Here is a 65563-nt window from a genome sequence, read left to right on the forward strand (position 1 = left end):
TGTTGGGGCTTTGTGAATGTGTAAGATTTAAAGAGAGGAAAGGAGAAGGTCTTTGAAACAGAGGAGAGAGGAGTGAGTGGAATGCCTGCAGACACCCATTGGGAAGCTGGCCTAAGAGGAGAGATGATATGGTGGGAAGCTGCCCTTCAACAAACACTGCTCAGGCTTCCCTGAGATGCTGGACTACCACAGTGAGCAATGACACCCAGGGTTGATGCCCAACATTGGCTGGCCTAACTGGGAACAAGAACGTGACCCTAAAACCAAGCCTACTTTAAGGCTTGTTGAGATTACGTCAGATGGTTTATGTGCAAAGGCCGTGTAGAATTTTGTCACTATTATTTGTAAAGAAAAATAATTTGAGAGATAATAATAGATATGCTTATTTTAAATTATACCTACAACTTATGAATCACAGCTCTTACTCATATGCAGTGTACAGAATGCATCTATAGCCTACAAGAGTTAAAGTACAATAATGGGAGCGCTTTATCAGTAAAACTTCAGAGAATTTAAAAAGCTCTGTGGTCTTACTCACCCTGCAGACATGCACGCACGTGTGCAGATACACCAAGCAAATGAGTTTGCCCTTTATCTTGTAGACAATTGTGAGAAGGTGCCTGGGAAGGGGTACAGCATAATGAAAGTGATGTTTCAGAGGATTCTCCTGGCTGCAGTGTGCATGATGGCTTAGAAGGTGGAGTGAGATGGGGAGATCAGCAAGGAGGCTATGGCAGTAAGTCAAGTTAACCAAATCCAGCGCCCATCTTTTTCTTATTTTCCCCGATGTTGATACAGTGCAGAATTCAGCAACGCCTAATACCACTGAATGTACATTTCAATCCTTCATGCTCTCCCTGTGCCTGCCGTGTGTGCTACCTAGATTCTCTTGGCCCTCCTTGCCAGCCCAGCCTGCCATTTGGAGGCCTACTTCTCTATCCCCCACCTTTAGGGTAGAGTCACATAGAAACCCTTCCGACCCTGATAAAAATCCTCACGTTTAAGAACTCCAGAAAAGAGCATATAGGGATGGCCGGGCGGGGGCATCTACGGAGGTATGCTCAACGAACACGACCACAACAGGAGTGCCCATCTCCTCAGGGCTTCCATGTGCCAAGCATGGTGATGAGAGCTTTATAGAAATCATCTCATTTAATCTCCACAACAAACCCAAGAAATGGGTATCATATCTCCCCTATTGCCTCTTATGGACAAGGCAATCTTAGTGAGGGGCTAAGCCACTCACTAAGGTCATGAAACTTAAAACTTAAAGCGAGGTTATGAAATTTCAAGTGAGCTGGAGGAGGGCTTTGAGCCTGCACTCCCACCACTGAGCTTCCTGCCTCCCTGGGTCTCATTGGAGTCCCTGCCTCACTCTGGACCGTTAGTTCAGAGGATTCTTGAACAAAGGTAAGGACACTGAAGATACCTCACCTGGCCTTTCTGAGTCTGAGATACCTTATTTATGAAATAAGGGGACATGGACTAGCTATTTTGGAGCAATTAATTGTATTTAGACAATGAATCAGATGAACTCCAACAAAGCAGATACAGTCAGCCTTCTTTACCCTCAGGTTCCAAATTTGCAGATTCAACCAACTGCAGGGCGAAAATATTTGGGGAAAAAAACTAAAAATAACACTCCAACAATAAAAAAAATACAAATTTTAAGAAATACAGTATATCCACTATTTACATAGCATTTACATTGTATTAGGTATTATAAGCAATCTAGAGATGATTTAAAGTGTATGAGAGGATATATGTAGGTTATATGCAAATACAATGCATTTCATAAAAGGGACCTGATCATCCCAGGGTTTTGGTATCTATGGTATCAATCCCTGGTGGATACAAAGGGATGACTGTAGAGGATTAGATGATCCCTGAATAATTTTCAGCTTGGACATTCTAGGAGCCTTTTCTTCAGCCTCTTGTTCCAATAATTCTCACTATCTTGCTGTGCCTTTGATCTAGTCTAAATCACCTTGCACACTAACTCACCTATTTTAATGTGCAAATTCATCTCTCAGCAGCAGCGAGATGAACTCCTTGTGTGTGTGGGGATGTGTATGTGTGTGCTTGTTGCCTGAGGAGAGTTGAGGGATCTAAATAAGCATCCAGAGCTACCGAAGATAAGAAGCCCAAATGTAAAGTTGGGGGCAGCTGTGATAATGGAGTGATGCTCAGGCTGAGCTGAATTGGTACATCTGGCAGGCAGCCACCCTCATTTAAAGCAGCTCCTTCCAACCCCCCTGGTGACAGGGGCCCTGCTCCAGAACTGGGGAGATCTGAGGCTGGGGTGGCTGGCAGAGGTGATTGGCAGCCCACTGTTCCCTGCTTTGCCAGCACCCTAAGGCTCCCTCCCACCTAAGCCAGGGCTGAGCCTCAGAGCAGCCAGGAAAGCCTGATCCAGCCCCTGGGCAAAATCAGACCACAGGGCAGAATATCTCCAGGGAGAACTCATTCATCATTTTGCCTTTTTGAAATTGAGATCAAATTAGAAGTCTTGTTAAAAGGAAAGAAGTCATCCAGCAGCTTCAGGTCACAGAAACCCAGTGCTTGGCTGGCATGCGGCCACCCACAGGGCCGGGAGCTGCTGGAGGAGGTGGTGGGCAACTGGATGTCCCGCTGGGCTAGCACTCCTCTTTCTAGGGCATCAGGGAGGGTAGGGGCATGCAGCTCTGGGGCTTTAGGAGAAAAGAGCTAATGACATCCTGATGAATATATGATTGGAGCTACAGTCGTTGCAATCAACAGGTTTTCCTGATTATAAACTGAGGACGAACTGCAAGTAACAGAGTAGTATCTGTTTGCGAAGAGGACTTCAGAGCATTGATCCTAGCACCTTCCACTTCACACTGGGTCCTGTTGATGCCCATGCACCCCTGGCCCCAGGCCCTGACAAGAAGCGCTGCTACCCTATCCCTGAGCCCTGAGTGTGCTCATAACCCCATCCCACCCAAGACCAGTGCTCTCAGGCCCTGCTGCCATGGGGTCATGTAAGAAGGCAGGCTGCTGGCTGGCAGCTGGCTCTTGGGGTAAACAGAGCCAGATACATGCTTGCCTTCAGTGAGACGGAGGACCAAGGAAGATGAACAGATCCATGAGGGTGGGAGGGGGCAGATAATGGGTTCATGGTCATTTCCAGTCTCAAAAAGAGTCACCATTAAGTAAACACTTTCTGTCAGTCACCTATGCTAAGTACTTCATGTATATTATATCCAAACCACAGAAGAGGTAGGTGTTGATGTTCCATTTTATAGAGAGGAAACTGAGGCTCAGAGAAATGTGGTGACTTTTCTGCAGGTCACACTTAGTACGGACAGGAATGTTTTACATGCAGGAAGAGTTAAGAACACAGCTTGGGGTCAAATTCTGACTCCCCTGCTTACTGGCTATGTGATCCTAGGTGGGAAAGCACTATTCTCTTTATATCTTAGTTTATTTACCTGTAGAGTGGAGATAATACCTGCCTCACAGTCGTTATGAGGCTTATGTTGGGGCAGGATCTTCAAGTTTTGACAGGGTGCCTAGTGCAGAGCAAAGGCACAATGCACAGGGGGGCTGGGCATGGTGGCTCACTCCTGTAAACCCAGCACTTTGGGAGGCTGAGGCAGGTGGATCGCTTGAGGTCAGGAGTTTGAGACCATCCTGGCCAACATGGTGAAACCCCCGTCTCTACTAAAAATATGAAAATTTGGGATACAGGCACATGCCTGTAATCCCAGTTACAGGAAGCTGAGACACAAGAATCGCTTGAACCTGGGAGGCAGAGGTTGCAGTCAGCCGAGATCGCACCACTGCACTCCAGCCTGGCCCACGGGGTGAGACTGTTACAAACAAACAAACAAACAAACAATGCACAGGCAGGATTTATTCTCTCTACGTGTCTGCAGGATGCCAGTCTGTGAGGACCAAAAGCTCATTCCATGGGAAAGGGAGTCAGTTCTAAATGGGTTTTCTTCACCTCTGATTATTCTCTCCTTTAACGGAACCCTTGGAGAGCCTCTATTTTCAAGTTATTTAGAAAATGAGACCTCTTACTTAAAAAAAAAGTCACGTGGGATTAAATGTCTTCTGTCCTCAGAATATTAGGTTAGTGCAAAAGAAATTGCGGTTTTTGTCATTGCTTTTAATGGCAAAAACTACAATTAGTTTTGCACCAACCTGATACTTCTCAGTTGTACTCTTTCCCTCAGTTCTCCAAGCCAAGAAACTCTTATTTGAACCAATCCTCAAGAAAGTGCTTACAATAGCAGCCCCTTCCTATTGTTTCCCCTCAACTCTGAACCTCAGTCCCACCTTGCGGTGCACTGGAACCGCCATCCTCATGTCATCTATGAAGACAGTGAGCAGCTCTGGACTGTTACTTGCCACCTCTGCTGTGGCTTCAGGATGGTGATGGAGTTCTATCCCAGCCACATCCTCCGTAGGATGGAAAATCCCAGCTCCTCTGCTTGTTGAACCAGAAGACTCTGATTATCCGGAACAGGCTGTGTCTCCAAGGGTGGTATCGGGGCTCCTGGCAAGTGGAGATGAGGCCTTGTTAAAGATGGCGTTGGTATTTTCCATGCTGCCTGGAAGGTTTGCATGGTAGCATGTGTTGGGGTAACAAGGCTGGGGCAGTGGCGGGGGTGGATCCACACTGGAGAGGGAGAACACTAGCATGTGAAACATCTCTTCCCACCTGTGAGGAGAGCCAGCTTCAGGTGCAGCAGACTCTCCTCCAAATTGGAGATGACTGCTCTTGGCAGGCACTCTGGAGCAATAATCATAATAACATAATTTGACATTCCCCACTCTTTGGGGAAGAGAATACACCTATAATAGCCATTTTCAAGAGCCAAGGAGTGCAGCCAGAGCAGGGGAAGGCGGGGCCTGAACTTCAAAGGAGACAGGCCTGTGGTTATGAACACAAACAGCCTTTCTGTTTTCAAAGCTCCACGGAATTCTCTGTGAAAACAGCAACTTCTGCACCCTCTAATTTTCTTCTTTGTGCTCTGATTAGCATCAAGCTGTTCTCCCCTTGCAATTCAGTAGCCTCTTGAAGGGTGTTTGCATGATAGGACTGATGGGCAGGTCCTGGCTTCTCTACAGTGGCCTGTCACTTGCTTGCCACCCAGGGCGCCACCACGCCCCAGTGAGCTCCCTCCAGCCATATGCAGTACATCAATCTGAGTGAGGGGCTTAGGCCATTGATTTTCTTCCACTGCCCGCCCCCGTGCCACCAAATGCCAATTATTTATATTGGTTTCAGAAACAGAGTTCTTAATTTAAGCCAACAGCTGCCTTACCTGTGAAGAACACTTTCTTTGGGTGTGTTGAATACAATCTCCCTGGAGGAGGATTTCCTTTCCTACATGCTTCAGAGAATGGCCAACTTTGATTCCTTAAAGGACATGAGCTTCTCCCTTTCCCAGACCCTTCAAACTTAACCCAACTGACGTCACAGTTGATACCCTCAATCTCAAGATAGAGTCTGGTAATCTCTTATATTTGGGTAGCACTTTATAATTCCCAAAGTGCCTTCACCTCCAAAACTTCATTTAACCTTTACAACAATGGAGGAGGTAGGTTGGGCAGGTATTAGTGTTTCCAGAAGCAGCAGCCACAGCTCAGAGAGGTTAAGCAACTTGCCCAAAGTCACACGGCTGGCAGGTAGCAGGGTAGGACCAAAAGTCTTTGGAACTTTGGTCTGGGACTCCTGACATTCACTGTACTATGACATTCACTGTACCTGCCTCCACATAAAATGATTATGTGATTGTAAGGAGGAGCCAGAGAGTAGTGCCACTTATTGGACTTCTCACTTAGGGACTTGCAGTCCACAGGTGACCCTGGTTTAGAGCGACCCTGGGGCAACTGGAAGGGAGCATTGCCTCTGGGGATAGGGTGAGAGTACAAGGTGGGTTAGGGAAATGAACACATTCGCATCAGTCAGGGTTCACTGCAGAAAGAGAAGCCTGTGCTTTGGCACCTTAAGCAGAGAACAATCTAACCCATGGAACAGGGTGCCTATAGCACTACCAGATGGGCTGGAGGAGGGTGCCAGGAGGGACCCCCAGGAATGATTCCCACAAGGATTCACGCAGAGCTTTCCTAACAGGGGAGACACCACCTACCACTCACCCCACTGAATTTAAGAGCACACGCAGTGGGTGCAGGCCAGGAGTCTGTTGCAGGCCACCAACGACGCCAATGCAACTCTCTCTCAGCATTCCATAGCTGGAAAATGGATGCTGAAATCCTGCTACCAACAAATCTGATGTTTCCAGCATATTGCCAGCAGAAAATAGCAAAAGGGGTAGGAAGCGGCATTAGATTGGCCACAAGTTCCCATGTAGAATTGTTGCTACACGGGGGTCTGGGCAATGTGGCTTTTTGTGAGGTGGTTTCTCTCTTCTACAGAACAGGAAGGAACATTCAAAGGAGGGTACAATGGAAGTTGAGTAAGCCAGTACACAGAGTCCACCACAGCAGCCAGCCTAATGCCCACTCTCTTGTTACCCATGAAAACCCGACATGCAAACACTCTGACAATGAATATTTGATTCTGAAGTGGATATATCAAAGGTCTTTATTAGCATAGGAACAACCCGTAGTGTGCATTTGTGTGTTCCCCAAATGCACACAGACACCGTATCTCTCAAGAGTCACTGATGTATTTCATTGTAGAGTTGAGAATTTCTAGGCCATGAAGCTTTCTCAGTTGAGCAGCAAACCTGTCACAATCAAAACAAACAACCCAGGACATAAGTGCCACGGTTCAGGCTTCTGGAGCCCAGAGCCAACACCCTCTCAGATGGAAGCTGGCTGAGAACGTCAGTCCTATCACTGGGTGGAACAGGAAGTGGCTGTGGCATTGGGGTACCCTAAAGATCACAGGGGTAAGAGAGACCCTCAGGGAGGCCCACAAAGCACTGAAAACACTTGCTGCAGGTGGCAGGTGTGTCAGGCTGATCAGACAGGACCTTGCTCTTGAGAACTCCCCCATAGGTTGCCACTTTGAAGTCATCCTAGCTAATGTGCTTGCTTTCTATAGAAGAAAGATTTTAACTATTCCTTCCATTTGAACAACCAGACAGAACTTGAAAGGACCTTAGATATTATCGAGGCCAACCCCCTCAATCTACAGAGGAGGAATTAAAGGCATGTAGATGTAAGGGAAGGAGCCTCTCTCACTCAGTTCCTGGGGTTACCCCTGCTCTATGCCAGGGCTCCTTCGCTCAGCCACAGGTGGACACCCCCCAGAAGCACGTGCAATGAGGTGCATCTGCACATCAGAACAGGAACAGAGCAGAGTGGAGGTCTGTGCTTAACAGAGAAGCCATGGGCACAGTTACAGCCCACATCTGTTGCCCTCGCTCACTGGGGGCCTCGACGTGCTGTTCTGTGTCTCTGCTTCTCCAGTTTCCTCCTGCATGGACATGTGACCCTCGCTGGCCATTCCTCCATTTGTTTAGGCTGAGGCAAAGAACATGAAGTGGGGGTCTGTTTCTGGAAGAGTGGAGAAGAGAGAAAAGAGGGAAGAGAAGGGGAGGTGGAGTGGGGTGGGGGAGAAGGAGGATAAAGAGACAGGGAGAGGGATGCAGAACAGCAGAAAATGGAATGGAGAGAAGGCAACGGCAGCAAGTGTGAGCAGCAAGTCCCCATCAGACAAGCTGATTCCCTCTCTGGTTGGAGCCCAAAAGCTCCCGTTTCCGCTAGAAAGGCTTTCTTCAGAGAAGCAGCTATTGGGCTTAACCTAGGTCTGCACAGAAAGCATGAGGGCTTCCCACAGCATCCTGTGTGGCATGCAGTCCCAGCCAAAGGTCAGCGCCTCAGCTCAGCTGCTTTCTGCAATGGGACCGACACTGGGTCAGCCTGGCTCCATGTCCACAGCATACCTGGGCTCAGCTGTGCACAGCTTCCCCAGAGCAATGCCTGCGTTCACCTGCACGGCCGTCTTCTGTGTGTCACTGCCTGCGAGCCTTAACAAGACCTGCAAGAGGTCTGTCTTTAGCAGGGAAGACGCAACGTTGGGCACCTCCATGCAGTTACCAAGGCAGAGGGCAGCGTTGCCCACTAGAACCTCATCTTCCGAGCTGAGCAGCTTCATCATAATGCTCAACTCTGCAGGGAAGGAAGAGAACAAGCAACAGCTCCTTTTAATCCCCAAATAGGAGGCTGGCAACAGGACATGAGGGGCGCAGGGAGGCGTCAGTGGACACCGAGCTTCCCCAATAACTCTGCAGCAGAACTTGTTCACTGACTCATCAGCAAACATTTACTGAATGCATATGAACCTCCTCAACTCCTTGCTGAATCTCTGAAGTATCTTGGCTTCCCAGAACAGTGTCCAGCACAACACAGTCGTTAGATGAATGAATGCCATGTGTCAAACAGGTCTGTCTTCTTGAAAGCCCCTGTTCTTAACCTCTCACTGCACCAGGGTGAGAGGTCCCATCGACAGCCCCCAGGTGGGAGGCAACGTGCTGGCAACCTATACCTGCAGGGTATGAAACAGGATCCAGGAGAAAGGCTCCAGCTTCCATGGTGGAGCCTCCTTTAGTTCACCTTCTGCGCATTCCAGGGAGTTGGTAAGAAGAACATTAGCAGGCTGCCTCTCCTGGGAAGCCTGCTGTGAATAACTACAGCTGGTTTAAGTTACTGGACTAAAGCTAGGCTCCGACTCTGATATTTCCCTTGTTCACTAAATGTTGAAGGTGTTTTCCCCCCTCCTTCTGTGAAGGCAGAGAACTGAACTTGGTGAGAGGAGGGAGTTTCCTAGCTTTGACCCTGTTATCTTTGAGCTGTCTGTCAGCTGGGTCTCCAGTCTGGGCATCCTACCTGTGTGCAACCAAAAGGCTAATTAAATGCTTTCAGATCTGACGTGAAACATCTTCCATAAACATTGCTGAAGTCTGGGAGAGGTTAACAGCATTGCTGCTAAGTTCCTCCTCGACCACAGTTCCCTTTGCAGCTTCAAGGGTGGATGAACCTCTGGGATGAGGGCTCCCTTAAGGAAATTATCACTTACTTTTATCCAGTCTTATTACTTCTTCCCGAGCTTCGTGATAACTATTCGTGCAGATAGCTAGTATCTTTATAGCATAACGTGATGCAGTCTCGCCTCCTGTCTAGATTTCAGAATGAAATCAGAAAAATAAAATCAGTGCTATGATTGCTCTTGACCACAAGCCACAGCGAGCAGTTATTATAGTGCTAGTGGCTTCCTAAACTCTGAAAAGAGAATTCTATGGAGAACGGCATATGCTTCCTGGTGAGCAGGCATGGTCCCTGCTGGCACAGTGTCACCCGCATCCTCTCTAACCCAGCCCACACCCCTGACAGGAACGTAGACCCGTCATGTACACCTGAGTAATTGCCTCCAGAAGGCTTTATGAGCAAGTGGCTGAGAAGAGAATGATGCTGATGAATGGGAGACCTACCAAAAAGGGAGGAAAAGTCCCTCCCATGTCATTTTCCCATTTGAGAATGAGGACTGACTTGCCAAGGCTGTTAGGCTGACAGTCCTGCATGAGGAACCTTAGGAACCTAGATCATTTTAAGAGGCGACAACTGTCAAACACCGCCCTTGCAATCTCCCATGTGGGGTCTTTAAAAGGCATGTGTGCATGTATGCATGCATGATGCACAGGTATGCATGCCATCAGGAGCTTTTGGTGGGTTTGCAAAAGTCATAATGAATGACAGTCATTGTTCAAGTGGCAGCCTAAACTTAAGACCCCCTGTGCTGCCCCCTCGGTGTTACCCCTGCCCCAGCAGTAGCCCACAGAGCATGCTTCCCTGCCCCACTCAGCCTGAGGCATTATGAATAAAAGCCATGGGTCACCACACTAACATGGGTGTGTGGACCTCATGGGCACACACATCATAGGTGGGATTCTGAGATGGCAACCTAATATAATAATCTCCTTCACCCTTGCAGATGAATCCAGATAGCTGCTCTACCGGCTTGCTTAGATTCACCGCACTCATTTCACAGGGAAATCCCAATATCCTTTGGTCACATGGTAATTCTGCAGGCTACGTCTCATAGATGAGTAGCAAAACCTGAGCAAAACAATGTGCCTGAAAGCCACTCAGATCATTTTTATCAAGAACACAGGCCATATATTTTAAAGTCAGGCTTGAGGGGTAAGCAGTCTTCTTTTTTTTTTTTTTTTTTTTGAGATGGAGTCTTGCTCTGTTGCCCAGGCTCGAGTGCAGTGGCACGATCTCGGCTCACTGCAAGCTCTGCCTCCCAGGTTCACACCATTCTCCTGCCTCAGCCTCCCAAGTAGTTGGGACCACAGGTGCCTGCCACCACGCCTGGCTAATTTTTTGCTATTTTTAGTAGAGACGGGGTTTCACCATGTTAGCCAGGATGGTCTCAATCTCCTGACCTCGTGATCCACCCGCCTCGGCCTCCCAAAGTGTTATAGATGTATCTAATGAACAATTTTCTTATTTACTGAACAATCTGTTATTGATGTTCAGAGTATGGTCTGGGTAGACAGGCAGAAGCAAATCCCTATCCAAGAAGTTTAAAATCTAGCAAGGAAGAAATGGCAGCACATTAACCAAACAAAACCCACCTTAATTCTGTTCCCCGAATAAAATAGGAGACTTCTGTACGTTTCAGGGTTGTAACCAATAAAGTGATCTTACCTTCAGGAATTTCATCATTTTCTTTACCACTCCTGCTTGCAAGGCCTCCTCAACAATTTTCAGAGAGGAAGAAAGGGTCCGGCTCAGAACACCAGCAGCTCTCTGAATACAGCAGAAAGAGGATAATTAAATGTCCTTTTCAGAAATGCTGACAACCTTTAAAAGTTAACAGGAAGTTTGGTGAGGCAAAAGCAATCATTAACATTGGAAGCAAAATATAAAAAATAGGATGGCCAAATAATAGCAAGCACTGTTCTTTTTAATAAAACTGTCACAGAGCTGCAGTCATAGCCCCTTGCCATGCAGAGGCCCATATTATTTCAGCTTCACACAGGATCAACCAGTTCAACTCTGAGAAAGGAAGTTCTCCCTTGTGATTCCTCCCAGAGCTCTGATATCAGCAGGCCCTTTATTAGGGGATGTTTGATTTTCTGGATTGGTCTTCTGCGTCATTTATCTTTACCTTTTCCTCTGTCTTTTGTTCTAGTTTCTGGGATAGTTCATTTACTTTATTTCCCAGCTCTTCTCTCTCTCTCTTTTTTTTTTTTGAAAATAAGTGGCAAGCTGTTAGTCTTTTATGGATATAACTATCTTTAATCTTTCTCAGGATACAAATGATAGTGACTATTTTTTTCTTCTGTTTCCTGTATCATCTCTATTTCTTTTGGATCAATTTTTATGTTTATCTTGGTTTTCCTATTTATGTGTGTGGCTTTCCTGCAATGTCTGGTTGACCCTTACCTGTCCAATCACATGTACGAAAAAAGCAGTAAAATATGTTTGGGTATGCTATGTTTATGGGAAGTATGGAAAGGTAGAGAGGTGGCACTCCCATATACCAGAAAGAAAAATGTTTTCTCCAGTTTCAGTTCTTTAAAGATGAAAGTGTTCTGATTTTATGCTTGCAGGATAGATGCCTGCCAGCAAACGCAGCTCCACTGCCTTGTACCTCTGCTCTCTGTTGTATCAGGAGTTCTGAAATCTTGATCTTTTCATTATAAGGCAAATCTGCTACTGACCAGCTATGTGTTCCTCCGTCTGTACTCTATACGAAGGTTTCCTCAGCCCTGCCTCATTAATTACCACCCTAGCAGCTGCTCTCCATCTTCAGGAAACTTGTTAAAATTACTTACCTATCGGTAACCATTGCCTGTTCACCGTCAATGTAGGTCTCTATTTATTTTGTTCCCCCCAATGGCTTTCATCTCATTTTAATGAGGACTCCAGAGGGAGAAAAGATAAACTTGTGTATTATCAATCTTGCTTCCCTAATCTGCTTCCTAAAGATCCTAGAATTTTGCTACAGTTGACACCACAGATCCCCTTTCACGCCAAGGACAGTGGAGACTGTGCTAGACTAGGACCAGATGCCCATGGTGAAGCTGCTGCCCAGCAAGCTGGGAAGCACCAATGTGGCACACATGGAATGCTGGGGAAATCTGGCCCAAGAGCTCTCCTAAAGGTTTACTCAGGGACTAGTGTAGGCCCATCTTTAGGTCTGGACCATCTGAGAATGGTGGTGCTTACCACTTTGGGGGTCATGGACCTCTTTGGAGGATCTGATGAAAGCTATAATGCCCCATCCGTGAAAATGCACACGCACAAAACCTTCACCCTATCCTGTCTGAACTGACTTTGGGGACGTTTAGAGAGTGCTACCCCCAAACAGGGTATGTTGGATCTACTCAGAACCTTTTTTAAACTGTGGAGCCAGTCCTCAGTCTGCAACCCTTGAAAGGCTGGTTTCCCAGATCCACCCTAGATGTGGCCCTAATTGCTTCTCTAGGCATTAGGGCCCTGCCCTGACAGGGAGAAAAACAGGGGTGATCACTTAACGTGAGTGATGAACACTTTCTAAGGTGATGGCAAATAGCCTCTTGAATCACACTAATATTCTTTTCCTGATGCACTGTGCTGACATATAGGGCTTTCTCAGTTTTCTTATTCAAATGGCAGACACAGAATTGAGAAAGCCATTTTAGCATATATTTTAAAAAGAGGCTAAAACTATTATGCACAAACAACCTCTAGGATCACTGGCTTAAAATATGGGCCTGGCTTTTTTTTTTTTTTCCTATGGAAAAAAGGGATTCTAAATAAGTTCGACACTTAATCTGTCCAATTTGCACAGGATATTTTGAAATAGGAGAAATCAGATCGATTATAACCTCTAAGCTGGTTAAATTTCAGACCATACGGAAGGGGGATTCTTAAGTTGGGTTCCTGGACTCTACGGGATCCACAGGTGACAGACATGGCAAGGAGGTCACTAAATCCCTGAAACTGCAGACAAAACTTGGTGTTTATGTGCTTGTGTGCATTATTCGAATAGTATATCCATACCGTATCTCAGAGACTCAGCAGATTCTCAAAGGTGGCAACTTGAAAAAGATTACACTGATAACAAAACAAAACAAAACAAAACAAGAACAGTGAAAGTTGCTTCTGGATTTCCCTGGGAGAAACTTACTGTCAGGATTCCTCCATCCTGGCTGTTTAGTAAAGATAGGCACCTTCTGCTCACCTCCACAGCCCAAACCTACAACAATGGGGAGAGGCCAGAAGGAGATTTTACTTTTCTGACAATCTGAATTCTCAGCGGAGCTTCTTCTGAGCACCCTCTCCTTTTTAGCACCACAACACTGTGCCCAGGTTCCCTCACAACACCATTTACTGCTCTTATTCCTCCCCATGTCTGTCTCCCCTAACTCCAGGGTATTGCCCTGATAGCAGGAACCACCTTTCACTTGACTTTGTAAACACAGCACCTCATACTCTGCTCAGCACACCTTGGATACCCAGTCTGTTTTCTGGGTACATGACTAAGTGATGCATCCACCCCTCAGCAGAGCAAAGGGAGAGTGCATCCCTCCAGCCTTTTCCCATTCCACGGCCAGTGTGTGAGTGTACATGCTTCTGTCTCTTCATGAACACGAGAATGGTTTTATGCCACAGAATGTGTACAGGTTGTTCCAGGGTTCCGGGCAGGGAGACAAGAACGCTGTACCTCAGAGACAAAGGGAGCCTGAAGACACAGGTTCATCATGAGTCCCAGGAGTGTGTAGATAACCTCTCTGAACAGGTCCACATCCTCCTCACACCTGGCCTTGAAAAACAAAACAAGGTAACCAATGACCTTTCTGCCTTACAGCTTTTTATGGTCATCTTTTCCCTTGGACTAGTGTCTCAGAGTTCCCACACTCCCTAAATTGCCAATGTCATGAACCTAAATGGTTTTGGAGGATCAGAGACCAGTTCCATGAGTTAGTGTTGGTTCAGGAGACTTGGAAGGAGTCTCTGGTGCCTCTGCCATGGGACTATGGATCAGGTTGGCCCTGGGTTGAAAGTGAAGAGTGAGCTGCTGAGACGGGTGATCATTCAACTCCATCAGAAAAATCCTTCAAATCAGGATCAGGCAAGATGGCTGACTAGATGCAGCCAGGTGGAACAGCTCCCAACTGAGGAACAGAGATGACTGACATGCTCCTAACAGACCTTCAAAGAGAAGACACTGAGAGTAGATGGAGGAAAGATGCAGAAGCGGAGTGGAGGGGAGTAACTGGGAACGCTGCATGGGGCTCCTATGTTCCAAGGCTTGTTCTTGGCCCCCAAAGGCTCTTGAGGAATGGGTGAACTGAAGTGGCAAAGAGCAACCTAATCTCATCATAGGCCTCTGGAACTCTGGCAGGAGAAATCCCCTTGACCACCACAGATACTCAGCAAGTTGTCAGGGAGAGCTGCTTAGAGAAGTGGTAGGGGTGGCAAGCCAGTTGATGTGGAACCCAGAGGGTTGGGCGTGGAAGCATCTGTAGTGGAGCATGGCCAGGGACAACGATCCCTCTAGGATCAAATAAGTCCCATAGGAGACTTTAGCCCTCGGGACATCATCAGACCTGAACTCTGCAGGGTGGTCTTGCCCATCAAACAGGGCCAGTCCAACTTGAGGACCCCTTGCTCTGCTGGACTCTCCTGGGGCCCCAGCCTGGTCACACCTGCTTGCTGAGCAGTCTCGTGGGCCCTGGGGACCCACACCATAGCTTCTGCACTGGCAGACCATGCCTGACCAGTGGAGAGCACCAGCAGGGTACCCCTATCACCATGCACCAGCCCACATGCTCCCTCTCCACACCACAGCTTCCCCTGGGCCCAAGGCAACTCCCCACATCACTTTGCTGGTGAGTGTCTGATGAGACAGGTTTTGCTTTCCTTGCCCTGCCAGAGCATGGGAGTGCAGTCCTGCCCCTCCTCTTCCTGCTGATCACCATTGCAGATGGAGTATTGATGGGCATAGAGCCAGCCAGCCCCACCCCTACCAGCAACTTGCCCTTGTGCTAGCATTACATAGAGTACAGTGGATCTTTCTCCCTCTAGGAGCAACCTCCTCTGCTTGTGAGGAACAGAGAAGGCACAATCTTCAGCATGACCACACACACAGTCATCAGCAGGGACCCTCTCCCCCACTGTGTTGCCTCTGCCATTGTGGCAAACACCCACAGGGAGGCAGGTACCCTGACACCTGCTAGCATCCTGCCACAGGTCTTCCGCTGCTGTTGGCATGTGTGAACAAGTTAAGGTCCCATTATCACCATATTATGAAATTCTTGGGCTAACACCATCCATTGGAGTGTAGTGACCAGAGGTTTGGGATCACCTTGGCTCCCCCATTGCAGTGTATTCTTAACCTAGAGGAGCCAGAAAACATAGTCAAGGCCCAATACAAGTCCCTGAGAGTTAGAGCATCCAGTCCAGAAATTGGGAGCTGAATACTGACCCCCTAAAATCTTCTAGAAATAAAGCCAGTCAGCTGAATCTACCTTATACCACAATAAAACCCTCAAGGTCATCAAATAAGATAAAAGAAACAAATTTATCCAAAGGTCAGCAATCTCAATGATTGACAGTAGAGAAATCAACAAAGATAAGAAAGAATCCACATGATAAACCTGATAATTCAAAAAGCCAGAATGCCTTCTTTCCTTCAAACAACCACAACACCCCTCCAGAAAGGGCTCTAAACCAGGCTGACACGGCTGAAATGACACAAATAGAATTCAGAATATGAATAGGAATGAAGTTCATTGAGCTACAGGAGTGCATTGAAACCTACATCAAGAAAGCCAAAAATCATAATAAAACAATGAAGGAGCTGACAGGCAAAATAGTCAATACAGAAAAGAACATAACCAACCTGATAGAGCTGAAAAACCACACTACTAGAATTTCATAATGCAATCACAAGTGTTAATAGCAGAATAGACCAATCAGAGGAAAGAATCTCAGAGCCTGAAGACAGGCTTTCCAAAATAAGACAGTCAGACAAGAATAGATAAAAAAAGAATAAAAAGGAATGAGCAAAACCTCTGAGAAATATAGAATTATGTAAAGAGCCCCAATGTACATTTAATTGGTGTCCCTGAAAGAGATGAGAAGAATGGAACCAATTTGGAAAATATATTTCAGGATATCATCCATGAGAACTTCCCCAACCTAGATAGAGAGGCCAACATTCAAATTTGGGAAATGCAGAGAACCCCAGTAAGATAATTCATAAGAAGATCACCTCCAAGACACAGAATCATCAAATTCTCCAAGGTCAAAATGAAAGAAAAAATATTAAAGGTAACTAGAGAGAAAGGTCAGGTCACTTACAAAGGAAAGCCCATCAGACTAACAGCAGACCTCTCAGCAGAAACTCTACAACCCAGAAGAGACTGGAGGCCAATATTCAACATTCTTATAGAAAATAAATTCCAACCCAGAATTTCATTTCTAGCCAAATTAGACTTCATAAGTAAAGGAAAAATAAGCAAATGGTGAGGAAATTCATTACCATCAGACCTGTAGTGCAAGAGGTCCTAAAGAAAGCACTAAATATGGAAAGGAAAGACCACTACCAGCTTCTACAAACACACACTGAAGTACACAGACCAGTGTCACTATAAAGCAACCACATAAATAAGTCAGCAAAATAACCATCTAACATCATGATGACAGGTTCAAATCTACACATAGCAATACTAACCTTGAATGTAAATGGGCCAAAATGTCCCAAGACACAGCGTGGCAAGCTGGATAAAGAACCAAGATCCACTGGTATGCTGTCTTCAAGAGACCCATCTCACAAGCAATGACATACATAGGCAAAATAACAGGTTGGAGAAAGATCTACCAAGTAAATGGAAAACAGAAAAAAGGCAGGGGTTGCAATCTTAGTTTTAGATGAAACAGGCTTTAAACCAACAAAGACCAAAAAAGACAAAGAAGGGCATTACACATATTGGTAAAGGGTTCAATTGAACAAGAAGATCTAACTATCCTAAATATTTATGCACCAAACACAGAAACATCCAGATTCATAAAGCAAGTTCTCAGACACCTTCAAAGAGACTTAGTCTGACACTCAATAATAGCAGAAGACTTTACCACCCCACTGGCAATATTAGATCATTGACATAGAAAATCAATGAAGATATTCAGGACCTGAACTTAGCACTGGATCAAATGGGCCTGATGTACATACACAGATTTCTCCAAATGAAAACAAGAGAAAATACATTTTTCTCATTGCCACATAGTGCATAGTCTAAAATCAATCATATTTGGAAGTAAAACAGTCCTTAGCAAATGCAAAAGAACTGAAATCTTAACACTCAAATTGGAAATTAAGACTAAGAAATGAACTCAAAACTGTATAACTACATGGAAATTGAATAACTTGATCCAGAACGACTTTTGAGCAAATAAACCAGTTAAGGCAGAAATCAACAAGTTCTTTGAAACTAATGTGAACAAAGATACAACATACCAGAATCTCTGGGACACAGGTAAGATAGTGTTAAGAGGGAAATTTATAACACTAAATGCCCTAACAGATATTGCTAATTAAAAAGTTAGAAATATCTCATGTTAACAACCTACCACGACAACTAAAACAACTAGAGAACTAAGAGCGAACAAATCCCAAAGCTAGCAGAAGACAAGAAATAACCAAAATCAGAGCTGAACTGAAGGAGACTGAGACACAAAAACCCATTCCAAAGATCAATAAATTCTAAAGCTGGTTTCTTGAAAAAATTAATAAAATAGGTAGACCACTAGTTAGACTAAAAAAAAGGAAAGACAGAAAATGCAAATAGACACAATCAGAAACAACAAGGGGAATATCACCACTGACCCCACAGAAATACAAACAACCATCAGAGAATATTATGAACACCTCTCTGCCCATAAACTAGAAAATTGAGAAGAAATGAATAAATTTCTGGACACATACACCATCCAAAGGCTGAACCAGGAAAAAATTGAATCCCTGAACAAACCAGTAATGAGCTCTGAAATTGAGTCAGTAATAGCCTACCAACTAACAAAAGCCCAGGATCAGCTGAATTCACAGCTGAATTCTACCAGATGTACAAAGAAGAAGTGGTACTATTCCTGCTAAAACTATTCCAAAATATCAAGGAAGAGGGACTCCTTCCTAACTCATTCTATGAGACCAGCATCATCCTGATTCAAAAACCTGGCAGAGACACAACAAAAAAGAGAAAACTTCAGGCCAATATTCTTGATTAACACTGATGCAAAAATCCTCAACAAAATACTGGCAAACCAAATCTAGCAGCACATCAAAAAGCTTATCCATCACAATGAAGTAGGCTTTATCTCTGGGATGCAAGGTTGGTTCAACACATGCAAATAGGTAAATGTGATTCATCACATAAACAGAACTAAGAACAAAAACCATGTGATTATCTCAATAGATGCAGAAAAGGCTTTTGATAAAATTCAACACCTCTACATGTTAAAAACTCTCAATAAACTAGGTACTAAAGGAACATACCTCAAAGTAATAAGAGCCATCTATGACAGACCCATGGCCAACATCATACGTATGGGCAAAAGCTCGAAGCACTCCCCTTGAAAACCAGCACAAAACAAGGATGCCCTCTCCCACCACTCCTATTCAACATAGCATTAGAAGTCCTGGCCATGGCAATCAGGCAAGAGAGAAAAGAAAGGGCATCTATATAGGAAGAAAAAAAGTCAAACTACCTCTGTTTATAGATGGCATGATCCTGTATCTAGAAAAAAACCATAGTCTTGGCCCAAAAGCTCCTGAAGCTAATTAACAACTTCAGCAATGTCTCAGGATATAAAATCAACATACAAAAGTCACTAGCATTCTTATATACCAACAACAGTCAAACCAAGAGCCAAATCAGAAATGCAATCCCATTTATAATTGCCACCAAAAGAAAATACCTAGGAATACAGCTAACCAGGGAAGTGAAAGATCTCCATAAGAAGAACTATAAAACACAGCTCAAAGAAATCAGAGACAACACAAAGAATGGAAAAATGTTCTGTGCTCATGGACAGGAAGAATCAATATTATTAAAATGGCCATACTGTCTAAGGTAATATATAGATTCAACGCAATTCCTATTCAACTACCATTGACATTCTTCACAGAACTAGAAAAAACTATTTTAAAATTCGTATGGAACCAAAAAGTAGCCTGAATAGCCAAGGCAATCCTAAGCAAAAAGAACAAAGCTGGAGGCATCACGTTACCCAACTTCAAACTATACTTACAGGGCTAGAGTAACCAAAACAGCATGGTACTGGCATAAAAACAGACACATAGACCAGTGGAACAGAATAAAGAACCCAGAAATAAGACCGCATACCTAAAACTATCTGATCTTCAATAAACCTGATAAAAACAAGCAATGGGGAAAGGATTCCCTATTCAATAAATGATGCTGGGATAACTGGCTAGTCATATGCAGAAGATTGAAACTGGACCCCCTCCTTATGCAATATACAAACATTAACTCAAGATGGAATAAAGACTTAAATGTAAAATCCAAAACTATAAAAACCCTGGAAGATAACCTAGGTAATACCATTCTACACACAGGAACGAGCAAAGATTTCATGACAAAGACACCAAAAGCAATCTCAACCAAAGCAAAAACTGACAAATGGGATCTAATTAAAGAGCTTCTGCACAGCAAAGGAAATTATCAACAGAGTGAACAGACAACCTATAGAATGGGAGAAAATTTTTGCAAACTATGCATCTGACAAGGGTCTAATATCCAGCATCTATAAAGAATTTAAACAAATTTACAAGAGAAAAATAAACTACCCCACTAAAAAGTGGGCAAAGGGCATGAAGAGATACTTTTCAAAAGAAGACATACATATGGCCAACAAGCACATGAAAAAAAGTTCAGTATCACTGATATTGTTAGTGAAATGCAAATCAAAACTATAAGATACCATCTATACCAGTCAGAATGGTAATTATTAAAAAGTCAAAAAATAACAGATGCTGGCAAGGCTGCAGAGAAAAAGGTACACTTATACACTGTTGGTGGAAGTGTAAAGTAGTTCAACCATTGTGGAAGACAGTGTGGCTATTCCTCAAAGACCTAAAACAGAGATACCATTTGACCCAGTAATCCCATTAATGGGTATATACCCAAAGGAATAGAAATATTTTTATTATAAAGACACATGCACATATATGTTCACTGCAGCACTATTCACAATAGCAAAGACATGGAATCAACCTCAATGCCCATCAATGATAGGCTGGATAAAGAAAATGTGGTACATACACATCATGGAATACCATTAAGCCATAAAAAAGAACGAGATTATGTCCTTTGCAGGAACATGGGTGGAGCTAGAGGCTATTATCCCTTGCAAATTAATGCAGGAACAGAAAACTAAGTACCACATGTTCTTCCCTGTAAGTGGGAGCTAAAAGATGAGAACACGTGGACACACAGAGGGGAACAATACACACTGGGGCCTGCCAGAAGGTGGAGGGTGGGAGGAAGGGGGAGAGGATGAGGAAAAATAAATAATTGGTACTAGGCTTAATACCTGGGTAACGAAATAATCTGTACAACAAACTCCCATGACACAAGTTTACTTATATAAGACAACTGCACATGTACTCCCGAACTTAAAAGTTAAATAATAAATAAATAAATACATAAATAAATAATTTTTAAAAATTAACAAAGAAAATCCTTCAAATCTCCCCAGGGCGAATGAGACTTGATTTGGGGGGCTCTTTAAGGCCAGCAGTGCATAAAATCCGAGGTTACAGAAGGGAGAAGCCACTGGCACCATCCAGCACTCACAGAAACAGAATTTCTGGAAAAGCCAGATAACTAAGCAGCAGCTAATGCCCCCGAAGAGGATAAAGACCAATTATGAACAAAAAAGCTAACATACCAGGAGGCTCAAGCAGCCATCCCCAAATTCCTCACAGGCCGCCATGTGTCTTCGGGTGGCAGGCTCAGCACTGAGGTTTCCCATGATGGCAATGCACTGGCACAGAGCTGAGGAGCTGCTTACCTTGGGATCTGTCTTCTAAATGAGAATCGAAAGAAGGCAGAGCCTCAGAGAGCAGGCAAAGGATGCCGCATGATCTCTCGGTGCATCCCTCACTCACCGAAAGACCCGCGAACCAACCAGATAGCTTCATGTCACACAGGGGCATCCCTGGGGTCACACTGGCAACAGGATGGCGGCACATAGAGGGGTAGACCCAAAAGGGTCTTGGCCTAGGGCTTAATCCCAGCTCTTCCATCAACCAGCTGGGAGGACCTGGGCAAATCCCTTCTGTTCTCAGAGGCTCCATTTCCACAGCTGTGGCACGCTGGGGTGTGGTTATGCTCTCTAAGGGCCCCTGAAACTTCTAAGGTTCAATAGGGACAGGCTTCAGTTGCAACACACTCTCCAAGGAGAAGCCCTGCCCCCGACACTATTCACTGCCTTATCAGCTCCAATTGCTACACTAGTCTTCCTGACAGGATGACTTCCATTTGGGAACAGCGTCACACATCGAACTTATTGTCAGCAGGGGACTGATGGAGACTGACGAACTCTATCCACCTTCACTTAAGATGCCACCCATATCCAGCTTTTCCTCCCCTGTAACCAGTGCCATCCATATGCCACCTCCACCTGTCCCTACTGTAGCTGTTTCAATAACTGACAATTGTGTAAATTCCAGCTGTGAATAAATGATTAATCAACCGAGAGACAATAGTTGTTCTGGATTGTAAACTGTGTTTCAACAGCCCCATTCACGCTCCTGAGAGTGTCTGTCACAGAGGGTGAAAATGAGGGTTTGCTCACCAGAACGTCTGTGAGTGCAGGGAGAACACCTGGAAGGTTGGCCTGGAACCAGACTTGGAATCTGTCGAGAAACCATGAGCCAGGATTTATTTTTACATTGCATAAACTATAACATAAATACAGTGTCTCAGATAATTAATGTTGCAAACTCTAGGTCCATATGATTTAGATTGTGCATGGAGAATTCAGAAACAAATACAGAAAAAAACATGTCACTATGTATGTAACGTGGCTTTCATTTTTCTGAGTCTGGAGAATTGCCTTTGATGTTAAACAACAGACCTCAGATGGTGACTCCCTTAAGCAGGAGTTGCTGGAATCTCCAGGCTTCTGCCAAGCTGACCTACCCCCAATCCCTGCTCTGAGTCTACAGCATGTGTGTGCTGTGCAGAAGGCAAATACCGTGCAAGCATGTTTACTCATTGGAGCCACTGGGAGGGCCTGGATGCATGTGCATCTCCACACGCTACAGCCACTGTTCCATACCCCGGCCCGTGCCAGCTGGCTGGCCTGCCTGTGAGCACAAGCAGCTCTCTCATCCCATTACCATCTCTAAGCAAGGTGTCCTAAACTTTGTAAGGAAATTTAAAACAGAAGATGCACTTTAAAAAAAAGCTCTTAAAAAATTATGAAAACTGAGACCCTTACTATCATCCCCAGCAGCTAGGCAAAACAAAACAAAACAAAACAACACAAAGCCATGGGGCAGAAGGGGGTCGTTACTCATAATGTCACTGGCAACCCCAGAGAAGACTGCATCTGACTGTTCATTCTTGCTTGCTGGCTCACTGGCTCACTCAGGTTCATTCAATGCGAATTTGCTGGCCAACTCCTATATACCAGGCACTGATTAGAAGGAAGGAAGGTTCCCGACGCTTTGGAGGCTTGCCTACTGTGACAGGCACTGCTTTAAATATGCTGCTGCTTCCAAACCCATGGAGGCCCAGGTCAGCCTCTATGCAGAGTGACTAGAATGGGAGTGGGTGGCCGCAGCCCCCTGGGAGGCATCAGCCCTCCTTCTCAGTGAATCTTGCAATACTCACTTGGAGACTTGGCCTAGCCTCTCTGAATACGGCACATTTTTAAAGATCAGACAGGTCAACAAAGACTGAAGAAGAAATGTCAATTTCTATAAATAAAAAAAATTACCTTTCTTCCAGAGCCAAGTCTGTGAACAGTCCCATAGCAGTGTTGGCCTCCTTATCCGAGAAATCAAGAAATGACACCAGGGCTTCCAATAATCTGCAAAAAACCATAATAACCTCAGAGGTAGCTGTCCTCCAACTAACAGCATCCCAACAGGGTAACCTTGCAAGGAAACCAAAAAGGAGTCAGCATCCGGGTGAAATAAGCAGAAAGGGTGCCTTGCCATGCCCTCCTAGAAGCCTAGCTCCTTGCCCACCCAGAGACAGACACTCTTAAGTGGTTGGCTCCACCACTTAATGTGAATCCCCAGAATGCTGAGTACTTTTAACCAAAGTTTATTGATTATCGGATGCCAGCTCAGAAGGAGTTTCTGAGACTCTGCCATGTGACTCTGGCTCAGTCAAGTTCATTAACTTAGATGACATCTAAATGGCATGCTTACTAATCTGCTGATGACTAAAGTGGGAGGGCCCCCTAATAAGGTGGGTGATGGAATAAAGATTTAACAAGATTGTGACAGGCTGCTGAATATATTAGATTAAATTTAATAGGGTTAAGCTCAAAGTTCTCCACTTAGAGCTGGAAATTCTGCATAAGTAACAGAATTGTGAGACCTGGTTGGTAACTGGTTCATATGAGAAATATTTAAGGATTTTTAGCCACTTACAAATACAAAATGAGCAAACAGTCTAACACAGATGCCAAAAAAACACCTGATGTAATCTCAGGCTGCCCACATGGACTTACTGGCACCACAACAATGGAAGTAAGAGTAATTTGTTCATCCAGCAAACTTGCATTAAGCATCTACAAGGTGCTAAGTATACTGTGCTCAGTACTGAGCTCCTGGTCTCCTACAGTGATACATATGTAAATAAATAAGATAAACTGTCTTAGGTGATACGTTAGAGACAGACACATGTTGAGGGGACCAGAGTCTCACTGGTGGGAGGTGTGGGGATGGAAGTGAAGAAGACTTCAACAGATGACACTTCAGTGTCTCTTGAAGTGTAGTGTTAGCTATTCATTCGTTTATCCATTTGACCAATCACAAAGAACAAGCACTGACTGTGTGCCAGGCAATGTGGTCGGTTCTGGGGTCCTAACGATGAAACAATGTCCTGGTTCCAGGCAGCTTGCAGGCCAGCGTCGGGCCCACGGGGACGGGTACAGAGGCATGTTAGGCAAAGCCACCTGCAGTCACAGACTATGTGGGCACAGAATTGCAGGAGCACATTTGGGGACTGCTGGTAGGCAGTTAATACTTAGGATGTGAGGGGAGAACAGGGGACGGTAGAGAGCTGGACAGAGCCCAGATCCTGGGGGCCTTCTAGGGCCTGCTGGGAAGTCTGTACTTTGCCCTGTAGGCCCCTGTTCTCCAATGTGTGGTTGGTGGTGGGGGCCTCCGGGACAGATTCCTCAGTCAGTCTGAGTGGGAGAAGGCTCCAGGAGGCTGCTTTTTCATGAAGTCCTCATGTGATTCCTAGCCATTATATTTCTCAGTAATTGGAGAACCAGCCTCACAAGGAAGTCATTTCAGTGTGTTAAGTAGGAAAATAGCAGAACAGATGTCCATTTTAGAAAAATCCCTTCAGTGTACGGTGGAGGCTGGATTGGAGCAGGTAGTACAGGAGGCAGGAATTCAACCAGGGGAGAACTGTGATTGTCCAGACAATAAAGGCTAAGGGACCAGACTGAGGCAGCAGCAGAGTAAGAAGCACAGTAAAAACACAAAGAGACGCTGATGAAGACCTGGAAGAAATGACTGGAGAGAGTAGAGGAGAATTAGAAGAAAATGAATTCAGAAGATGCTAAGGAGAAAGAGCTGGCAGCATACTATCTTATGGATGTGGTGAGGGAGAGCCAGGTCACTTCCAGGACATTGGCTTAGGTGACTGGATAGGCAGAGATACCCTCTATGAAGACAAGAAATTCAGGTAGATGAACTGGTGTGAGACCATGTTTTGATTTATTAAGTCAATGATACTTGTGGATGTTGTGATAGAGATGTCCTGTAGCAGAAGGGTATGCTTCTTGACGAAAGCCATGGATGGGAAGAGGGACAAGGGTAGGATCCCGGGGTCCCTGACTTGGAAGGGTGATAGCATAGCGGGGCTTGCAAAGGAAACCACAAAGGAATAGCCAGGAGGTAGGAGGGGGGCCAGGAAGGATGGTGTCCTAACAATTACTGTGATGGAGTTTCAAAAAGAGTAGTGATCAATAGGACCAAATGCCACAGGACAGAGAAGGGCGAAGACTTTGACCTTGACATCTTTAAGAAAGACAGATGACAGGCCATCAGACTGGGCTTTTGGGAATATGAATTCCAGTCACCCACATCTATGGTGCTGGATCTATTTAGCCACTTATTCTAGGAGTGGTCTGGAGGCCAAATCATCAAAGGAATGATGGAGGTAACAAGGATGCTTAACCTGAAATGTATCAGTATTTTCAGATACCTAAAGTACTGGAAAGCTGGAAGGAGTCTGGGCCTGGGCCTCAATGTATGGAGGCAGAATCAACCCCAGAATAGTATGGGGCAGGCAACTTACACACAGTGTAAGGAGATAATTTATATCAATCAGAACTGTCCTGAAATGGACAGTTGGCTACCTTGGGAGGTGAGACCCACAGCCCCTCACTAATTGGGGACAGACTTTCTCCACCCAGTCTATTAGCTGCATTAGTGCCCATCCCCAATCAAATGGAGATAAAAATAATGAAAACTGCTGGCATCTCCCCTGGAGGGCATGATGCACAGGCTGTATGGGGGTATGCAGAGGACATCTATGCTGAGTGGGGCTTGACTGGATGGTTTCTGAGGGCCCAGGTGACACCGAGCTTCTGCAAATCCCTAACATCTTCAGAAGTGGATTCCAGTGCTCCTGCTGTCAAAAACAATTTATTTGTTTTACAGTTAGTTCAGATTCTTCCTTCACCAATTTAAACCTATTTTCTTCGGTCTTGAAAATAAATGCTAATGAACCTGAACAGCACAGATGAGACAACAGTCTAAGACCATCTTGTCTTTGTCCTGGGAGACACAAACAGCTAGCCCCCCACTATGTGACAGTGCACACATCCTAACTGGACTCAGCACCTATAGCGGACGGTGTATCCCTTTCTATTTCCTCACATACCCTCTTTTATGGTGGCAGATTTTCTGCTCTGCTGATAAGCAACTGTCTCTGTGAGTGAACCACAGGTCAGAAAATGCTTTCATGTAACCAGTAAATGCATGGCTACTTCAGTTTAGGACCCTGAACAATATTCCCTAAGAGAAAATGATTATAAAAATATTGAGCCCCTATCACACCATGTGTCAGGCTTGCTTGATGTTAGTTGCTTTTTTTTTTTTCTGTAGCAGATACTGTTTGCTGGCTAACCCCACAGATATTCTCCATTCCCTTCTATTCTTCCTAACTCTACTACAGAAGAAGCTGGGATCATTTCTTTTCCCACTAGGTGTATGTAGCATGTGACAAAATTCTGTCTAAAGATAAATAGGCAGTAGCTTTTCTTGATAAAAGGGACAGATCCAGCTGGTGTTGACCTGTCTTAAAGAAGGATGTGAAGCTTGGAGTTGCAGCAAGAGGGAAGGTATGACCATGTGAGGAAGGTCAAGAGAAGGGCTGAGACTTTGACCTCGACATCTTTAAGCCCCAGCACCAACAGCTGCTATCTTTAGTCTCATTTTATTAGGTGAAAAAACAAGCCAGGCTTTATTTTGCTTAAGCTCCTTTTGCTCAAGTATTCTGCATAATGCAGCAGAAAAAATTCAACTGCATCACCCCCTGTAAGTGTCATCGTAAGTGAGTGATGCAGATGAGATGCCAGGGCCCGTCAGTGCTAAGTAGCTTTCCTGGGTCACACAAGCAGAGACATGCAGGGAATGGAAGCTCAGTACTGCTTAAGACTAAAACCCAGCACTTTTGACAAAATGACACTGGTCCTTGGCTAGCACACATTCATGCCTTCAACCTCTTCTCTGAGGATAAGCATTGTGGGAGGAATGTGGTAAGTGTGCTGCCGTGATGGTCATGGGGCTATGCGCAGCCCTGTCTTGCTTCAGACTGCCTCATTTCATCACAGAGAACCCACTCTGTCTGGTTCAACAGGAGATGAACGTTAAGGAGGCTAGTGGGCATAAAAGTAAAAAGCTGAGGTTTCTCTGACTGTCTAAAGAGAGTAGGCAGGACCACACGAGGTGATCGTGAACGCCACTCTGCGAGACACTGGAAAAATGCACATTGAAACTCAAGCAATTCAAAGATAGCTTGAGGGGAAAAGCCCATGATAGGTATAGCTACATTTACTCAAAGAGACAAAAACAATATTAAAAAAATGCGATGAAGGTATTAAGGAAATGACTGCAGTCATTTGAAATGCAAAATGTGCTTTTGGGGAATTTAAGTCCACTAACAATCAGCATCTGCCGCACAGCCTGAGCTTTAGTGGCTTGCCAAAGCCTTTCCTGGGAGCCACTGGGGCTACAACTAGGCCTGGAAGGGGAGCCGTAGGCAAGGCTTAATAACCACCCTGTCACGGCACACATGGACCTCCACACCAAATTGGACCGTGTGGGAGGGCTCAGCAGGGTCCTAAAAAGATCTGGAAGGAACAGGAGCCAGCTGCAGCAGGTCTGGCTCCTTTTCCTACTGAGAACACAGAGTGGAGCTGGGTCCTCAGAACAGTACCTAGGGGCTAGGCTAGTTGGGTGAGATTCCAGTGGTTCCTTGCTGTAGTTCTTCCTGCCCCATGAGTGACATGAGGTAATAAAGCTTACCTTGCCTACCTCGCAGCATGAGGGGAGATAAAACAAAATAGCAGTGAACAAAAAAATTCAGAAGGGTAATCTCCTGTTTTTAGATTGTGTAAGAAACATTTATAAAGCAAGTTACAATAATCGCCACTGTTCTGTTAGATTGAACCACATGAAATGGCGGGCACACAACCTTTTAGATCTAATAAGTGACAATTTCATATGTTCAAACTAATCATGTAAAGATAAATAAACTGAAAACTTAATAAAAGTAAATAAATGAATAAGTAAAACAAGCAAAATAAATAAATAAATAATTTAAAAATGAAGTAATAAATTATAAAGAACTGGGCAGAATCACTGTGGTTCAGTAATCTTTCTAGAAAGTCTACTTAGGGGACACACATTCTATGCTCATAGTCTTACACTTTGGAAGGACCTCCATTCAACAGTATTCGAAATGTTTTATTTATTCATAGTGCATCTTCTTCCAGAAAGGGTTTAAGGACACATAGAATAAGATAGGATTACCTCAAATAAGAATGAAAGAAGAAAAGGAAGGGTAGGAACAGGGTAGAGATAGGACGAGGCCAAAGGCACAGAAGCAAGTAACCTATTTTAAGGTGGGGCTCCTGATCTGGCTATGGAAGGGCTGCCATTTGCACCATTTGTGGGATGGGGACAAGCCAGTTGCTCAGGAGAAGTGAAACTGTCCATGGTACCAAGTTCAGACAGGAGTCTGTCCCAGAGGTCCTCATGACACAGCACTCTTGTCAAAGGCTCTTTCTGTTATTGATCCTTCAAGTCACACATCAGAGAGATAAGGGGGAGACAGGCACGCCTGAACTTGTCAAGTGATGACACAAGATGTCCCAGGAAGATCCTGCCAGCAGAGGCTTACCTGATCAGGTCAAGGTGGCTGATGATCAGGCTCCGTCCGCTCTCAGTCTGGGCGAGCTGCAGCAGCAGGGCAAGGCTCTGCTGCCTGATGGCCAGGACCTTGGAGGACAAGAGGGTGGCCAACAGCCTGGCCCTGTCAGGGTGCATCACTAGCACACGCTGATTTTCCTCTGCAAAATACAGGGGTTGTGTGTCTTGTGTGTGCCATCACGGCAATTAAACTAGCTCTGTCGCCCTCTCTCCTAATGGGAAACTCAACTGGTGCCCACTCATTTGAAGGCAGGATAATGAAGTGTAAAAGTGTGGATTCTAGAACCAGACTGCTGGGTCTGAATGCCCAGGGGAGTGACCTTACCAATGCTCCTTGGTCTCCTCATCAGTAAAATGAGGATTACGTTCCTACCTACAGGGACATCATGAGCATTAAATGAATCAGTACATGACTGTGCCAGACAGGGACTGGCACCCAGAAATCAACTATGTCATTATTATTGTCAAGCCTCCTTGGTGTGTGGTATCTGGAAACACTGGCAAAGGGAAATAAATCAGTTTAATTGCGGAATGTCTTTAGACCATCAATGTTCACACAATGGCTACAGTGGTCATTTGAGGAAATGTTATCCAGGAAACTAGAATATCATATGAGAGCATTAATGAATAAAGTATGCCCTCCTTCCTAGAACATAAGCTCTTTCAGGGTGGTGGCAGTAGATTTATCCCCTTTCATCTGCTTCATTTTCTGACCAGGTACATGAATTTGTTTGAAACTGCAGGGTACAGACTGCAGTATGAGGCTAAGCTGTGAAACAGAGCAAACTGGATCTCAAAGGGGTGGGCCCCATCACTTGGACCTCATTACCCTAGGCTCTCTCCCCTCCTGTGCTAATTGCCCATTTACACACAGCACACAGCATCCAGAAAACACACACCAGGTCTTTTCTAGCCCTGAAAGAGCCGGAGTAACAGGACTGCAGGATCCTCTGTGTAGCCCACATATCAAACCATGTTTTCGTTAAAAACATTACATCTCAATCCCACACTTCACCTATAATTACTCTTGTCCATGTAAGATAGGATCTACTGATTTCTGAAATGGAAAGGTTCTTGTTGATTATATATTTTTTCTTTTCTTTTTTTTTTTTTTTTATTTTTTTTTTTTTTTGAGACAGAGTCTCACTCTGTCACCCAGGCTGGAATGCAGTGGCCAGATCTCAGCTCACTGCAAGCTCCGCCTCCCGGGTCCACGCCATTCTCCTGCCTCAGCCTCCCGGGGAGCTGGGACTACAGGCGCCCGCCACCTTGCCTGGCTAGTTTTTTGTTTTTTTTTTTTTTTTTTAGTAGAGATGGGGTTTCACCGTGTTAGCCAGGATGGTCTCGATCTCCTGACCTCGTGATCCGCCCGTCTCGGCCTCCCAAAGTGCTGGGATTACAGGCTTGAGCCACCGCGCCCGGCCATATTTTTTTCTTATACTAGAAAAGTAGCTTGATATAAATAATTCAAACAACACAGAGTTAGTTGATACCCCTCCAGGTAAGCCCACTCCCCAAAGGAGGTATTATTCACCTCTCATATAAATAATGTGTAAAATATTATACATCCTACCCTGTAATTGGCTTCTCTTCCCCACTCCACAATAGATCACTGACATATTTTCATGTCCTTACTTTTAAGCATTCCCTTGCCCTTTTGAAAAACTGCTTTGCATTTATTGAGTTAGATATATCAAGATTTTATTGACCTGAGACACAGCATTTACATCACAGGTATCTGAAAATATTTTTCAGATGATAAAAAAATGTAACTGTAAGGTTCACAGAAATGATAAATAGGTTCATAGAAATAGAGTAAATAGATTGTTATGTCAGGTTCACACTGAGTAGACATACCATCGCCAAGTCCTGCCTTCCTCACCCTCCTGTAGGGGAGTTTGCAAAAACACTGCCCTAAGCTGGTGCAGGGTCTTACCCAGAGTAGCAAGGCACCTTGACGATGATAGTAGTCTGGGCATAACTCCCCTTAATTCTTGTCAGAAAATAGGCCCCCCGATTGTCTAGATTTTTAAAAGCTTAATTTCTTAAGTTCTTGATTCCTCTACTCTACTAAAAAAGAAAAAAAAAAAGGTATTATCTCCTACTTAACATCTCAGAATATACAAACTGCATTCACAAGCCCTATCGCTGGCTCCCCACAGTGGCCCTGTGAAAAGGAGACATAGCTATTATTATCCCCATTTTCAGTGTTTCTGTCCAGGGTCAAACTTTTTCCTATGAAACACACTTCTTAAAAATGACAGAAGTAAGTAAAATTTGTATTTACATTGAAGTTACAAAAGAGATTAAGAAAGATTATACAAAAACATAATGAACCCTGGAAGATGCAAATATGCAAAAAGCCTAAGAGTTAGCCCAGTAAATAAAATGCCCGTGGCATTCTACTATCTCAATACTAGACGCTAATTAGTGTCTGAAGATACTGGCGGGGATGATTGTAAATCTCAGGATGCTGGAAAGGTACTGTGGTTAGCAAAAATGAACAATATTTTAGGCTGACAAGAAAAGAAAAACTCCATCTACCTCATTGCCAGTGCACGAACAGAAGTCACGAGTCTGCAAAGAGCAGAAGAGCAGGAGGAGAGGAGAGAGGAGACCACTCATTATGCTGACAACCTCCTCCCTTCACTGACCTCACCCCTCATCTGTCTACCTTGCTTTTGATCCATAAGCTTTCCTGGAGGGAGCGGGTGTGTGGGGAAGTCTAGACATCAACTCTCCAGGGCCTGGCCTTTGGGGAAGACAGTCCGCCCAGCAGCGGACTCCCCTGAACGCAGCGCATTAATGGTGATCAGTGGTGATTACCCAGGCTTACCGTTCCTGCAGCACACTGCTTGCCAGAGCTTGAGAACAGATACACAGACCGTCTCTTCAACTGCATCTTTTCCTGCTGTGGAAAAACACCTAGAATGGACAAAGGAGAGCTATCTTAAAAGTCTGAAAATCAGTCTTGATTTTCTGTTCCATTTGGTTTTATTTCACCCCGAGATTCGTCAAATGCAGGTTTCAGAAAGTATAGTTTTATAATCCAGAGCCATGGGTCACCAGGATCAATCATGGAACCATGAGTCCCAGGCCAAGGACGCAGACTGAGGAAGCCTGGGCTGTACAGAGGCTAGACAGTAAGCCAGTGCCATGGGTGATGGCTGCACTGGGACCAATGAACTGTGGCTGAGCACACAGACATGTACTGGTGACTCCAACCCACACCGGTATCCTAAGCCTCAGGAAGCACACCAGAACAACTGAAATTAAAATACAGTCACTTTAGCAAACTGCCTCCTACCATACAGGTCTTTCTTCAGATGAAATTATAAATGGGATTGGGCCATTTACATTTATATCACTCTTGATATGATCAGCAAATTCCAAAAGAAGAAATGAACAAATGACAACCTTGCAAAAACTGGTGGGAAAGCAGCAAGAATGATAATTTCTCTGACTTTGAAGAGCTTAGAGGAGCCCTGGGAAGTGCTGCTGTTCCTTTCTCTTCAATTGTTTTTTTTTTTTTTTTTGAGACTGAATCTGGTTGTATCACTCAGGCTGGAGTGTAGTAGCGTGATCTCGGCTCACTACAACCTCCACCCCTCAGACACAAGTGACCTTGTGGCTCAGCCTCCCGAGTAGCTGGGATTACAGGTGCCCGCCACCATGCCCAGCTAATCTTTCTATTTTTAGTGGAGATGGGGTTTCACCATGTTGGCCAGGCTGGTCTCAAACTCCTGACCTCAAGTGATCCGCCCGCCTTGACCTCCCAAAGTGCTAGGATTACTGGCATGAGCCACCGTGCCCAGCTTCAATTGTTAACTGCAGTGTAACTCCAATGGTTTAAACGCCAGAACTCAAAGATGTTCGTGTAGTAGCTTTGCACTCCTGGAAAGCCCCCCACTACTGATGAAGGGTGGTAATGTTCAGAAATGTGACTGTCTATGTGCCTCGTGTCTGATTTCATAAGTGGTTCTCTTCCCTTGCTTTGATGCTGGGCTGTCTTTATGAACATCCCTACCTTCTTATGACCTCGTTGTCACTGATGATACTAAATCCATTGTGCATTCTGAATAAAGTTTGTTCTGTGCCTGAAACATATACAGAGAAAACCACTTTAGACTCCCAAACTGGCTGGCTGGTGTCTAGCTGCGACACAGCCACCTGCTAATAAACCTAATATGGAATGTCACGGTGCCCACATGAAGGGTTTGGCAGAAACAAATAAACTTTACATTTTGAAAAATACAATTGTCAGCAACCTCTCAGTGTCAGAGGCCTCAGTGCCTCTCAGGCAGAGGGACTGTTTAGAGGAGAACAGAGCTGGGGTGGCCCCGAGGGCTATCTGCACAGCTCATCATTCTGTAATCTTTAAAGAGCTTCCCAGAGCTGCTTAACCTATGGGAAGTACCAGCATATCCATTTGTTCTTAAATATTTATTTCAAAGCTATTTCCAGGCTCTAGAGAGGAATTTATAATCTCCAAGAAACTGCTAAAGGGGGTATTTGTGTGTCCTCCATTGTACACTAAAGAGAAGTCAGACACTCCATCTATTTGTACAAGCAACATGCTGTCACTGAGTATAGAGATTATTTAAGCCTTGGTAACAATGTTTACAAGAGCTAGTAAAAGAGAACAGTATGACCCTCATTAGTAGGAGAGCTGATGTTTGCTCTGAAACCATTTTCACATCCTAAGCAGCCATTTAGTGTAACTGGGTGAACCTTACAGTTTAACCTATAAAATTCTGTCTTCCATTCCTCCACAGTGGAGGGAAAGTGTGCGAGGTGGTATGGGATGCTTGAGGTGTCTGTGGGGGTATATGTGGAGTACATGCAGGATGTGCATGGGGTGTGTGGAGAAAATGTGAGGGTGGAATGTGCACAGGATATGTGGACTGATGTGAGTACTTATGGTGTGAGTGTGCTGTGTGTGGTACGTGGTGTGTGTGTAATATAAGGATATATTCAAGTGAGTGAAAGCTGAGTGCATGTGTGGTGTACGTAAGTATATATGGAGTGTGTGCCATGTGTATGTGTTATGTTGTGTATGTTTATTACATGTGTGCTGAGTGTACGCACGCTCTGTAGAGAGGACGGAGCAGAGGTGGGAGGACATTCTTGTGCACCCCTTTTAGCAGCTACATTAGAGTACATCCTCAATCAATACTTGTGGAAGAAAGGGAGGGATTCTTAAGGGCAGACCTCTGAACACGTCCCTTCACACTGACAGCACTCATGAGATCACACACATCTCTGGCTTACACTCCTTTATCATTTCAGTCAGAATCTCAATCCCCCCTGCGTAGAACAAGGGGATCTGGTCAGGCTTGGAAAGGGTCTCCAGGAGGTTCTTGGTGTTCACAGCTGTGTTCTTTCCCGAATCCAGCAGTTCGTGGGCTTCCTTTTCTTGAAGGTCTGCTTTTTCCTGAAGATCTACTTGATTCAGGTAATCTAGAAAAACAAGAAAGGAAAAGCAAAACAAAACCCTAACAGTCAACAATACCACACAAGAAGTAACCTTTTTTTTTTACTTTCTTTTGAGGATGGGAGTTTGAGAAGCATAAAGCATTAAAATAATTAAAACTCTTCTTTAGCAAGGAAAATTTTAGAAACAGTCTAAATCTACAACCAGAATCTTAAACCTTGTTGGAGATTCAAGGGAATCTAAAAGTGTCTAAGGGAGGATGGTGTAGAAAATGAAGAAGGCAAATATTAATATTTGCAAGGGATTACAGCAAGCAGAGGAGCAGAGTGGGGCAGTTAACACAGAAGACTGAACTGTGCAGGAAAGCGGATCCGCTGCTGCCTCGTGGCCAAGGGCAGTGAAAGCACGGAAGGCATTCTAAGGTAGGAGGCAGAGGGAGTTCAGACAAAGGGTCTCAGCAGGAACGTGCTCACCTTTCACCTGGGTTTGCAGCTTGGGGTTTATTTCTAAGATCTTCTTATAACACTCTCTAGACTAGAAAAAAGAAACAAGACCTTGAAGAGTGGTTGGGGTAAAGGTGATTATGAGAAAGACAATGGGTGTCATTGGGCTTGGCTGCTTCATTATTTTCTCCACGCCTCCTCCTGCTCCCAGTGCAGGAGGCAGGCACAGGAACACACTGTGCATTTGACATTTTGTTCAGGCTTCTCCAGTTCTAGGGGGCAACAGGTATTATTTCAAAATTCGTTTTAAAGAAACAGTGTTGTTAGATGCTCATGATGAAAAATATCCAGTCTTAAATTCTTATGGATCATGTCTGTCTGGGATAGAAATAATCATAAAGTAAACGCAAAACTTAGATATGATATTTGCACTGAGAGAAAACAGAAGGCTGTCAGATATGTCCGTAGGGAGTTAGGAAATAAATGAAACTAGAGGCAATGTTGACAGAGACTCGGGAATAGGAAAAGAGAACTGCCTAGTTAAATGTACAGGCTGTGAAGAGAACCAGTAAGGGATCCATTTATTGGCCACATAAGAGTCAGCTGGAAAACTCAAGAGTGAGGGCTTCTCATTGAGGAAATTGCTAGATAGAAAGTTACTGGAAAAATGAAGATTCTAGTTCATAGGATTCCTGGGCTTAGTGCTGTATTTCTCACAGGAATATAAGAACTGCCCAGAGTATAATCTAACCAGTCACCTAGAGAAAAAGCTCAGAAAAAAAAAACACCCCAAAACAAACAAACAAACAGTTCTGAGATAATCTTGAAGGTTCAAAGTTCGTCTAGAAGACTAGAGCTAAGAAACAAACTGAAGGAAAAAATAGCACATTAAAGTAGAGAACAGTGTCGCAGAAACAGAAGTCTATACATCAGAGTGACCCTGTATCCAACTTCTCTTCAACCCTAGATCTAATCTAGCAACAATTTTTGTTGGCTTCACTGTCAGTAAATATCCAAAATCCCATCACTTCTTACCACCTCCATCACTACCAACCTGGTCCCTATCATCACCTCTTGCTTGGATATTTATTGCAATAGCCTTATCACTCGTTCTCTGTTCTTATCTTACAACGCCGAAACACATGCTCGGTCTAGCAGTCAGAGTAATCCTTTAAAATATAAGTCAGATCATTTAATTCCTTTACTCAAAATCCTCCAAAAAACTTGAAGATCACTCAAAGTAAAAGCCAAAGTCCTTTGAAAAGCCTGTAAGGCCCTACAGGATCAGCCCCTTCACCACCCTTATCACCAGTTTGACCTCATCTCCTGTTGCTCTCTTCTTGCTGGCTCCATTCTAGCTATCCCTCCACCAGGAATGTATTCCCTTATATATCCACATGGTTTGCTCACTTCACTCCCTCCATTCCTTTAGAAAGCCTTTTCTTACCACTCTATATAAAACCAGTCTCATCTTTACTGCTTCCTGATTTATTTTTCTCAGTACTACATACCACTATCTAACATAGTACATGTAACGTACTACAAATCTATTTGATTGCTTTTTGTCTCCTGGTCACCCTTACCCCAAGAACATGAGTTCCATGAAGCCAAGGACTTTGTCTAGTTTCACTGATGTATTCTTTATTGCCTGTATTAACAGTGCCTGACACATAGAAAGCATGCAATAAATATCTGCTGAATGAATAAATTGAATGAGTAAATAAAAATTGGTGGACAGGGAAAGATTAACATTTTCTTTATTCATATTTCTTTTATTTAGCTTTATTACAATAAGCCTGCATTACATTTACAATTAAAATCCAACAAACTTTTAAAAAATGTATCATATGAAGCAATTTATTTTAAAGACATATCTTATAAATGGAAAGACATCCTATGTTCATGGATAGGAAGACTTAATATTGTTTAGATAGCAGGACTTGCCAAATTGACTTATGAATTCATGTAATACCCATCAAAATTCCATCCGGTTTCTTTGCAAAAATCGACACAATAATCTTGAAGTTCATATAGAAATTCAAGAGCACGAGAATAGCTAAAACAATCTTGAAAAAGTAAAGGAACCAAGTTGAAGGACTCTCACTTCTCAACTTAATACAAAGCTACAAAAATGAAGACACTGTGGTACTGACACAAGGGCAGACATGTAGATCTATGGAATAAAACTGGAAGACCAAAATAAACCCATATATTTATGGTCAATTGATTTTGACAAGGGTGCCAAAATCACTCAGTGGGGAAAGAATAGTCTCTTTAACAAATGGTTCTGGGACAAGTAGACATCTACATGAAAAAGAGTGAAGTTGAACCCCAACCTCACATCATACAAAAAATGAACTCAAAATGGATTAGAGATAGCTAAATTTAAGAGCTAAGCCATAAAACTTTCAGAAGAAAATATAGGTATACATCTTCCTGACCTTGGATTAGATGATCATTTCTTAGATATAACACCAAAATCACAAGCAACTAAAGAAAAAATAGGTAATTGAGGCTTTATCAAACTTAAACATTTTTGTGCTACAAAGAACATCATCAAGAAAATGAAAAGGTAATACAAGGAGTGGAAGAAAATATTTGGAAATCATGTATCTGATAAGAAACTTGTATTCAGAATATATAAATGACATTTACATCTCATTATAACAAAAAGACATTTCTCCAAAGAAAATATATAAATGGCCAATAAGCACATGAAAAGATCATCAACATCATTAGTCACCAAAAAAATGCAGATAAATACCACAATGACATATCACTTCACACCCACTAGAATAGTGAGCTTTACCTTGGAAAATACTGAAGGATGGATTGATACCTAATCAGCTTGGAGAATCATGGTTCTCCTCTAGCACAATTGGGAGCATCAGTCTGTGATCAAACATGTCAATTACATTCCTCTAAGAACTTACCACACTGTAGTTCTTCAGGGCCAGGTTGGCTTTTCCCATGTGAAAATATGCTTTTGTGCATTTTTCATCACACTGCATAAAAGAGAATGACTGATCAGAAGTTTTAGAAGATGTGAAGTCATTTGCCACTACCCTCACTACACAGCTAAAAGAGTTAAGGCAAAGCTTTGATTCTCAGGGCAACTACCAGAATTGACAAAACTTTTCTGTGCATTTGTGACCAAACTAATTGATGTCTGCAAGCAGCCTGGGTGCAGCAGCAAGCTCTTCACCAAATTAATTAATGATACCTGCCACTTTTCATTTCCATTTAATGAGATGCAATCAGGAAGCAAACCCTCAGTTTAGAAGAGCTCTTAACACTGGCAGAACATTAGAATCATCCAGGATGCTTGTGAAAGTCCTGCCGGCCCTGCACCCCACATCAATTACATTATACTCTGGGATAAGACCCAGGCATCAATAAGTTTTTAAGCTCTCTAGGTGAGGTAAACGTGCAGCTAAGTTTGAGAGTCACTGGTTTACTAGAAGAGAACTTACTCTAAGAAAATAGCTGAGGTTACCATTACATCTTAGTGGGCCTGGGAAGTCCCTCCTCCCAAATAAACCACAACATATGTACTGGGACCTTCTGTTCATATTACTTAAGATTAGTAGGGATGTCCCCTTCAAAAGGCAGGATTGAAACTTATGGCTGAAACTAGACCATTTACACAGGGGGCCCTGCACCTGCCTGACCCTAGTCATTATAGCTCCACAGGGAATGATTTGACAGAGACATACACTAAAATCTAAGACATCCAGTTAATGAACATTGATTGAACTTCTTTTATATGTAAGACATTGTGCCAAATCAGATGCCCTTCAAAGGTTTAGATATGAAGAGGTTAAGAGTTCAAGCTCAGGAGTCCAAAATATCCTGGGTGGATCCTTGTTCTGCTACTCAGCAGAAGTGGCATGTTGTTGGCCAGGCTGCCTAACTTTTCTGACACTCATTTTCCTCACCTGGAAAATGAAGACAATAATAGTATCTCTCTCAGGTTGTTGTGAGAAAGAAATTACGTAAAACACTTGGTGTGGCTCTGGGTAACAGAGTATTAGCTGCTATTGCTGCAGGTATATCAGCACCAATTCATTTTAGAGCAAAAGAGAAAATCTAAATTTAATAAAAGAGAGCAGTAATAATAAAAGAGAGAAGAATAACAGTAATAATAAAAGAGAGAACAATAATTGTTGGAGAAGCTTTTAGAGATACACGCTTGTGTATACCATTTCCCAATTCACCGCTAAGTGAATGGAAGTCATAATAAAAATAAATGTGCATGATTGTTCAGCCCAAACCATGTGCCAGGCACTAAGCTTTATAGTTCATATGGATGATCTCACAGAAGCTTTCAAACAACTCTATGAAGCAGACACAGTTATTATCCCTATTTTACAGATGTGAAAACTAGGGGTTGGAGAGGCCCAAGGTCACACAGATAACAAGTGGAAGAGCTGGAATTTGAAATTTGGCCATTAAACTCTCAAGGGTTTAAAAATGACACCAAATCTCCTTCAGAAAGGTGCTACAGAAAAGAGCATATAAATGCTATAGAAAATGCTACTGAAAAAAATCAGTGGAAGAAAATATGCTTTAAAATGCAGTCTTTAAAAGGGTATGCAAAGGTGGAGGGATCTGGGCTGAGTCTTAGTGACACGTAGAGGTGAAGAGAGGAGGATGGAGGGAGAGTGGGCTGGGCAAGAACTTGAGGGAGGAGAGTACAGGTGGCTTTGGGGACAGTCCAGCCGGGATTGAGGGGCAGGTGCTGGGTGGAGAGAAGATCCCATCTTGAGCCACACTGGAGGAGGGTGAGTCACCAATGGCAGTGTGGAGGTAAGCTGGTAGGAAGGTGGCATGCAGATGTGATCAGAGGAGGGAAAGGCTGAACAAGAGGTATGGTGGCCTGAACAATGAGAGATGAGTAAGGACAGCAGAACAATCACTGATCACCTGCAGAAACAACGGTTAATGTCTGAAGTCCTGGTGCACAGTGGCTGAGGCCCAAAAGGGACAGCCTGCAGATGCCAGAGCTATGTCAAAGAAAGGTCTGACCGGCATCAACTAACTATCAGTGATAAGGGTGATGGAGGATGTGAAGTCAAAACCAGGGGCCTAGATACCTGAAAGACGTGGTGTGTCATTAACAGAAAGAGGTCAGCTAGGGCAGGGAGTGGGAAAGGCTGAGTGAGAAGATGAAGAGTTGGCTTCTAGACATACTGAGTTTCAGATGACATCAAGACTATCAAAAGGCACCTGCAGAGGCAGCTGACATGCAGCCCTGGAGCTGGGGAAGGGGAGACTGGGGAAGTAGGTCTGAGAGCCATTTGCAGAGATGAGAGTTGAGCCCATGAGAAGAGAAGAGAGCTGTCAAGTAGTAACTGTACAGAGACAAAAGACAGGGAGCAGAGGGGTGACCCCTCATGAATTCACAAAGGATAACATTGAGGAAGCAGGAAAGGGATGGTCAAAGAGAAAAGAGGAAACTCTAGCACTTCAGCTCATGAAAGCCAAATACTCACAGTACATTCACTGGCAGAGCACCGGGGTTACGGCAGGTGGGGGAAAGCGAGCCCCAAGCATTAAAGCCTTGTCCCCGACCTATCGTGTGTCACCGTGAAGTGCGGAATTTGCCTTCCTAAGACAATGTTGTAAAAGGCTGCTAATGGATTTTTCTCACTAATAGACCCATTCTCCTTTGACCATGTATCAACCCTCACGAGAATGTTCTTGGGTGAACCCCAGCTTCCCTTTAAAGGAATCCTGCCTTCAGAGGAAGATGTGTTTCATTGTGTAAGAAGTGTTCTGCTGAGAAAGAAATGATTCTGGTCCTAATTGAAACCAGCTTTGCTGCCTTATCTTCCTTGACAAGAAACATCAGTCTTGAAATATCATCACATAAGCTTGTCTCTACTGATTTAAAAGTGTCAAAAAAGATTAAATTGGCATGAAAGTACTAACACTATTAGTAACAGAGTGCCAGTGACATTCGCTATTGATACATTAATTTTAAAGACAGCAAAAGTTTTAAATTCACAGCTGCAACATAAAACAAATCATTATTAGTTTTTAGAACTCTTTGTTCATTTTTTTTTTCTCATTTCTCCAAGTGTTTACCCAAACCTCTTCAACTGAGAGCCTCGCTGGGCATTTAACAAGATTGGCTGCTGAGTGTCAGCGTTTTTTAATGTCAGCTCCATTGGGCCCGCTTGGCCTCGGTTTCACTGTTAATTACATTGTACTTCAATTAACATTTGGGAACAGGCCAGTGTGTTATCCTGAATCAGCATGATGGTATGTCTGCCCCTTTCGCCTTTTTCAGATCAGAAAAGATACTCTTGGTGAACCTGTGAGGAGATCATGTTTCTTCCACAGAAGGGAAAGACATCCACACCCAGGGATTATGGGGTTCAAAGTTGCAGTGGAGAGGCCCTCTATAGAGGTTAAGAGCATGGGCTTAGAGTTAGACGGACACTAGCTTCATGATCCTGCACAGGGTACTTAATCACTGAGGCTTGATTTCCTCGTCAGAAAAATAGAGAAAATAGTGACACTGAACAGAACAGAATAGAATTTTGTGAGCACGCAGCAAATGATGTTGTTTGCTGTTACTACTGGAAAAACCAAGGAAAACATCCTTGCCTCTCTCTTCTCCTGCAGAATAATGGCAGAAAAAGAAATCATTATCAAGCAAGGCGACAAAGCAGGTTAGTGGACCTATGATGGAGCTGTGAAGAGCTTGATGTCATCAGCTTCGGCCCCAACTCTTATAACTTAAAGACTACACCCATGCAATGGAACAAAATTTGCCACACATTGTATCTTCTAAGGGATAAAGAAATTGGACACTCCAGATGTCAGTGTTAAGAGGATCCCTAGTGTTTTATGAATGATTATAAGCAGAGGTGACTTTCTCATTCATCCCGGTTTCCACTGCTTACCCTCTCAATAAGAAATAAAGCAGATATGGCCAGTATGCTGCTAGGAAAGTGTCCTCTTGTTTTGGGACATACTCATTAGGCTAGGGTAGCTGCGCTGTACCCAAGAATTGAAGCCACAGGATAAACTTGGTACATTCTCCTGGCACCTCAATTTTACTTGATTCTAAGTTATTGAAAATAATGCTGTTACATCAAAACAAACAGATAACTTTCATCAAGTGCTGTGCAAAATTAACAAGGTTTTTAAGGTAAAACACACATCTTAAAAGAAATTTCATGCTTTCTGCTTCTAGTCCCTCTCGAGGGGCTCATGTCCATTCTCCTCTGCTGTTAGCAGCAAGTGCAGAAGTCTGAAAAGGACTAGTTTTGGTTACTTAGTTAAAACCCCCGTGACAGAGTAATTCAGGTGAATGTGGATTAAGGGTTACTTAAATATTTGGTCATGTCCCTAAAAAGTGATTGTGTTATTTTAGTGGCCTTAACATTTCCACCAACAGTCTTTATGTCTATGCATTTTTCACCATCTATTCTGGCAGATTTCAGAGGAAATGCCATGCGTAGAATTATTTTATCTGCCCAAGGCCTGACTAAAGTTGAAAAACAGGAATTCTTTCTTCTGATTATTCCTCTACAAATAGAGGATGTTATATTTCCAAATTATGAGGGCTGGAGGGAAAAAACACAAACTGACAAGGAAGAACAGCATTGCAGCATTGCAGAAATCAGCTCCAATGGCTGGCTCCGGAAGAGAGAAGGAGGCATTTCCACTAGCACATAGAACAAAGTGTCTGATAACACAATAGTAAAGAAGGAGCTATAGTAACATAAGACACTGAAAATTCAATAGCAGCAGCTCCCTGGATTGCTTTCTAGGAACCAGGCACTTTCTGTGCATTGTCATGACCCTCCTAACAATTCTATTCTATCCAATTCTATTCTATCCCATTCTACAGATGAGGAAACTGAAGCTCTGGCTACAGAGGTTATACCCTTTCCTATCTTGATACACTGGCAGCTGCCTTCTATCTACTTCAGCCCAATACCATCATGGGGGAAAAGAAATACTCTCTTACCTTGAGAGCCCATTCACAATCCACCAGTGCCTTCTCATAGTTCTTAAGTTTCATATAAGCCTGTAATGAAACCAACAGCTGATATTCACACACAACTCTGCATCAGGCAGTTTTCAGTTCATGCAGAAAGAACATTCGAACAGTAGAATGTCAGCGAGAACTATCCCCTACCTGGATCAGTCATGGTCCTGCCAGGAAACAGATGGCACACTTACACTGGGCAACTGAGAGTTGAATACAGGGACCTCTTCCACGATGAAGGCAGGGCTTAGGAAACCTGACAAGGGATGCTACAGAATCTCAGAGCTAGCAACAGTGGACAGCCATTACCACCGCTGTAATGGAAGGGGCAGAAGGAGGGAGCAATGAACACAATGGGAGAGGATAGCTCTACGAAAAGAACTGCCTGACATGAGCTAAGGCCTTCACTAGAGCCAAAGGCCAGGAGACTAATACCCAATCTCACTTTTCCTCCTTCCTTCTTATTTTATTGGCTGAATGCAAATGGAGGCTAAAAGGCTGGGAAGCCAAGGAGCCAGTCCACACAGGTCAGCCCTCCAGGGCACAGAGCAGGGAAGGATCTAGAGGGACACAGAAAATACCCAGCTCACTAGCCACATCCAAGAAGGAAGAGCTGGATTCTGGAGTCTACCCTGCTGTGAATGTTCCAGAAAAACACCAAATGATAAAGGGAATAAAAAAGACAGATAATTAGAGCCCTCATACACTGCTGGTGGGAATTAAAATGGCACAGCCCCTCTGGAAGATAGTCTGCAAGTTCTTCAGAAGGTTAAGTATATTATCATATGACCCAGTAATTTTACTCCTAGGTATATACCCAAGAAGAATATAAACATACATCCATACAAATGCTTACACATGAATGTTCATGGCAGAATTATTCATGATAGTCAAAAGGCAACAATCCAAATGTCCATCAGTGATGAAGGGATACATAAAATATGGTATATCCATACAATGGAAAATTATTCAGCAATAAAAAGAAATGAAGAGTTGATACATACCGTAACATGGATGAATCTTAAAAACATTATGATAAATGAAAGAAGCCAGTCACAAAAGGACAAATGTATGATTTCATTTATATAAAATGTCCAGAAGAGACAAAGGTATAGAGACAAAAAGTAGATTGGTGATTATCTCGGGCTGAGAGTAGCAATGGGAGGACTGGGGGAGTTGACAGGTAAAGATGGAGTTTTTTGGGGATGATGATGAAATGTTCAAAAATTGTGATGGTCGCACAACTCTGTGATTATACTAAAATCCCATTAAATTGTGTACTATAAAAGGGTGAACTGTATGGTATGTGAATTATATCTCAATAACGCTGTTATCAGAAGATAATAAAAAAGCTCTGCTTCTGTCCTCCGGAGCACAGCAGAAAAAAAATGAAAGAAGTAGAATGACATATGAGAGTCAGTGCATCACCATGAACCCTTAGTATCAAATGCCTGGGGCACTCTTTTAGAATCCCTTAGAATTGGGGAAAATCTTGAAAATCAAGAATTGACTCAGAATTCTGTGATCCATTCAAACTGAACTGATTGAGAACTTAGTTTAATGTTTCCAAGAACTAGAGGAATATAAACAAATGAAAGACTATTTATAAACAAGCACAATGGCTACTATAACCTCTATTAATTACTGGACACAGTAAGTGGTCAATAAAGTCTTATCAAATTGCATGAAGTAGCCTTGAAGCACTCTTCTTCTGGAAAGCTCCCTGAGAGGCAGCACTGATCATCCCATTTGTACGAAAGGATAGCCAAGCACCAGGAGCAGTGGCTTTTCCAGGGTTCCATCAGTCACCAATAATAAAGCCAGTACTACACATAGGATTGTCCATGATCAAAACTGTACCAGGGCATTGCAACACTCTTAACAACAAACCTGATGAGATATTTGCACGGACAAGCCAATTGTAGGGTTAATGTTGCAACCCACAGGTAATCTAAGTATCCAATCCAAGCGAGACGAGAGCAGGCAACAGCCAGCAAATGAATTGAAATCATGCCGTTCTTGGCTCCCACAGCAAGGAAGCTGCAAGTGGTGCTTTCATTAACTCACGTTCTGTAGCAATTAGAGAAGATGACTCTTTGAGCTATCTGTTCTGTAAAGCATCATCCTTTCCTCCAGGGTCTCAGGTTTCATTTGAAAATTAGGGGATGTGAGGAGGAAGCTGGCATCATTCTAGACAGCTGTGGCCATGATTTCATGGCACTATTATTCAGGATACATGCAGACTCTGAAGAAGTCTTCATGGGTTGCAACGATTTCTCTACATGGCCTTTTACTTTTTTTTTTCTTTCTCTCTTAAGGCTTGGATTAAACACCCTATAACTTCCTCAATCTCTTTTGCTTTTGCACATTTTAAAAAAGAACTGCTTTTTCCAAATAGCAATTAAACTCCAGATTTATCTAAATTATACCGGCAATCTATTGATCATAACATTAACTCCAGGAGAAAAACAAAGCAATGAAAGGTTAGGTTTTCTCTCTAGCAAGACAAAATTTACAGGGTCCCTATTAAGTGTTTTCTAACACTGCATGCATACAGGGGAAGCATTTTAAAAATAGTCAATGGTTCAAACAGTTTGTAACACCAGGGAGTACATTTTCCATTTTTTTGTCTCTGCAGAAGTTTTCTCCTTGGGAACGCTGGGAGGAATCACTCCCTCAAACCTTTTCATTACATTTCCTTGTATTTATCGACATTCATTCTTAATGTGATTCTTCAGAACTAATCAAAGTGCTGCTTAAAAATGACTGCAGTGAAAATATAACTAATTCAGATGAATCAGAGTATAGACAGTCTGAATTAGATATGTCTGAATTACATAACTTTTTTAAAGCAATTCAATTTTATTGCTTTCAAATAACTTCAGAGTAACACAACTGAACAAGCATCAGTAGGCAGATGTTTTCAGAGACCAAATTTGGTAATAAATAAGAAGGAACTATAATTATTCTATTAATTGCTTGCATTTAAGCGATGCTTCTGAATTGTCAACAGAAACTTAACTCCCTTAATTGGACTTATTGTGCTTCCAATGTTATGTAACTAAAAAAGGATTTATTGAACATCTGCTATAAATAAAGCATTAAGGGAAAAGTATATGGCAGTTTTGCCCTCAAAAAGTTTATAATCTTGTTCGAGTAATGCAATGTACTGTTAAATCAACCTCTGGCCATCTTTTTTATGGATTCACTTCCTTATAACTAGTTTTCTCCAAAATTGGGATAGTTTAAGTGACATTTCAACTCTAGTCTAACTTATCCAAATTGCTAAACTAGTGAGATTATACTGCTTGGATTTATTTATCATTAAGTCACTATCATTCCCCAGACATTTTGGCCTCTGAATGTCCTGTTTCTTGCTTCCAATCCTCTTCCTCAACATCCCAGAGCCAGACATTCTTAATCTCGAGTTAGGGAAATTGGAGCTGATGAGGACTCTGCTGCAGCCTCTCCCTCTTGCAAATGACAAGGCATCAAGTCCACCTCACACAGGTCCTGCTGACATATTCTGACCATGGGGTAATCATGTCCATGAATCTGCCAAATTTTCAGGCCTGTCTAGCAGAGAACTCTACCACACAGAAACTAAACTACTTTTCAAACACAAAGTCACAGGTGATGGTTTTGTTTCAGTTGAGAGCTATCAGCCTATCTCTTCATTAAGTTGTAAATAAACATCTGGGTGGTTTTCACCTGGTGTTCCAGGAAACTGAGCTTATTTGTGACACATACTAAGGTATAAAAACTTTAAGAAACCCAAAATTTCCAAGAAATTGGTTCTAGGACCACTGGCTATCCACTTTAACCCTGTCGCAGAATCTTAAAGAGAGACTGATACAACGAATGAGAAACTAATAGGAGGGCATCCCCTAGGAGTTAAGACTAGTACCAAAAAAAGAGGCTGAAGAAATCTGTTGGTAGCAGAATTCTAAGGTCCTACAGGTCATTTCATTCCACTAGTTTTCTCCTTTATCCACAGGGACAAGTGCATGGTCACCATCAGTGATATGATGGAATTGACTTATACTATGGAGACAGCTGATAACGGGCAATTCTTCCCAAGTCCTCCTGCAGTGATTTCAAATTAGATCATGGTGAGAATATTTGCATCATGGAAACTGGTAAATGCTATGTATAAGTCAGCTCCCCCCACACCCAAAACAAGAGCCAGTTGTTATAAACATTTCCCAGCCCAACATCTAGTCTCATCTTTGTTTTCCCAGGTTTGGTGGCAACTATTCCCTGAGAAAGCCGCATGGACACATCCTCGCCTCACTGACCTGGGCTCGGTTGGTGTACAGCACTTTCACGTCCTTCAGTTTCTCCAAACCCTCACTATAGTGCAGGATAGCTGTTTCATAATTGCCTTCAGCAAATGCTTCATTCCCTTTTTCTTTTAGGGCTATGGGAATATAAGTCACACAGGTGAGCTCTCACCACACATCAGAAAATCTCTCAGACTTTATTCCCCCGATTTTCCAATTCTACTTTGAAGGTCTTCACTTCTATTGATCCTAAAGGGACTCGACACTTGTTTTTCTCTGCAGATATTTCAGGACCAGCTTCTTCAAGTATATTTTTTTCCTCCAAATCCACCCATGTCTTCTAAGTAGATTCTCAGAAAAAGTAAACGTTTCTGCACCGAGGCTCAGAACCATACTAAGCTTGCCACAGAGACCAAATCTGTGCATTCAGTGTCTCATAAAGAGGGTCAAATAATTAATTTTCCCAACAAATATGGAATCATTCAGACCTGCAGCACACATAGCCCTGGGTGGTATAAAATAAATTGAAAACATTCTTCTATCATATATATCTCCCCACAACATACACAATCCCATCCCTTCCTTTTCCTTGATTTCGCCTCTTTTCTCACAGCTGTTTTATTCTTCTTTTCCACTTCTTCATCTCTGCCTTAGGCTAGCCAGTGGCAGCTCACTCTCACCCCCCACTGCTTCCTGAGCACTGTTTAGTATGATTCACTTGGCTCTGCTAAGTGCACAGGGATGCTTTAGCAAGAGGTTTCACTGGAGGTAGGTATATCCTACCCCCTGCTTGTTGCAGCAGGAACAGAGAAGAGACTACCAATGATTTCCTTCTGGCCAAGTCCTATTGCCTCGAGCCCATCACAAACCTCACCAGTGGGAATCTAGATGTCCTCAAATGTCAGCATATAGGCTTTTGTCTGCTCTTTCTAGCACAAATCATCCCACCATTGAAAAGTAAGGACTGACAATTACCATCTGCTAAGACTTTGTTTTCCCTTCTTCTCTTGGCTCGTTCCTTTGCATCCTTCTCCACAGATGCCAAGAAGGCCTCTGACAGCAGGGTAATTTCAGATATTAAAAAGAAAAATCCAAATACTATAATCAGTTATTTAGCTCACATTCGGAAGAGTTACTTTAGAGTCACACGTATGCATATGCACACAGGCACACACACACGCACACACACAATTCTGAGGCAACTAAAATGACATTTTCTTAATTTGACATTAAATGGTAATCTGTGTGCTTTATTATTATACATGATGGCTATGACTGTGCTTCAAATTTGAATTATGTCTTTTAAAAGAGTTTTTCTTTGAAGACAGATTTTTTTGTTCTGTTTAGCATAATGAGCTTCTGAGCTGAGCAACAGAGAAACTATCTGGATCCCTTGAACAGGGTAAACTGGATGATACAGAATAAATGAATTGAGTTTACCAAAGGTTGACCAACAGAAACTAGAGAAAAACCTCTCAGGGACGTTCCCGCTGACCACTAGTAACAGAATGGGATGATCAGCAGGTTTTTGTTCACAGGTTGTTTGTAAGCCCAGAGGCAGTAATTTAAAGGTCTGGGAGCTACACTCAATCAAAACTGGTCCTATATAAAGAATAAAAATTGGGAAGAGAGATGCTATCCTTACCTGAGTTTACTTCTTCGGCACTCTGTAGATGTAGGTTATCATAAAAACAAAGAAACAAATTTCAAAAACTACTCTCTAATTTATATGCATATAAACCAAGAAGGCAAATCAATTACAAACAAGAGGTCATTTCCTTTAACCATCAAAACTGAAGAGATCAGAATTCAGGGGGCTTGCTTTAAATCAGGAGATCTGATTATGGGCACAATTGCTATGGGACCGAGTCTGCAAAATAAGGCTGCCCAGGTCAAGAGACCTCAGCTGTGGCTTATGAGTTGGAAATGAGTTAGAATACATTACCTTAAAAGTACAGCTTAAATATATCACACAAGCTCAGGGGGTGGAGAGGTGAAGTTTTCATTAAAATAGATCCAAAGGGTTGTTTAAAGATAACCCAGAAAGATCAAAGGAAAAAAATCAAATTTTATACTTTCTTATAAAAAATAAATCTAATGAATCTAAGAAACAAAAGACCATTTCAGCCTCGCTGGACAGTTTGAGATGAAACTACTGCCTTGGTGTAGGTCTTCTCACTGTCTGTACTTATATAACTTCTCAATAGAAAAAGAAACCTTCACAGCAGTTTCTGGAGGACTGATCACAGTCTTATTCAAGGTGGTCCTGCATTCATCCTCCTCCTGGTCTTCCTCCATAAGCAGTAGTCTCTTTTCTGTCTCCAGGACAGCGTTCTGTTGCACAACTGGGTCATCAGAATTCATCTCCTGAATTAAATTGGCTAGAGAAGAAATCAGATGTGACTTAATCAAACAAGATATTCAAAAGACTCTATTCACGAGAATGGATGGTGCATAAAATGTATGGGAAAAATCTTAAAGAAAAAAATAGCACAATCAAAAGCAAAATAGAGCAAGCAGAACCAATGAGAAAAAATTAACATACACACACACACACACACATATATATATATATACTTTTTTTTTTTTTTTTTTTTTTTTTGCCTAGAAAAAGTTGCAGGTGAGGGTAGCTATTAGCTTTAAGGAACAGAGTTTTAAGCCATTATTCAATTCAACAATAATTTATGGAGAGCTCATTATTAGATATTATGTTGATGTTATAGATAACGATGAATAAAAAAAGATCCTTTTTTGAAGAGTTTATGAACTTGTGTGGGAGACAAACATGTAAGTATAGGCAGCTCCGAAATCACAAAACAACAGCCCTTAACCCTATCCTCACCTGTCTTCACTTTACTGCCTATCCAGCTTAGATTCCATGGTCAATCACTCGGCAGTCATCCTGCCCACATACTCAACTCCCTTACCCCACTATCCCACCTAACAGACAAAATTCCAGCTCTACATGATTCCAATTACCCAATTCTCTCAGTCTGTATTAGGAATGCTAAGTACTGAGGGAGACAGATAGATGCCTGGGGGACTGGTCTAAACTCAACTGGACCTTCAGTGATCCCCAGCAATCCTTGTTATCCTAGGCAAGATATCCTATCATTCCCCCAATGACTTTTAACAGTTTGCAACCTGAACCTGACCATCTCAAAAGGATGACCTTACTTACCAATTCAGAGAGGACAAAGATGCCATCAACTTCCTGCCACTAAAACTACAAAACTGCTATGCCTACATCTACCCTTCCTTCCTATCAGGAAAAAGTGCCCATTCTTCAGTGAGGTTAGTCCCTCATCCTGGGCCCAAGATTCCATCGTCATGTTTTGCATAATCAGGAACACTGCATCACCAATTAATAACCCTGTTGCACAATATTTTCAACCTATTCCATTCGACCAGCTTCTTCCCAAATGTATTTATGTACTTTAAATCTCTCCTAATGCTGTCTCCTCCCTTTCACAATGAAACTTCTTAAAGACATTTTCCTGTTCCAATTTCTTCATTTCCCACTGACTCTTTAAGGAAATTTGAAATTTTTTAATTGTACAATATTTCAAGCATACAGAAAGTAATATAACATTTTTGTTTCTATGCCATTTATAAGTTAATGGTATCTTTTCTCCAGCATGTTTTAATGCTTAGTATTTGTATCATTTAGATTTTGCTGCATCACACACCACATCAAAACTTAGTGGTCTGAAACAAACCACCATTTTTGTGGCTTAGTTTACAATTCTCTAAGTCAACAATTTGAGCTGGATTCAGCTGGCCAGTTCTTCCAGTTTCAGATGGACTCACATACATATCCATGGTCAACTGTCAGTCATCCAAGTGGCTCTGCTTTAGAAAGTCCGCTGGCTGCTGGCTTGAGAAATGCGAGCAATGAGGGGAAGTGTCTCTTACCTTCTCATGAGTGGCATGAGTGCAAGCCCCAATTCACATGCACTTTTCAAGCCTCAGTTTGTGTCATGTTTGCAAACATCTTTTTGGTCAAAGTGAGACACATGGCCAACCCAGATTCAAGGGGTAGAGAAATAGGCTCCACCCTTGATGGGAAGAAAATAATTTGTAACCATTCTTGCAATCTATCAGAATATTTGTGTATGTAATATTTAAACAATTTTAAAAAATAGTTGTATAAAATGTGCATTCGTTTGCAACTCACTTTTTTCTCTTAAGATGCTTTAGAGATCTGTTCTTGATACATATGGTTCCAGTTGATTCATTTAAACAATTATATATACCATAGTTACTCCATTCTCTTGATAGCCAGGTGGTTTTTAATTTTAGTTTTTTCTAAAGTAAATAAATGCTGAATTGAATACCTTTATTTACATATTTCCCTGTGCACGTATGTTACAAATCCTTCAGGATGTGGCTGTACCAATTTTTACTCCTACAAAAGTGTACAAGAGGGAGTTCCCATTCTTCTACATTCTTGTCATCACTTGCTAGGTTAAACTTTTTAATTGTTGTCAATGTAATGAATGGGAATGGTATCTCATTAATGGTTTAATTTGCATTTTGCTGAATGTGATTGGAATTGAGCATCCTCTTACTGATTTGCACCCATTTGGATTTCTATGAAGAGCCTATCCTTGGCTAATTTTCTATTGGGTCATTGTCTCTTTCTTATTAGTTAACATAATTTCTTTTCAAAAAAAAAATTTCTTTTTTTAAGAGACAGTCTGGCTATGTTGTCCACGCCAGATTTGAACTCCTGGGCTCAAGCAATACTCCTGCTTCAGCCTCCTGAGTAGCTAAGACTACAGGCACACACCACCATGCCTGGTTGATTTGATTGTGAAACAGGGGAGTTCTCTGATCCCCCTCGAAGGACATGCGACAGGGGTGTGGCTTGCCTGTTCAGTCACCACCACTGCTCAAACCCCTGAGGGGAGGAGGAGAATGTAGACGGACAAGTGCAGGAGCCCAACCGGGAGCGTGTTACAGTGTGTCCTTTTAGCCCTGCCATCTGTGGACGACTTGAGTGTTAACCAGCTCGACGTATCCTCTGCCTTTTCACAAGGGCAGAGAGAAGTGACAGCTTTTTGTATCCTGAGCTCTTGCCCAGCGTCCCCGGAAGAACCGGGTCACACACAGGCTTGAAGGATGAATGTGGGGTTTTACTGAGTGGTGGAGGTGGCTTTCAGCAGGATGGATGGGGAACTGGAAGGGGGGATGGAATGGAAAGATGATCTTCCCCTGGAGCTTGGCCATCCAGGGGCCAAACTTCCCTCTGACTGCTCCCAGCCAAACTCCTCTCAGCGCTCAGACATTCCTCCTCTTTGCTCTGCTGTGTCGTTCTGCCATTTGTCTGCTTGTGTCCTCATCTCCTCACCTGCTTGTCTGCTTCTGGAGCCTGCAGCTCAGGGTTTATATGGGCACAGGATAGGGGAGCATGGCGAGCCAAAAGGCAACTTTTTGGGCACGAAAACAGAAATGCCTGCTCCCACTTAGGGCTGCAGATCTCCAGGCTCAAAGGTGGGGTCTTTGCCAGGGAACCACCCTCTCCTACCCACTATTCCCCTGTCTCCTATCCTTATCAGCTGTATATTCTGGACTGGTTACAGGTATTTCCAAGCATCTTCCCCTTGGGTATGCTTTGTCTTTTCACTTGTTTTTATGGAATATTTTGTTGAAGAGATTTTCTTTTTAATTTTAATGTGTTAAATATACCAATCGTTTCCTTTACAATGTAGGCCTTTTGTGTCAGTAAGGTTATAAATATACTATTTTATGGTATCTTACAAAAGTTTTAAAGTTTTTTTCTCATTAAGGTATGTAATTCACCTGGAGTTGACTTTCATGTAGGGCAGGAGCAATATTTGTTAAGAAGTCCCTGCCAGCAATGTGTCTCATCAGCTCTGTAATATGTGCGAATCTGCTCCAGGCTCTTCATTCCTTTCCCCTGATTGTCTTTTCCTGCACCAAAACCTCCATGCATTGATTACCATGGCTTTATAATAAATCTTGAACGTCAGGTAGGGAGAGTTGTCCTGCCTTTTTTTTTTTTTTTTTTTCCTGCAGTTTTCTTGGCTCTTGCTAGTCCTTTGCTCTTCCATGTAAACTTTGGAATCAGCTTGCTGAATTTTAGTACATACTACTTTGGGAGTTTTGATCTAAATTGCATTTACTGTATAGAATATTTTAAAAATCGACATCTTTAACAAATAAGTCTTTCTATGATTAAATATGTCTCCATTTATTTAGTTCTTCTTTCATGTCTTTTAATTAACTTTTTTTATTGATTCAACTCCACACTTTATTCTAATTTCATTGCTTTTCTCCCTAATGTCCTTTTTCTATTCCAGGAGCCCCTCCAGAACACTATATGACATTTAGTCATGTCTCCTTAGGCTTCTCTAGGCTGTGACCATTTCTCATCCTTTCCTTATTTTGATGACCTTGATAGTTTTGAGTAGTACTGATCAGGCATTTCATAGAATACGTTGCAATTTGGGTTTATCTGGTATTTTTCTCATGGTTAGACTGGGGTTACAGGATTTGGGGAAAAAGACCATGGCACATTATGGCATATCAAGGATGCATGCAATCAGCGTGATTTATCAGGAGGTTAACCTTGATCATCTGTCTGAAATTGTGTTTGTCAACCTTTTCCACTGTAAAGTTACTTTCTTCCCTCCCTTTCCATACTGTACTCTTTGGAAGCAAGTCACTAAATGTATCTCACATTTAAAGGGTAGAGATGCTCCATCTCCTTGAGGGAAGAGTCACTACATAAATTAGTTGGAATGGATTTACTGCTTTCAGGGTAAACACAAATTCCTTACATGGTTTCCAAGGTCTTTCTAATATGGCCCCTCCATATTCAGATTGGACTCTTCTCTCCTTGATCTCTTCTTTCCAGCTATATGGGGCTTTCTATTCTTTCACTTCCTCAAAAGCACCACACTTTTTCTTCACTCTTAGCTTCCCTGCCTCCTCACTTCCCACCCAGAATACTCCCCTGTCATCTCCCCAGTGACCAACTCCTACTCACTTTTCACATTTTGCTTAAATCTCACTTCTTCAGGAAAACTTATTTGATTTCTGTTACAGACTAAATTGCAAACCCCTGCCAAATTCACATGTTGAAGCTATAACTCCTGGAATGACTGTATTTGTAGACAGGGCCTTTAAAGAAGTAATTAATTATTGCCCTAATCCAATATGACTAGTTTCCTTATAAGAAGAGAAACACCAAATAAATGCACACACAGAGAGATGACCATGTGACGGCGCAGCGGGAAGGTGCCCATCTGCAAGCCAAGGAGAGAACACAGAGAGATGACCATGTGACGGCGCAGCGGGAAGGTGCCCGTCTGCAAGCCAAGAAGAGAGGCCTCAGAAGAAACCAAGCCTGCTCACACCCTGGTCTTAGATTTCTAAACTCCAGAACTCTTAAGAAAATAAAGTTTTGTCATTTAAGCCAGCCATTGTCATTACAGCAGCCCTAGCAGACTAATACAACCTCCCAAAGCTGGGTTAGATCCCTACACTTTATAATTCTCTCTGTGTCTCATATTGCACACTTGAAATTACTGTTTAATATCTGTTTTCTCCACTGCACTATTGAAACCATGAAAAGAGGTAATTCTTTGACTGTATTCTCTAGGCCCTACCAACACTCAACACATAGCAAGAGCCCAAGAAGTAAATGTACAGAATCTATATACATGTGGCTATATAAATTTAAATTAATTGAAACAAGCCACATTTCAAACCTGGGCTGCAGCCATAAACACACAGAATCCTAACCACACAGAGTGGAGCTATAAGCCACACTTCAAATACTATCATGTGGCTAGTGGCTACCATAGTGGACAGTGAGGATTATGGAAAATTTTCATCATCACAGAAAGCTCTATTGGACAGCACTGGTATAAATGATATCTGAATGAACTGTGAGTATCCATAAAAGTTAGCCAGGTTAAAAAAAAAGATGAAGAGGCAGTGGGAATGGCAAAGACCCAGTGCAGAGTGTGAAACACAGAGTATGTGTGGGGGAAACAATCAGCAGTTTATTGCTGCTCAAGTGTGAGGTAGGGAGATATGAGAGAGGTAAGGACAAGGTCATGGGAGGACTTAAGTCCTGATGAGAGCTTGGGATTTATTGTGACTGCAAAAGGAATCCAAGCAGAGAAGTGTCTGGGTCAGATTTGCATTTTAGATACATTACTCTGTGGGGAGCATAAACCTGGAGATAGGAAAAACAATCAGGGGGTTGTTGAAATAGTCTGGGTGAGAGGAACCAGAACAAAGGGAGGGTTGGAGAGGATAGCTCTCCAACCAAACTAGATGGCTAATTGGATGCAGGGTTATGAGGTGGGAGGAGTCCCAGATGACTTGTAAATTTCTAGATGGTGGTGTCACCAACTGAGACCAGCAGGTTTTATTTGGGAGGGGGAGGGCAAAGGGGAGGGAAAGAGATGATGCCTCAATTTTGGACACATTTAAGTTTGAGTTATTTGTGGGATACAGTAGGTATGACAGTGATCATAGAGGCAGAGGCTCAGAAAAGAAGGCTAAGTGTCCACGTAGATGTGGGGGTCATGGCCACCACATACTGGTGGCAGGTAAAGCTACATGTTTAGACCAGCTGAAGAGAAAGGCAGCAGTGGGCCAAGGCCAGAGCTCCATGGAACAGCAATCGGGGATGAGCAGGCCCATGAGGCACACAAGGCATTATACATGTATCATTTATGATGCCACCCAAACTAGCTTTAAAACCAGTTGATTCTATAAACCCAGACAATCTGCTAGAAGCAGCAATTTCAACGTATTTCTTGTATTTACTATGGAAGGTCTGTTTGCCTGTTGGTTTGTTTCTATACTCAAACAAGCTCCCTGAACAGGGACTGATAGGTTTGGAAATTCCTGAAAGTGATCTGTGGGATCACAGTACATATTCTTTGAGATCCCACCTGTCTGAGCTTGGGAAAGGACTTTCTCATCTAGAGGGAGAGAAGGGAATGACGATCATAAGCCATCCATGTAATTTGATGGATTCTAAAGGAAAGCCATTTGATTTTGCCTCTGCAGCTCTAAAACAGAAATGGCTCTACTTTAAAACGGGAGGAATCTCACACTGATCAATGAGGCTCTAGACCCTTGAAGGGAACAGCTAGGTTCATTGTCAGTGGGGAAAGAGCAGCTCGTTTTGACCAGATTCCACAAAGAAGGATACAAAATATGGAGGAAAACCATCAGCCTGAATTCCTATCAGAATGTTAACAGTTTCTCTGATACCAATCAACAGCCAGGAAATATGGCCCCGAGGCTATAACTTGCCTCTCAATACCCTTCTGTTTAATTTCAATTACATTTTTTCCCTTAGAGTTACAAACCTGTCAAGCCACCCAGGAACTTAGAGTAATCATTTCCCTTTATCTACTCCACCTCTCTAAAGCAAAAATTAATTTATGATTTACTAGTACTTACTGATTTCATCCACATTTTTAAGAAATTTCTGCAGATCTTTCTCTTGATCAGCATCCATTGTGAACCAGAATCCCTAAGGGATGCAGCATAAATGATGAAATTAATAATAATAAAGCACTAAACAGAATGGTCAGGCTTATTAGCATTCTAAAACTAAGAGCCAAGTGATTATTTGTATGACAGTTTTGTTTATAAATGTCAATGAATAACAGTAGGGTGATCCGTTTCATTCCAACTGCTACTGAAGGCCAAGAGGCACTCATTTATGTGCCGCAATGCTTCCAGAAAGCTTCCAGCCTTCCTTTCAGTGCAGAAAACGCTCTGCAAATAGTTCTTCCAAAGCTAACATCAATCCCGGCGATTTAGGGACCTGGCGTGGAGATGAGGAGAAAGCAGATGACAGGTTGCCAAGGATAGAGAATACACTAACTCCTGACTTTGATCATGACAGGCCGGTCTAGTCAGAAACTTAAATGTGGATGTGTGACAGGTAACAAACTTGGGGCAATTTGCATCCAAATGTCCATACTCGTTTAAAATACGCCTGTGGCTTGTTTCTGAAGAGTGAAGAAAGGGTACAAATTGGCTGAAGGGATTAGAACATGATGTTACCATGCTCACCAGCGTCTCTTCTGCTCTAGGTACCTTAGACATTATTTTATAGTTGTTTTTGTGCGAGAAGGCTCCGTGGTGTACCCAGAGGTACTCAGTGCTTCATCCACAGATCATAAAAATCATCAGAAAGTTTGTTAAATATACAGCTTCCTCAGCCGTAGCCCGAGATTTCGAGTCAGTAAACCCGGGACAGTGCGCGGCCACGAATGTAGATTTTAAACGCTTTCCAGGTGATTCTGATTTACGGCCAGGTTTCATAGTAGTGTAACATGATTCTAACACGTAATCTGCCACGAACAAACTGCGAGTGATTTAATCTGAGTCTGGGTGTCCTTATCTCCACCAGTTACAAGCTGTGTGATTCTGGCTAAAGTCACAACCTCTCTGAGCCTCAGAGTCCTCACCCATACTATGGGAAGGTTAGAGAGAAACCACGAGGACTACTTTGGGGACTGATGTAAAGCACCAGGCATGGGACGAGCGCTCACTGTGAAGCATCCTTACCTATATAAAACGGGGTGGGGTTGCGGCTTATAAACTCAATGATCGGTAGGGTTTCTTCCAGGTCAAATCTTTTCAACTCCCACGGAACAGAGGCCCAGTCCAGTGAATTAACCTGCCCAACGGTATGAGGGTTAGAAAGCAGGCACGCGGGTGCAGGGACAGGAGACAACCCCTGTCTCCCTGGGCATGGATCTCAGGGTCCTCACAGCCTGGCCAGTGCCACCGCCACGCTAGGGTGAGAAGGCCAGAGCCAGGTGACGGCGAAGCGACGCCGCCCTCGGTGTTTCACTCGATAGGGCTGCTGCAGCGGGGACCTCTGCCCGAGCCCCGCGCCGAGCCCGCCCCAGACGCGCGCTGCCCGCCGGGCGCAAAGAGGCCAGGCCGCCCGCACTGTTGCCCGGCAACCGCTCCCCAGCGTCCGTAGGCCCGGGGCCCTCCAAGCAGGTCCCAGACCGCAGCCGAGAACTTCCCATGCTCTGGGGCCCAAAGCAGCGTCCTCTGCTCGGCTCTGAAGGCCAGTCCAGGACCAGCTCCCAGGGGGGATTCCGGGATACCCGCAGCACCAACCTGACTCGCCCAGCTTTGGACCGGAAATGGCGCACCGACTGGCCTAGGCTGGGGCGGGGCCAGGCGCCAGGGGCCCGGGGCGGGACCAAGGGCGGGGTCAAAGGCCGGAGGGCGGGACCGGGGGCGGGCGTGGAGCCGCGATCAACACCCTAGAGTTCTAGCTCCGGAGCGCGCCAAGTTCAAGGCCAAAGTCGAGGTTGGGATGCCCGATGCCTGGCGCGGGGAGACGGAGGAAGCAAAGTGCTGGTCTCTAAAGCAGCGCCTGCTGCTCGCCTTTTTTCCCCTGAAGAGGGGGTGTCTCACTCCCATTAGCTTAATATCCTTGCCCAAAATGTAAAGTCTCCAGTGTACTTGTGAATCTGGTTTTGTTTATTGATAAATGTGTGAGTTAGAAGATTTGCACATTTATCCTTAGGAGAATTATTTGACTAACCTTTTTAATCCTCAGTTTTCTCATCTATGAAATAAAAAATGGCACTTTCTCATAAGGTTTGTGGTTAAAGTTCTGTAATGGCCAGATTCACCTTGCTCACTGCCTAAACAGAGTTGATTTATCAAGACACGGGAATTGCAATAGAGAAAGAGTAATTCACACACAGCTGGCTGTGAGGGATACCGGAGTCTTATTATTACTCAAATCAGTCTCCCTAGCTTTCAGGGATCAGAGTTTTAAAGGATAATTTGGTGGGGTCAGTGAGTCAGGAGTGCTGACTGGAAGGATAGGAGATGAAATCGCAGGGAGTCAAAGCTGCCCTCTTGTGCTGAGTCAGTTCCTAGGTGGGGGCCATAAGACCAGATGAACCATTTTATCCCTCTGGGTGGTGCAAGCTGATCCATCGAGTGCAGTGTCTGCCAAATATCTTAAGCAATGATCTTAGGTTTTACAATAGTTTATGTTATCCCCAGGAGCAATTTGAGGAGGTTTAGAATCTAGCAGCCTCTAGCTGCATGACTCCTAAACCATAATTTATAATTTTGAGGCTCATTTGTTAGTCCCAAAAAGGCAGTCTAATCCCCAGGCAAGAAGGGGGTTTGTTTGGGAAAGAGCTGGTATTGTCTTTGTTTCAAAGCTAAACTATAAACTAAGTTTCTCCCAAAGTTAGTTTGGCCTATGCCTAGGAATGAACAAAGGCAGCTTGCAGATGAGAAGCAAGATGGAGCCAGTCAGGTCAGATCCCTTTCACCACCTCAGTTATAATTTTGCGATGGCGGTTTCAGTGCCTGCTACCTAGTCAGTAGGAACAGGTGGCAGACGACATCCGGAGGATCATGGTAGGGTTTAGAGCAGAATGAGCTAATGGGCACATTCATTCACGCCCCAAATACGTGCACACAGCCCTAAAGAAATTTCAGTCTGTTTTTCTAAACAAAATCTCAGAGTATTATGTGCAGGGTTACCACTGGAGTAAAAAAGCAGGTTTAGGGGAAACTTGAGCTTAAGTTCATGGTCAGAAACACCTGGAACTTCTTGGCAGATGAGTGCTTTATGGAAACCTGTTTGGAAGGGAACAAGGAGCCCCTAGAGATGGAATTCGCCAGAGGGGAGAGGGATCCAGGCATGGCCAGCTAGCTCTAACGTTGATTCCAAGTACAGCATGTTGACTGTCTTGTGGCCTAGACCCCATAGGATGCATGCCTGTGTCCTGTAGAGAACAGAAGAGCTGTTTGACTGAAGTCTCTATGATGTATTTGTCCACATGCCATCCTGCTTGGGTACCCCTCTAATGCAGCAAAACACAAAGGGGCCAGGGATGTTCTACTCCTCTTGGCAGCTGAACAGGTACAGCATCAGCAGAGTGAGTCTTTTCGCTCATCAGCTGCAACAGGAGACTGGGGGTCCCAGCAGGACATGATCACAGTGGCTGTCCCAAGGGACTGAGGTGCCTCAGGAGAAGTAGCAAAGAGTGTAGGTGCCTGGCAGGAGCAAGGACGTTGATGAGCACAGGCCAGGCACACCATAGGGATCCTCAGAAAGATATGGGGTATTTTACAGTGATCTTCCAGCCTATGGGAATGGATGGAGACAAGAACCAGTGATGTTTTGGTTATCACCATTAGTATCATCCCATTTCCCTCTTAGGCCTGTGAGGCCTTGAACACATGAAGGCTATATGCCTATGGTCCCCAAACTCAGGATGTTTCTTATCACTTTGAGGCCAATTGTTCCAAATCACTTACTTCCTATCCTACTACTCTTTTCACTAAACTCCTTTCCTATGTTCCAGAGGTATCTGCCCACAACTGACTGTACCACATAACCATTCATTCACATATTCGTTCAGCAAATGTGAGTGGTCTATAGTGTGCTAGATGCAGTGGAAGGCCCCTGGGGTGCACTTGACAATATTCATCACACGCTAAGTGGTTAAGAGCTGGGGCTCTGGAGCAATTTTGCCGGGTTCAAATCTCACATCTCCACCTATTAGCATTAATTAAAATGTCTTTAAGCACCTACCATGCACCTTCTATTGTGTTAGGTACTGGGGATCATATTCCTCCTCTTTTATTGCTAACACTACTGAAACCATCCTTACAAACTTTATAAAATTAATCAGTGAAGCAGGGAAGGGGAGAAATAAAATAAGCCCAGCTTGCAGCACATTCAGCATGAACCACGAGGTCAGCTTGTTCTCTGGCCTGCTTCTTCACAATTGTTTGGTGTCTGTTATCTCAGAATCACATAGACCTGTTACAAGATTATAGTTCCCCTTAACTGCTCTATAGATAACAACTTGAACATAAAACATTACGTTTTCCACTTGAAATATTCTTTCAGGTCCCGGAAACCAGTGAAATTACTAATGTCAGCTGTTCTGAAGGACCCATTGACACCAGCTGGTCTGAGGGCCCCACTGTGACCCTGTCCTGCTGGCCCCCATCCAGGTCTCCTACTGTAGCTGATCAGAAGCTGACTCACCAAAGAATGCAGTTTCCAAATTCTGATATTTTCATCCCCCTTATCCCACCAATGGACTACCCCAGTTTTCTAGCCCCTTGCCCTCCATGATCTCCTTAAAAACCCCAGCCCATCACTCCACCGAGAGATAGATCTGAGGGGCTCCTCCTCACTCTAGCTCTCTGCCCCCTCACTTGGTGCCCTGTGATCTGATTCTTTCTGTGCTACACATCCTGTGTCTCAATGTAACTGGTCTGTTATACACAGTGGGCATACAATATGCATCTGCTACTGCTGCTGTTAGATGTGTGACCTTAAGCAAGTTACTTAATCCCTGTGGGCCTTAGTTTCCTTATCTGTAAAACAGAGTTGTTAAATGATTGTCTATCCCATAGGGTTTCTGTGAGAGGTACATAAGTTAATACAGGCAATGTGCTTAGAACAATGCCTGGAGCATTATCAATAACTAGTAAGTATTATTAACTATTACTACAACTATGATTAGTATATGCTAGACCAGCTCCTCCAAACCTTGATTGTATGTAGAAATTGCCTGGGGATCTTGTTTAAACAGGCATAGGGGCTGAGGTCTGCAGTGACACCCCTCTATGGACTGTGGCCACACTGAGTAGCAAAGTGCAGACACTTCATTAAATGCTGGGATGCAGCAGAGCACCAGTGGTACCTGGTCACCAGACTCAAGGAGCTTGCTTATCACCCAAGGGGAATAAGGGTCAATAAACAAAATCATCATGTAAATTCTCATTGTGATAAATGCCATAAAAAGTAAAGGGTGAAAAGCAAAGGTAGCACAGGGTGCCATGAAAGTCTAGTCTCAGACACTGGAAGCCTTCCCTGATGATGTGGTGTTCAAGAAGAGACTTGGGGGAGTGAGTGGGCATTGGACAGTTAAAGAGGGAGGTGGAGAAACAGCAAATGGCATGGGCAGTCAGGAAGGAGCCTGGTATGGAGGAGGAACCAGCAGAATGCCAAGTTTGTCTGCTGCATGGAGAGCGAAAGGTACGCAGTACAAGATGAAGCAAGGGCCAGACCACATTAGGCCTTTGAAAGCCATGGAAAGGTTTTTGGTCTTTATCCTAAGCACCATAGGCGGCCTTCCAGGGGTTTTAGCAGAAGAGTGACATGCTCAGATTTTTATATTTTCTTAGAAAGTCATTCTGGTTGCAATGCAGAGAATGATCTGAAAAGAGGTGAGAGGGACACTGGGAGCCAAGTTAGGAGGTTAATAGTGGGTATTGGCTGTAGCAATAGAGATGAATTTGAGATGTATTTTGGAGGAAGGATTGACAGCAGGAAAGTATCAATAATAACATTAGGTTTCCAGCTTGAACCAGATTAAGGTTCTGCATTGGCTGAGCCGGAGAATATTAATCACATTTGGAGAAAAGATGAGTTCAGATTTATGATATCCAGTCCAAAATGCCCATGAGCTATCCAAGTGTAGATGTGGAGTAAATTGATGATTGTCCCTTAATATTTATTCTCCTGTTCTTCAGATCTACCAATTTTTAGCAAGGCCCAAGACACATAGAATAGACTGTGTTTCCTAGCTTTCCTTGTGTAATACATGACCAAGTTCTAACCAATTACATACAAGCAGAGGTGGTGGTGCTGCTTCTGGGAAGTGTCCCCAAAAGGATGTTCTTTTCCTTGCCCTTCCTTTTCCTTGCTGATTGGAATGGGGACCTAATGGCTGGAGCTGGGTCAGCCATTTTGGACCATGATATAGAAGCATTGTGTTGAGGATCTAGAAGGAGACTGGGTCCTGAGATCATGGAGCTGCCTCATGGGCTTTGGACTGCCAAATTTCTTATTTCTATGTGAGCGAGACATTGAACACCAACAAGAGATACTTCAGTTGCTGGAAATACAAAGACTTTAATTGAAGATTCTGCTATCTTGGGTTTTCTGTCACTCCCAGTCAAACCTAATGTTAACTGATATGGAAAGCACTCTTCATTAATTAATTAATTCATTCATTCATTCAACTAACACTCTCTTAATGTTTATATCTAATTTTTTTCATCATAAGTCCAAATAATATTGTTATACTAGCATAATAGAAATGTTGCTATTTTAAAATGAAATCCATGTTAATTTTTAAATGCATCTCATCCAATAAACTTTAAACATTGGAGCAATTTGTTACTGAGATCATGAAATTAAGAAGGTTATGTTATTATTTTTTCTCCTTGAAGTCATTTTTCCATTTTATATCTCCTCATACACACTTGGAATACTATCCTACAATGGATTTTTTTTTTTTTTTTTGAGATGGCGTCTAATTCTGTCACCCAGGCTGAAGTGCAGTGGCATGGTCTTGGCTCACTGCAACCTCCACCTCCTGGGTTCAAGCAATTCTCCTGCCTCAGCCTCCTGAGTAGCTGGGATTACAGACATCTGCCACTGCGTCCAGCTAATTTTTGCATTTTCAGTAGAGACGGGGTTTCACCATGTTGGTCATGGTTGGCCAGGCTGGTCTTGGACTCCTGACCTCAGGTGATCCACCTGCCTCAGCCTCCCAGAGTGCTGGGATTACAGATGTGAGCCACCGTGCCCAACCTTATGGGATATATTTTCATGCTTGCATCTCTTTTACTGATAATCTCATCATATTTCTCTGCCACAGAAATATCAACAAAAGTTGTTGGAGTGTTTGCTGTGACCAAATATCATACTATGAGCCAGGGGTACAGCCTCTGTCCTCAGGAATCCCATAGTCCAATGAGGAAGATAGATGCCTCAACAGATTATTATATTAATAGAACAGTATGATAAGGGCAGTGAAGGTTTAGTGCCTAAGGAAGAGTGAGGGAGGAGGAAATGCTGTCAGGCAAGTCCCGACAAAAATAGGGATTTCCCTGGTTAATGTGCAGGCTGGGAGTATGCTGATGACTCCAGGCAGAGGGGACAGGACTGGTAAAGTTTAGAGGCAAGGAACATTGTGAAAGGCAAGAGTGGTGCAAGATGAGCCCAGGGATGTGGGTAGGGGCAGCTATATCCAGGAGGGAAGCCATAGGAAGGGTGTGGAACAGGGACACAGCAAGGCAAGAGACCAGGGATGGAATGATGAGAGCTCCTTGGGCAGGAGCGATACAAAAGATGGGGGCAGTGTGTTTGCTCCTGGTTGAGCTGGAAGCCACAGACATTTGTGGCTTCTTCAGAAGTCACTTCCATCTTGGTGAGTCCCACATACATCTCTGTGAACCCAAACTTTACTCCAAGTCCCAACACTCTAAGTCCAACAGGGTAACTAGACAATGCCTTTCCTGGGCGTAGGGATTTTGCTTTATTTTATCTTTGTATCCCCAGTCCCTGGTGCTTAGTTGGAGCTAAATAAAGATTTGTTGAATAACTGAGTTAATCTCTTGCTCTGCTTAGAGGAAGGTTCAAATATGTTATTCTAGATGGAAAAGGAATAAAGGTGTTTATAATTTCTCTGCCTCAGCCTTCCCAGAGAGGTCCATCCTGGAGGACAAGCACTGTTACAGTCACAAAATACTTTTCAGGATAAATTTAGCACTTGACAGACTGATCACTTGAACATGTCAGAAGTCCTGGTAAACTCCGGATAGCCACTGGACTGTCCACGAAGATTCCAATTTCCCCCCTTCCAGGTGCATCGTAGGATCTCACTTCTCTATGGCCTGGTGATTTGCTTTGGTCAGTGCAGTGCTGGGAGAAGTCAAATGGGCAGAAGGCTTTAACATCCAGTTTGACTCCCCATACATGTCCTTTTCCCTGACCCAGCAACCAGATAGTGTCCCTGAGTGAGGACATGGAGGACAGATATCTGTCCACCTTTGATGGGTACGTAGAATGAGTGAGCAATAGATCTTTCTTGTTATAATCCATAAAACTTTGGGGCTTGTTTGTTAATGCAGCATAACATACCCTATCATGTCTAATACCGCCACTCAGACCACTTGTTCTTCACTTGCTACAATGACAAAGTCTAGGGACCTGGCATATGAGTATGTGTAAATAACTGGTTGTGATTTACATTTTAAGTGTCAGTGTCTATGTGTTTTCATATATATTCAAACGCACAGAGAGAAACAGACTTTTAAATTGTTGCTGACTTGCATTTCAAATATATTTCTCCTAGAGAACCTTTATGAATCTTATTTTCACAATGACTACTTCCACCTCATCTAAATCCCTTGTGTGGTACTTCAGTTTTACTTTTGCTTTATGTCCTAAATAAAAATGGGAGAATATTTGTTCACAGTGAGTCTGAGACTTGGAGGTTGTACAGTAAATCTGAGACTTGGAGATTGTATAAGCTGTCTCCCCTCTCTTTTACTCTGCTCTCTCTTTCGTGTAAACAATTGTCTTTGTCTCTCTTTGTCTTTTCTCATCAACCATACTTTAAAAACTTAGGTGCGGCCGGGTGCTGTGGCTCACGCCTGTAATCCCAGCGCTTTGGGAGGCCGAGGCGGGTGGACTGCCTGAGCTCAGGAGCTCGAGACCAGCCTGGGCAACACAGTGAAACCCCATCTCTACTAAAATACAGAAAAGTAGCCAGGCATTGCGGCATTTACCTGTAGTCCCAGCTACTTGGGAGGCTGAGACAGGAGAATTGTTTGAACCCAGGAGGCGGAGGTTGCAGTGAGCCAAGATTGCACCACTGCATTCCAGCCTGGGCAACAGAGCAAGACTCCATCTCCAAAAAA

General features: G+C 43.4%; 1 protein-coding gene across 10 annotated transcripts; it reads right to left on the reverse strand.

Moving 5' to 3' along the window:
* Positions 1-6481: 6481 nt before the first annotated feature.
* TTC12 (tetratricopeptide repeat domain 12) lies at positions 6482-57879 on the reverse strand. Of its 10 annotated transcripts, none has more exons than XM_017883153.1 (23): positions 57404-57879; positions 56285-56357; positions 49046-49209; positions 48474-48495; positions 47804-47881; positions 46844-46965; positions 42525-42584; positions 37471-37542; positions 34568-34628; positions 33932-34120; positions 32688-32757; positions 31497-31585; positions 28632-28800; positions 22972-23064; positions 21823-21883; positions 20914-21051; positions 13664-13762; positions 13127-13195; positions 10657-10758; positions 9023-9122; positions 7890-8115; positions 7373-7500; positions 6482-6725 (listed from the first exon to the last, which is right to left on the reverse strand). In XM_017883153.1, exons 2-23 carry the CDS (start codon positions 56340-56342, stop codon positions 6709-6711), a joined length of 2187 nt encoding a protein of 728 aa, XP_017738642.1. In that variant the 5' UTR covers positions 56343-56357; positions 57404-57879; the 3' UTR covers positions 6482-6708. The 10 variants fall into 10 exon arrangements, with proteins under 10 accessions (XP_017738642.1, XP_017738643.1, XP_017738647.1 ...); XM_017883154.1 differs by having other exon boundaries at positions 6484-6725; positions 7373-7467; XM_017883156.1 differs by lacking the exon at positions 7373-7500 and having other exon boundaries at positions 6558-6725.
* Positions 57880-65563: the final 7684 nt, after the last annotated feature.

This window comes from Rhinopithecus bieti, unplaced genomic scaffold, assembly GCF_001698545.2.
Source record: "Rhinopithecus bieti isolate Rb0 unplaced genomic scaffold, ASM169854v2 scaffold_11964, whole genome shotgun sequence".
Classification (NCBI taxonomy): Eukaryota; Metazoa; Chordata; class Mammalia; order Primates; family Cercopithecidae; genus Rhinopithecus; species Rhinopithecus bieti.

Bases quoted from the DNA above. Each gene is read 5' to 3' on its own strand.
- TTC12 (XM_017883151.1), bottom strand. From the start codon at position 56,342: ATGGATGCTGATCAAGAGAAAGATCTGCAGAAATTTCTTAAAAATGTG. The intron at 48,496-49,045 runs GTTTCTTTTTCT...CTACATCTACAG, and splicing joins CTCCAGAAACTGCTGTGAAG to AGTGCCGAAGAAGTAAACTC. The intron at 13,763-20,913 runs GTATGTTAGCTT...TTGTTTTTCAAG, and splicing joins ATGGCTGCTTGAGCCTCCTG to GCCAGGTGTGAGGAGGATGT.